The following is a 72089-nucleotide window of genomic DNA, read 5'->3' as shown; positions in this document are numbered from 1 at the left end:
CCAATTAGAGGAGGAAGCACCTAAATCACCAGCACATGATGCGGCCGACCGGCCACCCCGTGGCCGTGACAGAGAGGCCTCTCGGCCCTCCACTCAAGCCGCAGCCCGGTGCCGCTCAAAAACTACCAAGGCATTGGAAAATGCGCCAGACCTGCGAGATATATTGGAGGATAAGGCAAGGCAAACAAGATCGATCTACGGATCACGTGGGCGCCCCACGGCACGAGACGATACTCATCACGCCGGATACAATAAATCCGCCCGGGCCGAACACAGTAGACAAAGCTCGTTTGAGCTGCGTCGTGATGTAGCCCAATACAGAGGCGCCGCACACCCACTGTGCTTCACAGATGAAGTAATGGATCATCAAATCCCCGAGGGTTTCAAGCCCGTGAGCATCGAATCATACGATGGCACAACAGATCATGCGATATGGATCGAGGACTATCTCCTTCATATCCACAAGGCCCGCGGTGATGACCTACATGCCATCAAATACCTCCCACTCAAGCTTAAAGAACTAGCTTGGCATTGGCTCAACAGCTTGCCAACAGAATCAATTGGTTGTTGGGAGGACCTGGAAGCCGCATTCTTCGACAATTTCGAGGGCACTTATGTGCGACCACCAGACGCCGATGACCTTAGCCACATAATTCAGCAGCCAGAGGAATCGGCCAGACAATTCTGGACATGGTTCCTAACCAAGAAAAATCAAATCGTCGACTGTCCGGACGCAGAGGCCCTAGCAGCCTTCAAGCATAACATCCGCGACGAGTGGCTTGCATGGCACCTAGGACAGGAAAAGCCAAAATCTATGGCAGCCCTCACGACACTGATGACCCGCTTTTGCGCGGGAGAAGACAGCTGGCTAGCTCACAGCAATAACATGAACAAGAGCCCTGGTAATTCGGATACCAAGGACAGCGGTGGCAGGTCGCGTGGCAACAATACTGAGGATACGACAGTTAATGCCGGATTCAAAGGCTCTAAACCCGGTCAGTGGAAAAAGCCATTCAAAAGAAACACTCTGGGCCCGTCCAGTTTGGACCGAATACTCGACCGCTCATGCCAGATACATGGCACCCCCGAAAAACCAGCCAATCACACCAACAGGGATTGTTGGGTGTTCAAGCAGGTAGGGAACTTAAATGCCGAAAGCAGAGACAAGGGGCTGCATAGCGATGACGAGGAGGAGCCCCAGCCGCCGAACAACATCGGACAGAAAGGTTTTCCCCCACAAGTGCAGACGGTGAACATGATATACGCAACCCATGTCCCCAAGAGGGAGCGGAAGCGTGTCCTAAGGGACGTATACGCGATGGAGCCAGTCGCCCCAAAGTTCAACCCATAGTCTTCCTGCCCGATCACTTTTGATCGAAGGGACCACCCCACTAGCGTCCGTCATGGCGGATTCACCGCATTGTTTCTAGACCCAATTATTGACGGATTTCACCTCACTAGAGTCCTTATGGACGGCGGCAACAGCCTGAACCTGCTTTATCAGGATACAGTGCGGAAAATGGGCATCGATCCCTCGAGGATTAAACCCACTAGAATGACCTTTTAAGGCGTCATACCAGGTGTAGAAGCCAACTGTACAGGCTCAGTTACATTTGAAGTGGTCTTCGGATCTCCGGATAATTTCCGAAGCGAGGAGTTAATCTTCGACATAGTCCTGTTCCGCAGTGGCTATCACGCACTGCTCGGGCGAACCGCATTTGCAAGTTCAATGCGGTGCCGCACTACGCATACCTCAAGCTCAAGATGCCAGGCCCTCGAGGCGTCATCACGGTCAATGGAAACACCGAACGCTCTCTCCGAACGGAGGAGCATACGGCGGCTATCGCAGCGGAAGTACAAAGCAGCCTCTCAAGGCAATTCTCCAGTCCGGCCATTAAACGTCCGGACACCGTCAAAGCGCACCCGGAGTAACCTACAACAAGACCGCCTGGCACGTTCCGAGCAAGTGTAGCAATGCGTCCCCAACCCCAGCCCTCACGAACATGCAAAACCAGTGTTGCGCGTACATAACTACGCTCTAGAAATACCATGGGCACAGGGGGAGGGGCACCATCACGGCACGCCCGAAACGCGGCTTAAAACCGCACTAGGGGCTGCCGATTTCTTAATTTTCTCTTATTTTCAGGACTCCATTCTTCGGAAGGCTTGTCCGGCAGTAGAATTGCAGCATAAACGATACAACCAGGGAAGTAGAAAGCTACGCCGCACTACAGAACTCTAAGGTGGTCTCTATAATGAGAAGTATACCTGTTTCGCATAACATTCCGCAGCTCGCCTCTGGAAAGGACATATTTGATAGTCCCATCTTTTTCTTATCGCACTATTTGTATCGTTGTGCTTTGATCGCAGCTTTTTTTAAACAATGCATAGCTTCCGTCTATTATTGCATTACCTCTTTTTTACGAATATATGTTCATTAATGACATGTTGCACCCGTACACTTTGGTATGGCCAATACGCCAGGGGCTTAAGTACCCCACAACATGGTGTGAGAAGTCCGAACACTTCCACAAGTGCGGCACCCCGAACTTATAGCATTATATGCATCGGCTCCGAATCATGTCTTGGGTCAAATGTTGGGTTTGCCCGGCTCCTATGTTTTGGTACCTTACGTTCCATTATATCGGCTAAGGTAGCACTAGGAGAACTACTGCGATTGTGCCCTAGTTGAGCTGGGCTAAGCACCTCAGTAGAGAAAGCTAAAACTGACCGTCATGATGAGGCGAGAGCTGGTTGCTGTTCGAGAGATTTTCGAGTCCCTAAAGACTTATGCCGCTTAGAGCGAGGAGTCGGCTTTGTCCGGCCTAGGCGTGGATAGCGCCCCGAACTCGGTCTTCCGAACACTAGGGGCTTCGCCGAAATTTAAAATTATAGAATTCTATGGCTAAGTGAGAGTGTTCAAGCATTATAGTCCAATTGCCTTGTTCGTTGTGTTGAGGGCCTCCCTCAAAGGACCCAAGAATGGGAAAAAGAGCGCTCATGTTTATCCCGAACACCCCAGCACTCGTGCCATGGGGGCAGAAGCCGATGACTCGCCATCTCTCAAATTTGATAAATGGCCGCACAGAAGGTAATATTTTAAATTCAAAAGCATTGCTTAGCGCACATGAACAAGTTTTCAGCGCACAGGACAAAACGAGCGAGTTCAGTGAAAAATTACATTCATGGAACATTCATCCGCCACAAGGCGGGCACCCTTCAGAACGCCCTCATAATACATCTCGGGCTTGCGATGCTCCTTGACCAGCGGTGGCCCGTCCTTCACAAGCTTCTCAGCATCTAGCTTGCCCAAGTGCACCTTCGCACGGGCAAGCGCCCTACGGGCACCCTCGATGCATATGGAGCGCTTGATGACTTCGAGCCTTGGACAGGCCTCCACCAGCCGCCTCACCAGCCCGAAGTAGCTCCTAGGCATGGCCTCTCCAGGCCACAGCCGGACTATGAGGCCCCTCATGGCCTGTTCGGCCACCTTATGGAGCTCGACCAGCTGTTTCAGCTAGTCGCTTAAGGGCACCGCGTGTTCGGCCTCAGCATACTGAGACCAGAACACCTTCTCCGTTGAGCTTCCCTCCTCGGCGCGGTAGAAGGCGGTGGCATCCGACACGCTACGGGGCAAGTCTGCGAATGCTCCTGGAGAGCGCCGGATTCGGGTAAGTGACAAGTAATTCACTTTTACGTGCTTGCTTTGCATAAAGAATGCCTTACCCGCCGCTACCCTTTTTATTGCCTCAATCTCCTAGAGGGACTTCTGGGCTTCGGCCTTGGCAGACTTGGCATCTTCAATGGCCGCCGCGAGCTCGGACTCTCGCGTCTTCAAGTCAAGCTCCAAACTCTCATGTTTTTCATGAGCCTGGAGCTCTTGCCGCACCTCGCCAACCTGCGTCTCATGCTTCTCTAGCTCGGTGCGCTGCGTGGCCGCCCTCTTTTCGGCCTCGGACAACGCTTGCTTAAGGGTCGCCACCTTAGTTGTGGCCCCTACAATAGCCGCATTAATCCTGTAACTTTTCGCAATTGCACCTTTCACATATTTCAATAAGGTATTTCTTACCTTCCTTCTCCTCGAGCTGCTGCTTGGCTAGGCCGAGCTCTTGCTCGGACCGCTCGAGGTTCTGCTTCAGCGCATCCACCTCCGCAGTCAGTGCGGCGGAGGCCAACAGCGAAGCCTGCATACGCATATTGACTTGATTATGTTAGACTCCTGCGATTATTAGATCCTCTATTTGGCTTTTCTTTCCGAACGCCGAATAGAGCATCAGGGGCTACTGTCTATGCTATAATATTTTTACATATTCTTTACTTACCTCAAAGCTCGTCGATGGAGGCGTCGTGAAGCGTCTCCAGCAAATTGTCCGGTGCCTCCGGTTGGACAGAGGTCACAGGCTCGGTAGGCATGCTCCTCTTGGAAGGAGGCTGCCTACCGGAGTCCGGAACCGTTGAAGGTTCCGGCACGGTGTCCGGCTCAAGGCCGGACTTGGATCCCTTGGGGGTTCTATCCCCTTTACGCCTGGAGTCCAAGAGGTTGCCTTGCGGCGCCTCCAGGACCACCTCCTCCTGGCTTGGAACCTGTTGGGACGCCACCTCGGCGCCGTCCGTAGGGTGGGGGGAGGAAGCCGTCGGAAGCGAATTCACATCCGACGAGTCCAGGCAGCCGGTCGACGACTCGTCGAGCCCGGCCTTGGGAGGACTGCACAATCATGTTCGACGTAAAGAAAAGTTGTGCAATGTGGGAATACTATGAATCACTCTGGTATCCGGATACTTACGATTTCTCCAGGGGCTTGGCCCTGTGCGGCCACTCCTCTTCGCCGTCGTCGGTCTTGGTGGAGTAGTCCAGAGGAGGGGTCTTCCCCCTCTTGGACACTTTGGCCTCCCCGGTTGGGGCGACCTTCCTTTTCTTCCCTCCCCCCGCTGGGGGGAGATGTCTCTTCTTCCTCCTCCTCGTCTTCATGGGAGGAGTGCGCCTTGGAGTCATCGGATGGTGAATCCGACACCTCCTGGCGCCGGGCACTCTTTCGAGTCCCCGTGGCCTTCTTCTTGGCCTTCTTCTCCGGCACCACGTAAGGAGCCAGACAGTTGATTTGTCCGGACGCCTCCTGCCAATCCTGTCAAAGGTAAGGGAACTTAGATCCCGCATGGAGTCAAACTATGAAAAACAAATACCCTGTAAAAGGTGAAAACAGCTTACCGCACGAGCGTGACGCTGCGTTCTGAATCCGCGATCCTCGGTAGCGGATGCGGGGGCCTTGGCGCCCTTGAAAAGCAACTTCCAGGCATCTTCGTACATCGTGTCGAAGAGCCTGCTCAGAGTTCGGTGCCGCGCCGGGTCGAACTCCCACAGGTTGAAAGCCCATTGTTGACACGGGAGGATCCGACGGATGAGCATAACATGGACTACGTTGACAAGTTTGAGATTCCTGTCCACCAGAGTTTGGACGCATGTTTGGAGTCCGGTCAGCTCTCCTTTTTTACTCCACGACAGGCCCGTCTCTTTCCAGGAGGCGAGCCGCATAGGGGGTCCAGCTCGGAACTCGGGGGCTGCGACCCATTCAGGGTCGCGCGGCTCGGTGATGTAAAACCACCCCGACTGCCACCCCTTTAGGGACTCCATGAAGGAGCCCTCGAACCATAGGACGTTGGGCATCTTGCCCACCATGGCGCCTCCGCATTCTGCTTGGGTGCCGCGCACCACCTTCGGCTTGACATTGAAAGTCTTGAGCCATAGGCCGCAATGGGGGCGGATGCGGAAGAAAGCCTCGCACACGATGATAAACGCCGAGATGTTGAGGACAAAATTTGGGCCCAGATCGTGGAAATCCAGGCCATAGTAGAACATGAGCCCCCGGAAAAATGGGTGGAGAGGGAAGCCCAGTCCACGGAGGAAATGGGGGAGGAACACCACCCTCTCATGGGGCCTAGGGGTGGGGATGAGCTGCCCCTCTTCGGGAAGCCGGTGCGCAATGTCGTTAGACAAGTATCCAGCCTTCCAGAGTTTTTTGATGTGTCCCTCCGTGACGGAGGAGACCATCCACTTGCCTCCCGCTCCGGACATGGCTGGAGAAGGTTGAGGTGGGGTGTGCGGACATGGGCGCTGGAGCTCGAGTGCACGGAAATGGATAGGCAAAGGAGGAAGAAGGCGTGGATGAAAAGGTGGATCCTTATTCCCTTATATGGGCAGACGCGACTATGCGCCCCCACCAGCCTGGTAAAACTCGCTTATCTCCGAAGCGCCGTAGTCAATGGCACGGTTGGGTTACCCACACCCGTATTGATGAGAATCGCGGAATAAGGGGACATGATCTCTGCTTTAACAAGACGTGCCAAGGAAACCGCCTCGCTAAACGCGCTGAGCTGGGATAGTAAAATGATTCGAATGAAGACTTGGCCATGGTGTGATGTCACGCTACGGAATACGTCAGCAGATTAGATTTGTGTAAATATTATTCTCTCTATGGAAATATGTGGAAACTTATTTTGCAGAGCCAGACACTACCTTTGTGTTCAAAATCTTCTATGAAGTACTTGGAGGACGAACCCGCCTTGCAATGTCGAAGACAATCTGCGCGCCGGACTTGTCGTCATTGAAGCCTGGTTCAGGGGCTACTAAGGGAGTCCTGGATTAGGGGGTGTCCGGATGGCCGGACTATACATTCGGCCGGACTCCTGGAGCATGAAGATACAAGATTGAAGACTTCATCCCATGTCCGGAAGGGACTTTCCTTGGCGTGGAAGGCAAGCTTGGCGATACGGATATGTAGATCTCCTACCGTTGTAACCGACTCTGTGTAACCCTAGCCCTCTCCGGTGTCTATATAAACCGAAGAGTTTTAGTCCGTAGGACGAACAACAATCATACCATAGGCTAGCTTTTAGGGTTTAGCCTCTCTGATCTCGTGGTAGATCTACTCTTGTACTACCCATATCATCAATATTAATCAAGCAGGACGTAGGGTTTTACCTCCATCAAGAGGGCCCGAACCTGGGTAAAACATCGTGTCCCCTACCTCCTGTTACCATCCGACCTAGACGCACAGTTCGGGACACGCTACCAGAGATCCGCTGGTTTTGACACCGACAGCAGGCTTCAAGCCACCACCGCTGCGGTCGACGCCGGCCATGGTCGTGCCACGCGCCGGAGTGGAGCTCCGAATGAGTTCATCGCCGCCAATCACCTCGGCTCCGGCCAGAACAAGCTCGACACCTTTCGCTGCTTCACCCTCCTCGATCCTGCTGCTGCCTGCTTCGCTTGTTTGAGCGGCACCACTGCCCGAGTTCCTCATCGCCGGGAACCGTCTCCTTGACCCTCGGACTGCCCGGATCCAGAACATCCACAGCCGGCCTCCTCTCCAGCGTCGCGCCAAGTCCCATGTCGCCGAAGGCGTTCCCGCCGCCTGTCGCCTGAACCTGTTGATGTCGTTGTTCTGCAGTAACGAGTAGCAGCTCGTTCACCTGCCTCGCCTCGCTTTGATCACGCCTAGGCCAGCGCGCCTCTAGATCAGGCCAAGGCCCAGCTCCTCTTCACCCCAGCCACGCACAGGCCTCAAGGCCCAATGTGAGCAGCCCCATGGCCTTTCCTCTATTGGGCTAGCCAGATTCGACCCATTGATGTTTTTTTCCTGCCTGCTTATTTATCTATTATCCAGAGAAGACATGTTTTGTAGAAAACCCCCTAAGCTCCATGCATTTAATAACTTCTCAACCGTGCATCGGTTTAAAATAATTTATATATGTAAAATGCTTAGAATTTTGTGTAGATTAATAATATGCAGCTTTCATCTATGTTTAAAAATGTTTAAACTGTTGTTTGCATTATTTTTCTCCAATAACATGCTAAAATGATTTATTTCATAACTAAATAATTGTAGCTCCTAATTTAATAAACTTTATATGTAAATGGGGTAGAAAAATGCCTAGTTTAACATGGTGCACTCGTCTTGCATGTTTAACAACTCTAAAATATGGTTTAGGGCAGAACAGTACCAATTCTGAAATATGCATATGCGGATTTACTGGAATTGTTGTTCGTTGTTTCCGGTCTCATTTAAACTTTCCTAGATAGGTAGTTTTTTTGTGCTTAACCTCTTGCCATGGTAATCAACATTTAATATTGTTGGGTACTCAAACGAGATCAAACTAAATAAGTCATGTGGTGTTTTGTCAATATGCAACTCATTGCATATGGAACTCCACTTAATTTGTAGTGTTGTTTGTTGCACTTTGCCATGCCATACTTCATTAAACCGGACATGCATCATATTTGGTTGTGCGTCATGCCATGCTTATGTGATGATTGTTTACTATGTTGTTTGCTTCTTTCCGCTGTTGCTTCTTCGTGTAAGTTCCGATAACGTCGCGTTTGGGAGGATTCGTTCGACTTTGTCCATTTGTCTTCTTCATGGACTCGTTCTTCTTCCTTGCTGGATCTCAGGCAAGATGACCATACCCTCGAAATCACTTATATCTTTGCTTGCTAGTTGATCGCTCTATTGCTATGCCGCGCTACCTACCACTTGCTATATCATGCCTCCCATACTGCCATGTCAAGCCTCTAACCCACCTTTCCTAGCAAACCGTTGTTTGACTATGTTACCACTTCTGCTCAGCCCCTCTTATAGTGTTGCTAGTTGCAGGTGAAGTTGAAGTTTGTTCCATGTTGGAACATGGATATGATGGCATATCACAATATCTCTTGTTTTAATTAATGCACCTATATACTTGGTAAAGGGTGGAAGTCTCGGCCTTATGCCTGGTGTTTTGTTCCACTCTTGTTGCCCTAGTTTCCGTCATACCGGTGTTATGTTCCTTGATTTTGCGTTCCATACGTGGTTGGGTGTTATGGGAACCCCTTGATAGTTTATTTTGAATAAAACTCCTCCAGCAAGGCCCAACCTTGGTTTTACATTTGCCTAACAACATATACCTTTCCCTTGGGAGTAATTAAGCCGAGGTCATCTTATTTTAACCCCCCGGACCAGTGCTTCTCTAAGTATTGGTCCGAACTAGAGCACCGTGCGGGACCATCCCTTGGCAACTTGGGTTATGTTGGTACCAGTACGCTCAGCTTATCCGGTGTTGCCCTGAGAACGAGATATTTGCAGCTCCTATGGGGATGTCGGTGCATCGGGCGGTCTTGCTGGTCTTGTTTTACCATTTTAGAAATGTCTTATAACCGGGATTCCTAGACTGATCGGGTCTTCCCAGGAGAAGGAATATCCTTCGTTGACCGTGAGAGCTTGTGATGGGCTAAGTTGGGACACCCCTGCAGGGTTTGAACTTTCGAAAGCCGTGCCCACGGTTATGGGCAGATGGGAATTTGTTAATATCCGGTTGTAGAGAACTTGAAACTTAACTTAATTAAAATGCATCAACCGCGTGTGTAGCCGTGATGGTCTCTTCTCGGCGGAGTCCAGGAAGTGAACACGATTCTTGTGTTATGTTTGAACGTAAGTAGTTTCAGGATCACTTCTTGATCACCTCTAGTTCATGGCCGTTGCATTGCTTCTCTTCTCGCTCTTATTTGTGTATGTTAGTGATAACCCACAAGTATAGGGGATCGCAACAGCTTTCGAGGGTAGAGTATTCAACCCAAATTTATTGATTAGACACAAGGGGAGCCAAAGAATATTCTCAAGTATTAGCAGCTGAGTTGTCAATTCAACCACACCTGGAAACTTAGTATCTGCAGCAAAGTGTTTAGTAGCAAAGTAATATGATAGTGGTGGTAGCGGCGACAAAAGTAAAGACAGCAAAAGTAATGTTTTTGGTATTTTGTAGTGATTGTAACAGTAGCAGCGGAAAAGTAAATAAGCGAGAACCAGTATATGGAAAACTCATAGGCACCGGATCAGTAATGGATAATTATGCCGGATGCGGTTCATCATGTAACAGTCATAACATAGGGTGACACAGAACTAGCTCCAATTCATCAATGTAATGTAGGCATGTATTTCGTATATAGTCATACATGCTTATGGAAAGGAACTTGCATGACATCTTTTTCCTACCCTCCCGTGGCAGCGGGGTCCTATTGGAAACTTAGGGATATTAAGGCCTCCTTTTAATAGAGAACCGGAACAAAGCATTAGCACATAGTGAATACATGAACTCCTCAAACTACGGTCATCACCGGTAAGTATCCCAATTATTGTCACTTCGGGGTTAACGGATCATAACACATAATAGGTGACTATAGACTTGCAAGATAGGATCAAGAACTCACATATATTCATGGAAACATAATAGGTTCAGATCTGAAATCATGGCACTCGGGCCCTAGTGACAAGCATTAAGCATAGCAAAGTCATAGCAACATCAATCTCGGAACATAATGGATACTAGGGATCAAACCCTAACAAAACTAACTCGATTACATGATAAATCTCATCCAACCCATCACCGTCCAGCAAGCCTACGATGGAATTACTCACGCACGGCGGTGAGCATCATGAAATTGGTGATGGAGGATGGTTGATGATGACGACGGCGACGAATCCCCCTCTCCGGAGCCCCGAACGGACTCCAGATCAGCCCTCCCGAGAGGTTTTAGGGTTTGGCGGCGGCTCCGTATCATAAAACGCGATGATTTCTTCTCTTCTATTTTTTTTCTCTCCGAAAGCGAATATATAGAGTTGGAGTTGGCGTCGGAGGGTTTCCAAGGGGCCCATGAGGTAGGGGGCGCGCCCTAGGGGGGGCTCCCCCCACCCTCATGAGAAGGGTGTGTCCCCCCTGGTCTTCATCTTTGGCGAGGATTTTTTATTGTTTTTTCTAAGACATCCCTTGGAGTTTCAGGTCATTCCGAGAATATTTGTTTTCTGCACATAAAACAAAACCATGGCAATTCTGCTGAAAACAGCGTCATTTCGGGTTAGTTCCATTCAAATCATACAAGTTAGAGTCCAAAATAAGGGCAAAAGTGTTTGGAAAAGTAGATACGACAGAGACGTATCAGTTAGCCACCATATATGCTAGTGCTTGCTGTAGCTCCACTTCACTATACCCTTTCCTACTCATAAGCTTAAATAGTCTTGATCTTGCGGGTGTGAGATTGCTAAGTCCTCGTGACTCACAGATACTTCCAAACAGTTGCAGGTGCCGATGATTCCAGTGCAGGTGACGCAACCCAGCTCAAGTGGGAGCTCGATGAAGATCGTGTTCGTTGTGTTGTGTTGTTTCCTATGGATCAGTAATGGAGCCCAGTTGGGACGATCGGGGATCTAGCATTTGGGGTTGTCTTCTCTTGTTTTGGTTCTGTAGGTGGACCTTGCTTGTATTCTGGATGATGTATGTTTAACTTGTATTTGTCTGAAGTGGTGATTGTAAGCCAACTCTTTATCCCTTTCTTATTCAGTACATGGGATTGTGTGAAGTTTACCCCTCTTGCGAAAAACCTACCATGCGGCTATGCCTCTAAGTCATGCCCAGACACGTGGGAGATATAGACAGATTTGTGGGTGTTACAAGTTGGTATCAGAGCCATCCCCGACTTAGGAGCCCCCTGCATGATCGAATCGCTGACGTTGTTGAGTCTAGAACAAAATGTTTTGAGTCTTAGGATTATATATATCTGAGAGTAGGATTCTTTTTTACACCTCAGTCCCTTCGTCGCTCTGGTGAGGCCTCCTGACGTAGAAGTTTTGACTCTCCTCTCCTCAAATTTCACGAAAAAAATTAGGATCACGCGGGTATCTTGGAATCGTTCCGATGGTTTTGTGACGAGAACATTGTTCTTGGTGCCTCCTGACATTTAGGGGTTGTGGCAGTGTCCCGGGGTGTTGAGCTCCGAGGTGTTGTCGTCACAATTTTATCGTTGCAATTCTGGAATACCTGAGCTCGCCGACATCGAAAATCTCTTTTATGTAGTTGTCGGTGAGATAACCTCGACGCAGTACTAGGGCAGGAGTTCGGGAGTATTGCCATAACTCGTATAACGGATGCTTTTCAAAGGTTGAGGTACATGATTTCCGAAGGTTTCTTGGTTATGTTTTGAAGGATGGATACAGCTGGATGTAGGATTTGTTAGTTTGGGTGAGATATTATGCTTCCCCTGTATTCCCAACACCTCATTGCATAACCAGAAAGTTTCGGGAGTTTATAAGTGGGAATTCAAGTATCACGTAGGATATCTTTCCAACAGACACATGATACGCTATGGGGTCTATCATATGTTTGTTCTAGCTTATTTTGCAAGCCGATACTTTGTTTTGTTTTGGTTTGTGGTATTCGAATTGCTTCAAAGTCAAATGTTGATTCCATACCTTGCCTAAGCGGTGTTCTCATATTTATATGTGGATGCTAATCCTTCGTGATCATCGAGATTGTCATGTCAATTCTTTCCAACTGGCGTGCTTCTCTTCGAGATGATCCCATCATTCTCCCCATCCGTAAAATCAATTATCGGTTCTTCTCAACGGTGTTTATTTCATTCACCCCAAGTTGTCTTTGTTTTTCCGCCCTCCCACCCTTTTTATTCAAGGACTCAGATATCTTAATCAAGTATCCTTTTATTGATGGGAAGCCTCTCCATTCTTTTCTGTCAATGTTCTTATCCGGTGATTCTCAGGAAGATACTAACGGAGCATCAAGTGTATTATTCTACATTCTTTTCTTCTCTGGTGGATTCAAGTCAAGTCTTGTCAATCATATCCTTTTCTCGTTTGAAAAGTTTTCTCATGCCGGTACACCTCTTAATCATTCACCTCTCACTATTCAATTGTTCCGGAGTGCTGAAGACATCTCAGAAGATTCGCGTTTCCATTGCTAATTCGTTCAAGATATCTCGAGGTTGTTATCTCTTTCGAGCCATTTAATTGAACCGGCGTAATCTATCTTTTAAATCGTTTAATGGTGTTTCTTTTGAGTGGGTCCTAACCCACAGGTCTTTTTCCAGGATCTTACCTGACTCTTCTAAATTTTTTTGGAGCTATCCTCAAATTCTTTCAAAGTTTGACGTAAGAATGATTTTTCATCAATCAAATGTCTTTCTCCAAGATCTTTCAAATTCTTTTCATCGTCGGTTCAACCTTTCTAATATTCATCCCAGAGTATCTCAACAATTCATGGTTGTGTTTCTCGTAGTCATTCTCAGATTTTAAAGACCGAAGAGGAGTTCCTCTTAAATTCTTACCCGTTCTTCCATAGATTCATGGTTCTATCTTAATGCCATCCTCTCATAATTGTTTTCGATTGTGAGAATTGTTTTCACCCATCCGGAGCAATTCAGGAGTCTTTTCAGTTTGATTCTATGGAGGCCATCATTTCAAAAGATTTAATTCATTCCAGCTTTCATCTCTCGTTCACCAAATCTTACCGGTGCATCATTCAAATATTCTCTAATCAGCTCGTGATCTCTTCGTTCTCTTGTGTCAAATTCCCTCAAGTATCTTCATTCGTTCTCTAATTCTTACGGTGATTCATCCCTTTACTTCGTTCATTTCCAATTCTTACGGTGGTTTGTTCAAAGATTCTTCTTTCTTCGTTATCATATCAATTCTTTCGTTCTTCCCAATCCTACCGGTGGTTCGTAGAAGACCTACCCAAGTTGGCGCTATATCTACCTTAATCCTTTCAACGAGAATAAGTAGTATGTCAAATCCATTGTGGGTCGTCAATTTAATTGGTGAAGGATTCACATAACGTAATTCTTATTATTGTTTCATCCAAGTGATCTAGTTTCTTCATTCCAGAGTTGTTCGTCATGTCACATTTCTCGGTTCGAGATGCTTCTCATTTTCTTTCCCGGAGTTCCAAGCTCTTTCGATTATATCATTTCAAAGCTAATCATTGCGAGGCTTCAATCTTATTCTTTCCATCCTTCACTTCTTTTCTATCAGTCTTTTATTACCGGAGTTCTTCATGGAGTCTACATGGTGTTTCGTCAAGGATTCTTTTCATTCTTCAATTATTCTTCAAGTTTTCTCTCGGAGTTAAGATCCGCCAAGTTATACTCTCAAATAAACATGGTGCTCAACACATGTCTTCTTTTGAGGAGTTCAAGCACTCTTCATCTCGCATTCCGGAGTGCAATTCTTTCATATATCATCTTTTGAGGTGGTGTTATGTCATTGTCGATAATTTCCCTTCGTGTTACGTGATTCACAGGTTTTCAAGAGTGACATATTTAAATCCATCATTTTCTCTTCCCTCACGTCATCTTTTCAACCAATCAATCTCTTCATTGGAGTTATCTACGGTTATATTTCACCTAAAGCCTTCCCTAAGGATTGTTGCCATCTATGGTGCTCATAAATGACCCAAGTTCTTCATTTATCCTCCCAGTGAAAATAAGTTTCTCGTCTCCTTGTTCATATCAATCCAATCTTTTGTTTTCTGTTAGTGGCAGAATTTCACCTCATAGTTTTGACAAGTTTTCCATAAGCCCACTACAAGCTTACTCGTTTCGTTGTTGGCTTTCCAACAACTCCCTTATGACCTTCTTGGAAGGGTCTTTTCCAAGCTCATTTGTGGCAGAAGTTGTCTTTTTCTTCTGCATTCTTTCATTCCAATGATCGATCCTCTATTCTTTCTCCCGGAGGCTTTGTGATGTTGCTCTTTTCACTCATCATCTTGAATTGTGAGGATCATGTTATTTTCATGCTTAACCTTTTAACCAGAGTGCCGTGTCCTATTTTCAAGTATCTTCTCATCTTGTCAAGATCATGTTCAATTCCTTCCATTTATAGTCGGAGTGTTTTCCAAATTATATCATTCTTATTCCTTCTCTACCTTGTGTTGTTGTGGCTATCATTCCTCTTCTAACCGGAGTCTCATCCAACTGCTTTCATTTTGCCAAGCTGATATTCTTTACCTTCCATGTCCACCCCTTTTCATTCATGTCTTTCAACCCACAAGGTTCCTTGTTCCTCTTTTCAAATGGAGTGCTTTCAACTTTGTTCAACTCCGTTGTATTCTTTCTTTCAAGTTGGTCAACCTCTCAAGGTTCTTTGGTTTCACTTATTTCTCAAAGAAGCAACTTAGTTTTACCCCTTCTCTTCCACTTTCGTTTCTCTTCGGTGCCATCCTGGATCTCGGGTCGAGATCCTCTTGTAGTGGTGGAGTGTTGTAACGCCCCGAGACCGACGCGCCAGGTGTCTTCCAGTTATTCGTTGTTGTTGCCTTGTCATTTGCTTGCGTGTCGCATCTTGCCATGTCATCATGTGCATTGCATCATCATGTTTTGAAAACTTGCATCCGTCCCGGTCTCCCTCGTTCTTTCCGTTGTCCGTTCTGAGCAGATACACACTTGCACGCGCCCGCGGCATCTCCGAAATATTATTTTATAAGTGGCCGGAAAATGTTCTCGGAATGGGATGAAAGTTGGCGTGTAGTCTTATTATAGTGTAGGTAGGCCGCCTGCCAAGTTTCATCGCATTCGGAGTCCGTTTGACGCCTCAATGGATAACTATAGCGGCAATAGTAGCTGGTCTATCGTCGGACGTTTTTGGTCTCCGGAAACCGTGTCGGGCTACATTCCTCCTCTCTCTTCTCAATCCAACCACACACTCGAACTCGTTCGCCTAACCCCTCCTTGCGCGGTGCATTGACCCCTCACGCGCATCCGGCAACTGTCCCGAACCCGACCCGGGCAGTCGTCACCGTTGGTTCTGGATCATCCCCAAACGTCCCTAAAACATCACCATTTTCTTTTTTGGACTCCCTAGCCTATTTTTCTCGACCGCCCAATTTTGATCGGAGGGTCCAAACCTACCCCTTTTTTGTCCCAATAAATAGCCCCCCTCTATCCAAATCAGACCAAGACCTAATTTCTAGGGATCCTCCCCTCACCCCTGCCGCCACTCTCTCCATGGGATACCTCCTGATCCCCTCGTTTTCAGCCAGCCAGCACCGCCACCCACCTTCTCCTCAATTTCAGCACCACCCAACCAAATCACGGCCAATCATCGTCCCCGACCACCTCCCACCTCCCACCTCGAGCTCCTCCAAGATCACCACACCGCCCCTACCAGCACTCCACTCGGTCCACCAACACAGCAGCGCACATCACCCCGCGCCATGGAGCTCCAAGTCCGCCGGCTCGCCTCCGTTTTGATCCGGCAGGGAACGGGACCTCGGCGACCTCTCGTGACCGGATCCAGCGCCTCCACTATCGCCAGCGACCGCGCCACCCGGACCCCGCGCTCTGGCCTGCTGTGTCGAGCCTCTCCTCTGCCAGCACCCACCAGCACCTCCCAGCACGGCCCCGCGCCTGTGCTCCCGCAGCCCCCCTCGTCCAGGAGCTCCATGAGGAGAGGAGCAACAGCGCTCGAGCGCTCCTCCTCGTGACCTGCCACCTCGGCGAACCACACCGCCGGCGACCACCTTCAGCAGGGCCCTCTCTGCCACGCCCCTACTCCTTCCTCCTTTCATCCTCTTCTCTAGCCCCTCAAACTTCCTCTGTTCGGCTGACAGGACCACGCCATGGATGCAGGCCTCAAGCCACCACCGCTGCCTCTGACGCCGGCCATGGTCGTGCCACGCGCTAGAGTGGAGCTCCGAAGGAGTTCATCGCCGACAATCGCCTCGGCTCCGACCAGAACAAGCTCGACATCTTCCGCTGCTTCGCCCCCTCGATCCCGCTGCTACCTGCTTCTCTTGTTTGAGTGGCACCACCGCTGGAGTTCCTCGTCACCGGGAACCGTCTCCCCGACCGTCGGACTGCCCGGATCCACAGCGTCCACAGCCGGCCTCTCCTCTCCAGCATCGCGCCAAGTCCCACGTCGCCGGAGGCGTTCCCGCCGCCTGTCGCCTGAACCTGTTGCTATCGTTGTTCTGTAGTAACGACCAGCAGCTCCTCGCTTTGATCACGCCTGGGCCAGCGCGCCTTTAGATCAGGCCAAGGCCCAGCTCCTCTTCGCCCCAGCCACGCACAGGCCTCAAGGCCCAATGTGAGCAGCCCCCTGGCCTTTCCTCTGTTGGGCTAGCCGGATTCGGCCTGTTGATTTTTTTTCCTGCCTGCTTATTTATCTATTATCCAGAGAAGACTTGTTTTGCAGAAAACCCCCTAAGCTCCATGCATTTAATAACTTCTCAACCGTCGATCGGTTTAAAATAATTTATATATGTAAAATGCTTAGAATATTGTGTAGCTTAATAATATGTAACTTTCATCTATGTTTAAAAATTTTTAAACTGTTGTTTGCATTATTTTGCTCCAATAACATGCTAAAATGATTTATTTCATAACTAAATAACCATAGCTCCAAATTTAATAAACTTTATCTGTAAATGGGGTAGAAAAATTCCTAGTTTAACATGGTGCACTCGTCTTGCATGTTTAACAACTCTAAAATACGGTTTAGGGCAGAACAGTCCCAATTTTGAAATATGCATATGGGGATTTACTGGAATTGTTGTTCGTTCTTTCCGGCCTCATTTAAACTTGCCTAGATAGGTAGTTTTGTTGTGCTTAACCTCTTGCCATGTTAATCAACATTTAATATTGTTGGGTACTCAAATGAGATCGAACAATATAAGTCATGTGGTGTTTCATCAATATGCAACTCGTTGCATATGGAGCTACACTTAATTTGTAGTGTTGTTTGTTGCACTTTGCCAAGCCATACTTCATTAAACCGGACATGCATCATACTTGGTTGTGCATCATTCCATGCTTATGTGATGGTTGTTTACTATGTTGTTTGCTTCTTTCCGGTGTTGCTTCTTTGGGTTAGTTCTGATAACGTCGCGTTTGTGAGGATTCGTTCAACTTCGTCCGTTTGTCTTCTTCATGGACTCGTTCTTCTTCCTTGCGGGATCTCATGCAAGATGACCATACCCTCGAAATCACTTCTATCTTTGCTTGCTAGTTGATCGCTCTATTGCTATGCCGCGCTACCTACCATTTGCTATATCATGCCTCCCATATTGCTATGTCAAGCCTCTAACCCACCTTTCCTAGAAAACCGTTGTTTGGCTATGTTACTGCTTTTTCTCAGCCCCTCTTATAGCGTTGCTAGTTGCATCTGAAGTTGAAGTTTGTTCCATGTTGGAACATGGCTATTTTGGGATATCACAATATCTCTTATTTTAATTAATGCACCTATATACTTGGTAAAGGGTGGAACGCTCGGCCTTATGCCTGGTGGTTTTTTCCACTCTTGCCGCCCTAGTTTCCATCATACCGGTGTTATGTTCCTTGATTTTGCGTTACTTACGCGGTTGGGTGTTATGGGAACCCCTTGACGGTTCGCTTTGAACAAAACTCCTCCAGCAAGGCCCAACCTTGGTTTTACATTTGCCTAATAACCTATACCTTTCCCTTGGGAGTAATTAACCTGTGGGTCATCTTATTTTAACCCCACCCCCTTGGTCCAGTGCTTCTCTAAGTGTTGGTCCAAACTAGAGCACCGTGCGGGACCGTCCCTTGGCAACATGGGTTATGTTGGTACCTGTATGCTTAGCTTATCCGGTGTTGCCCTGAGAACGAGATATGTGTAGCTCCTATCGGGATTTCGGCGCATCGGGCGGTCTTGCTGGTCTTGTTTTACCATTGTTGAAATGTCTTGTAACCGGGATTCTGAGACTGGTCGGGTCTTCCCAGGAGAAGGAATATCCTTCGTTGACCATGAGAGCTTGTGATGGGCTAAGTTGGGACATCCCTGCAGGGTTTGAACTTTCAAAAGCCGTGCCCGCGGTTATGGGCAGATGGGAATTTGTTAATATCCGGTTGTAGAGAAATTGAAACTTAACTTAATTAAAATGCATCAACCGCGTGTGTAGTCGTGATGGTCTCTTCTCACGGAGTCCGGGAAGTGAACATGGTTCTTGTGTTATGTTTGAACGTAAGTAATTTCAGGATCACTTCTTGATCACTTCTAGTTCACGACCGTTGCATTGCTTCTCTTCTCGCTCTTATTTGCGTATGTTAGCCACCATATATGCTAGTGATTGCTGCAGCTCCACTTCACTACCCTTTCCTACCCATAAGCTTAAATAGTCTTGATCTCGCGAGTGTGAGATTGCTGAGTCCTCGTGACTCACCTATACTTCGAAACAGTTAAAGGTGCCGATGATTCCAGTGCATGTGACGCAACCCAGCTCAAGTGGGAGCTCGATGAAGATCTTGTTCGTTGTGTTGTTTCGTTTCCTGTTGATCAGTAGTGGATCCCAGTTGGGACAATCGGGGATCTAGCATTTGGGGTTGTCTTCTCTTATTTTGGTTCCGTAGTCAGACCTTGATTGTATTCTGTATGATGTATGTTTTACTTGTATTTGTGTGAAGTGGTGATTGTAAGCCAAATCTTTATCCCTTTCTTATTAAGTACATGAGATTGTGTGAAGATTACCCCTCTTGCGACAAACCTACCATGCGGCTATGCCTCTAAGTTATGCCCCGTAACGTGGGAGATATAGACGCATTATGGGTGTTACAGAGCACCAATCACAGCACATGGCCGGTGCTTCTGTGCATATATAACCTAGATCCTTAGTTGTGTATGAAGAAAAAATACATTATGATGTCAATGATTATCCAAGGCCCAAAGCAACCTAGAGATGACATCGACATTTACTTTCAGCTATTGGTAGAAGAACTGCTGACAGTGTGGATAGATGCGCCTGCTGTAAAATGTTATGATGCTTACAGAAAGGAGATTTTCGATCTACATGCTATGCTAGTGCACACCATTCAAGATATGCCGGCATTAGGCAACTATGATAGCCTGGCTTATTAGGGATGATAGACTACTCATATCAATAAGGAATTCCTTCTTTTCCGGGAGCCCATTCGGACAGAACTCCAAAGTTAAGCATGCTCAGCTTGGAGTAGTAATAGGATGGGTGACCTACTAGGAAGTTGCTCCCGGGGTGCGCACGAGTGAGGACAAAGTGCGCAGGAAAGACTAGTATTGATCTGTGGGGCCAGTCTAGATCCCGCTAGGAGTAACGACCACCCGCGGGTGTGTCCGGGGCGTTACAGATTCCTATCAGAGCCGACCCTCGCGGTTACACGGATGTTTGCGGACAGGTGCGCGGTCATGTTGTTCATGACGTTTGTGACCCGTCGTGGCACACGGCATGGTACATGTACCGGACTGGATGCACAGACGTATGTGCCAAGAGGGAACGTTCCTGTGGCCCGACGAGGACGTCGGTTCCTCTGAGTGGGGGTGTATGTGATAGCGTGGCTTATTAGGGATGATAGACTACTCATATCAATAAGGAATTCCTTCTTTTTCGGGTCCCATTCGGATAGAACTCCAAAGTTAAGCGTGCTCAGTTTGGAGTAGTGTCAGGATGGGTGCCCGACCGAGAAGTTGCTCCCGGGTGCGCACGAGTGAGGACAAAGTGCGCAGAAAAGAATAGTATTGATCTGTGGGGCCAGTCTAGATCCCGCCAGGAGTAACAACCACCGGCGGGTGTGTCCGGGGCATTACAGCAACACATCGGGACAGAAAGTGTGTCACATGCATGGATAGGATAGCTAGCAGAAGACTTCCTAACTCGCACAAAACAGTGTACACTACTAGGAAAAGGCCCACTAATGGCGCACTAGTTTTGCCTACTAATGGCGCATTACCAGTGCGTCATTAGTAGCACGCCACTAGTATATCTTACTAATGGCGCACCACAGGTGCACCATTAGTATCTGGTATACTAATGGCGCACCAACTAGTGCGCCATTAGTATGTAACATCATGTGCCATTAGTGTGCCTCCCGGGGCCATACGTAAGCATGGCTTTGTCATACTAATGGCGCATTCTCTGTTGACGCGCCATTAGTATCCTTTGGCATACTAATGGCGCACCTGGTGGTGATGCGCCATTAGTATGAATATTTGGGCTTTTTTTTTCCTTTTCTGATTTTTGCGCAGGTTACAAAATATATTATTAGACAGCATATAAAATATATTATTAGACAGAATATAGACAGCAGCACACATTAACAACAGATTCATCGAATACAATAGAAGATTAGTCTCTGAATACAATTCATCATATTAGTCTCCTAATTCAAAAGACCAAACAAAGATAAAACACTACAAGTCTCAAGACCGCGAGTATCGAGTTTGTCGGAAGTAATACTAATCCTAACAAGTCCTACTAATCATCATCATACAACTTCTACTCGTTATTCATAACAAGTCATACGATCATCATCTTGATAGTCTTCGAACCAACCCTACTTAATTGTTCTTAGCACATGATCATCAGTATTAGGCAGGACCTAAATATCCTATTTAAGCTAAAATAGCATAAAACAATATAGACCCTGACTCCAATATGGAGAATGGAGAACATCCTGTCTCCAATTCTTGCGCTTCGCTTCCTTTTGCTTCCAAGAAGCTCCTTACGACTGTCCATACATTTTTTCCATCCTTTGATTTTCATGTCTCCACTTCTTTTAGAAATCTCGTATGGACAGTTGAGATTTGTAGGATGACCTGGTTGTATGTTCAAAACATTAACACTACCTTTCAGATACATCATATGAGGCACACAATTCTCTGGGATTATCTGTTGAAAAACATAGTAATTACTTCATAGTTAGCAATGATGTACTAGTTTTAGAAGTATGCAAAAGATGCACGGATGTCGTAATAGTAAAAATCTTACCAGGGTATCTCCATGGTAGTTACCGTAGTTGAACACATGCACTAGTGGCACGTATTTACCATAATGTTGAGGAGTTTGATTGTAGATATTGTAATTCTCAATGTCAGTACAAAATCCGACCAAATGATTTTTCTCCTTGTAAGTTGTTAATTCGGAGCCATCGGTGTAGTGGGTTTTGTGTACCATCTCCCGCACATTCTTTGAAAAATAAAAATAAGCTGTCAATGGAAATAAGCTGTCAACTATTTTGAAATAAACAATATAAATTAGCTAATAACTATGTTTGAGAAACTCACATAGCGGTAGAACTGGAGGCGTATCAACAAGGACCCAAATGTCCATATTGTCTTGGTTGATGTCAGGATTACCAAGATCCATGGTGATAAGCATACCCTCATCAAAACCATACATCTTGCAAAATGCTTCCCAATTTTTGCAACCAAAATGGGTTACGCTCTCAGAATTATATAGATTTACTTCAAAGTCCACATCGTGATGAGTTCTTAGGTGAATTTTCTTTGTTTCAGAAATTTCATGGTCTTCAAAATCCATCCTCTCCAAGACATAGCGTCTTGCATGGCATGGGATAAGCTATACTCGAATTGTAAAAGATGAAAATTACACGTTGAAATAGTTGAAGTCATGCTTAATTATGAAAATAACACTTGTCATCGTTGTGTACCGTTTCAACTTCGAAGGTCTCCTCGAGCTTAATGCTGAAGCGCCGATCATCGTCCAGGTGAGGCATGTCACACAGACCTCGATTGTCGTGGCACCAGTCGCACTCCACCGGGAGACTTTCGCCGTCCGATGATGATGACGACATATCCTAGGACAACTCCCAGAATTGCTTGCCGCCCGAACCACCGGCCTCATTGTTGTGGGCCATGTTTCGCTCTAAATAGGAAAAAAGTTTGGTCAAAAAGTTGGTTATTGTCAAGGAACAATATCATGGTCTCATCATTTATGGTTTGTCGACACCGAGGCACCCTAAAAGCCTAAGCTTTCATCATTTAGGGTTTGTCGACGCCGAGGCACCCTAAAAGCCTAAGCGTACATCATTTAGGTTCTCATCGACACCGAGGCATCCGGGGAAGCAAGTTAAGTTTTCATCATTTAGGGTTTATCGATGCCGAGGCACCCTAGGTTGGACCTAATCACTTGGCACTAATCACTTGGCTCTATTGCCACCTATGGTTTAATACAGCAAGAATAAAGGGGCAGTTGATCCAACTTAATTAAGTACTAAGATACCTTGGCCCATGCATTAGTAGCAAGTACCTCATATGTCCGATTTTTAGTAAAGTCATGCTAAAATTCACGGAAAATTTCAGCATGACCTTTTCTGAAAATAGGACATATGGAGTACCCGAATTTGCCGGAACGGAAGTTAATCGACATTCCGGCAAACTCAAGGGCCTCTCGGGGTACCTGCAAAATCATCACGACACGAAGGGCCTCAAGCAGCAGCGGCGTCTCCCAGGACCCCATTTTTTAGCTAAATTTCTTTGAGCAACAATCAGAGCAGAAAATTCAGCATATTTCTATACAACAACACTGTAAAGATGAAGAACAGTTCTACAGCAGCCCATTTATATACAATAGCATCTTTGGTCATACCAATTTCTGAAACAATTCAAATCTGAACTGTATCTTTGGTCATACAAATCTCTGAAACTATACAAATCTGAAATATATATTTGGTCATACAAATTTATTGAACTAATCAAATCTGAACTGTATCTTTGGTCATACAAATCTCTGAAAATTTTCTAAATCTGTGGTCATACAAATTTATGGAACTAATCAAATTATGATAGCTGGACACATAAATTATGATAGATTGTGATAGCTTGGGGAATAGATTATGATAGATTGTGATGCATGGACTTGTTCTACTCCAGGTTTTCAATTTACAAACACATACAAGCATAAGCAGTGCTAGAGATGATATTTGCTAGATATAATTTCGGCAATGAGATTTAAATAGAGTTGTGGTGATGTAACCTTGGTGAATATACACGAAATAAGGTTTACTGGTGCTACCCAATGCTAGTAATCAAGCAGTAACATAAAATGCTAGTAACTTCACTGGGAGTAAGTTCCTCTCGCGCGCGCGCGCAGCAACCCAGAAAAACACAAGACAAGCAGTAGAATCTCTGCTCTACCGGGAGGCAACGAAGTGGCCAAGGTCACAGGGGGCCATACCTGAGCGGTAGCCCTAGGCTAGAGCGAGGGGGCGGAGCGCTACTGCTGCTGATGTTGCTCGGGGACGGCGAGGTCGGAGTGGGCGGCGCGGGAAGGCGGCGGGAGGCGGGGGAGGGGGTTCCGCTGATCCGGCCGGAGGGGCGAGAGGTGGGAGGAGATGAGGCGGCGGCGCGGTCGGGTGGGTGCGTGGGGCACTCCTCCCTGGTCCGGACTGGCCACGCTGCTCGGGGACGGCGAAGGAGGCGAGGGGGGCGGCGAGGGGGACGGCGAACACGGCCGGGGGGCAGCGGGTGAGATCGATGAGGCAGGGGAGAGATTAGAGAGATTGGGGATTTAGTGTGGGGGAAGCTTTCTAATGGCGCACCACCCCCTCGTGCGCCATAAGTACGACTATTCTAATGGCGCACCGAGGGGTGGTGCGCCATTAGAATTTAGTGGGGGGGGGGAAGCTTTCTAATGGCGCACCACCCCCTCGTGCGCCATAAGTACGACTATTCTAATGGCGCACCACCCCTCGGTGCGCCATTAGAATTTTGTTTTAATCATAACAGTAATATTTTTTTATAAAAATAGTAATAATTTTTTTAAAAATATGTTCAAATTTGTTACTTGAAAATATCATCGGCGGCGGCGGTGGAGCGGGGGAGGGTGCGGGGGGGCGAGTGCTCGTCGGCGGCGAGGGAGGGTTGCGGTGGGTCGTCAGCGGCGGTGGAGCTAGCGGGGGAGGGTGCGGGTGGGATCGAGATGGAGGGGGATCGAGATCGAGATGGAGGGGGAATCGACATCGAGATGGAGGGGGATTGAGATCAAGTGTCCTCATGAATTCAAAAAGTGCCCATGAAATTTAAAAATATTCATGATATCAAAAAGTGCCCATGAAATACAATCGAGAAATGAAGACTACGATTTAAATATAATCGATCTTAGCTAGCTATCTGTTCACAATCTTCTTGCCCTTCTTTTTCGCAAATGGAGTTCTTCTGTGGAACGGACGTCCTTTAGGTAGGGTGGTCCTTCTTCTTGTGGTGTGTGCTTCTACTTCATCGTCGTCGTCATGTTCGATCTTTGGGTCGCCGTACTTGTCGAAGTCTTGCTCATTGGCTATTCCATCCATTCCGATGATCTTCCTTTTGCCTCTCCTCACAACAACACGACTGGGCTTTGACGGGTCGGTAATGAAGAAGCATTGGTCCACTTGGGAAGCCAGTACCCATGGCTAATTTTTCGCGGTGACGTTTGCGCCCGCGGTCTTGGATTTGGCTTCGGGTATAACCATGGTGGTGAAATACCGGTCTTCTTTTAGGACGCTCTTGGCCCATCTGACACGGAACATCGGGACCTTCTCTCCAGCGTAGCTCAGCTCCCAGATCTCCTTGATCCTTCCGTAGTATCTGTCCTTGTCGTTACCGGTGTAGGATTCCATCGTTACCCCGGAGTTCTGATAACCATCGCTCTTCATGTCCTTGTCCTCAGTGTAGAATGTGTAGCAGTTGATATCGTACACCTCATAGGTCATGAGGTTGTGCTCGGCGCCCTGTGACAAGGCGAATATGAGTTGTTCTTCCGCGGAAGAATCTTCATGTAAAGGGTACGACAGAAGCTTCTGCTTGAACCAACGCGTGAAACATGAGTTGTGCTCTTTGAGTATATCTCCATCCGTCCTCTGTTGGCCTTGGTCATTGTACGTCTTGTGTTCTACCACCCAAGGATCGACCACGTCTATGTGTTGTAGCGCGACTAGGTTTTCTCTTTCAAAGTCGGCGAGTCGACCCTCGAAGTCGACATGCATTTCGCGGCGACCCTCACGGTGACCCCATCCAGCGAGCCTGCCGAGGTGCCTGTTGACGGGTAGACCAACGGGGTTCTCGATGCCTAGATAATTCGTGCAGTAGGAGATGCACTCTTTGGTCAGAAAGCCCCTGGCTATACTTCCCTCTGGACGTGACATGTTGCGAATGTATCCTTTGATGACACCATTCATCCTTTCGAACGGCATCATGCTGTGCAGGAACATCGGCCCGAGTTGGATGATATCCTCCACGATATGGACCAGCAGATGCACCATAACGTCGAAGAATGCGGGCGGGAAGTACATCTCAATCTCGCATAGTATCACCACGATCTCTTCCTGTAGCCTTCTGAGTTGCCTCACACCAATCGACTTCTGAGAGATGACGTCGAAAAAGTTGCATAGGCCAAATAGCATTTCACGGACGTGTGCGTCCATGATCCCACGGATTGCAACTGGAAGTATCTGCGTCATCAGGACGTGATAGTCGTGAGACTTCATCCCGCTGAACTTCTGCTTCGTGGGTCTAGGTACCTGCTTATCTTCCCCGCGTAATCGTAAGGAAGTTTTACTCCTAGGAGGCAGGTGAAAAACTGCTCGATCTCCTCCTGACTTAGAGTGAAGCACGCGGGAGGGTAGTCATTTCCGGTCTTCTTGGCCTTTTTGCCTTTGTGACGACTTTCTGTGTCCTGCTTCGCCTCATCATCGTCATCATCATCATCATCATCATCATCATTAGCGTGAAACTCCTGCCTGATGCCCATTGATTTCAAGTCTGCCCTTGCTTTCGGCCCATCTTTGGTCCTCTCTGGCATGTTGAGCAGGGTACCAAGCAGACTCTCGCACACGTTCTTCATGATATGCATGACATCAAGGCTGTGAGGCACACGGTGGATCTTCCAGTACGGCAAGTCCCAGAAAACATACCTCGTTTTCCATACCTTTAGCAGCGGCTCTGGCGCCTTTCGCTTCTTTCCCGGCTCTGGCGCCTTTTGCTTCTTTCCCGACAGTGGGCAGTCTTTCCAATTTTTCAACAGCTCGTCTATTTCCTCGCCGCTCCTCGTACACGGGCGTTTTTGGGGTTCGGTTTCACCATCGAACAGATCCTTGCGTTTCCTCCACGGGTCATCGTCGCGAAGCCACCTTCGATGTCCCATGAACACGGTTTTCGAAGACCCGGGATCTCTATCTAGCTGGCGATACGTTGTGTCATCCATGCACCTTACGCATCCAGAAAATCCGTGGACTACCTGCCCCGCGAGATATCCGTAACCGAGATAGTCATGCACCGTCGTGAGCAGTGCGGCTCTCATAGGGAAATATTCTTTCTCTACGGCGTCCCACGTATTGGCTGGCATTTTCCACAGCGTGTCTAGCTCCTCCTTCAGCAGCCCCAGATATAGATTGATGTCGTTCCCTGGTTGTTTCGGCCCTTCAATTAGCATACTCATGTGAATGTACTTCCTCTTCATGCACAACCAGGGAGGAAGGTTGTACATGCACACAAACACAGGCCAGGTACTATGTGTGCTTCTCTGGCTGCCAAACGGATTGACTCCATCGGTGCTCATGCCCAGCACGATGTTCCTTGGATCCTTCCCAAATTCTGGGTATTCGAAGTTCAACGCTTGCCACTGGCTCGCATCCTTAGGGTGACTCAGCATCTTGTCTTTTTTATTTATCTCCGGATCATTTCCGTCATTTTCCCGCTTCTTCTCCTCCCTATCCGCGTGCCAATGCAGGAGCTTTGCTACCTTAGGGTCCGCGAAATACTGCTGCAGACGAGGAGTGATCGGAAAGTACCACACCGATTTTCGAGGAGCTTTCTTCCTCTTCTTGTATCGAGTGACGCCGCACACCGGACATATGGTAGACTCCGCGTGCTCGTCCCGATAAATAATACAATTGTTCATGCACACATGGTATTTCACATGCGGTAAATCCAGAGGACACACGATTTTCTTCGCCTCCTCGAAACTGGTCGGGCACTTGTTCCCCTTGGGAAGACGTTCGTGCCAGAATGACATGTTCTCGTCGAAGCATGCGTCGGTCATTTTGTATTTTACCTTCATCTCCTGAGCCATGAGCGTTACTTTCAGGCGGGTATCCCCGGGCCTGCATCCTTCATACAATGGAGTAACCGCGTCTATCTCCAGTTGATCCAGCTTGGCTTTCTCTCGGGCGGCAGCTCTTGCGTTATCCGTCTGCTTGAGAAGCAGCTCTTGAATATGAGGGTCCTGCACCCAACCTCCATCATCGTCTGCTCCGGCATCTTCATCTTCATGATCATGCCCTTCGTCTTGATCTTCCTCATCATCATGTACGACATCTTCTACATGATGACTGTGTACAGCATCACCGTCGTGATCATGTCCTGGAGATTCTTTTCGTCTTCTCGCCCGCCCTCGCCGTGGTGGTACTTGTCTTGTTGCCCTTCCTCATTTCTTGCCTGGCCCCGGCCATGGACGACTTCATAGTCATCTTCATCACCTTGCCACCAATAGCCATCCATGAAACCACGCAAGAGCAGGTGGTCCCGCACCTGCCCGGAATCCGGGTCCGCAATAAGGCTCTTCAGCTTGCATCTTCGACACGGACATCTTATCTCCGTGTCGTTCTTTTGAAGCATCTCGGCCTTCGTGGAGCTCAAAAACCTATTCACGATGCCTTCAGTCATCGTGCGGACCATGGTCGCCTGCGGGGTAGAGCAAAATGATATTTTAGAACCAAGAAAAAATTTGGCATGACCTTCCATAAAAATAGGACCAAAAAGAATGCATAGTGCCAAAATTCTCGCCGAAACGGAAATGAATCAAAACATTCCGGCAAAATATTGGCAACTATCGCATTTCAAATACCGGTACCTTCAAACACAAACATATATGCAACACCACAAACACATGCAACACCACAAACATACATAGATCTAGCTAGTCCACAAAAAGTGCATGTGCACGTTGTTGGAGCGAGCTAGGGAGAAAAAAAGTAGATCTACATCATGAAGATAGCTTTCCCCTTACTTACCTATCAAAAAAAGGTAATTTCACCACTTAATTTTGATGAATCTATGGTGGAAATGAGGTGAGAAGGAGGTGGCAGCCGAAAGCTTGGAGAAGGAGGTGGAGGGAATGAAGTGGGGAAAGTGAGTGGGTAGGTGTGGGGTTGTCCAAAATATCTTGTTGGGGTCCCAGGTTACTAATGGCGCACCACAAGGAAATGCGCCATTAGTAACCCTGGTTACTAATGGCGCACCTGCAGGTGGTGCGCCATTAGAAGTTTTGCAAAAAGGTAAAAAAAATATAAATATATATACTAATGGCGCACCGTGTAATAGTGTGCCATTACTAGTTTAAACTAGTAATGGCGCACTGTGAAACGGTGCGCCATTAGTAGTTTTGCAAAAAAAAAGAATAAGAAAAAAATTACAGTAACGGCGCACTCTCTGCCTGGTGCGCCATTACTAGTTAGAACTAGTAATGGCGCATTGTCGACCTGATGCTCCATTAGTATGTCTGGAAAAATGGAAAAAAAATTAATACTAGTGGCGCACCCTGTTTCTGGTGCGCCATTAGTGTCTTCCACACTAATGGCACATCACCAACAGGTGCGCCATTAGTATATAGTAGTGGCGCACTACTTCCCTGGTGCGCCATTAGTATCAATCCTATCTATAGCCCTTTTCCTAGGAGTGGTATTTGCGTCATCGTACGTTCTTGTGGAAAAATCACCCATACCGAAATAGGAAAGCTGAATTTGATGGTACGGTAGAGGCAGGTGCGGGGCCAACACCCTATGATGGGGAGGTGGTCCACAACATGGCTAAAATTTTAATGTTGGGCTTGGCGAGAACCACCCTTTGACGGTGAAACAAACACCCAAGGGTCAAGTGTTTAAGAAGAAATATGTGTTCTAGAAATTACCTTACTTGGATATTCTATGTGTACGTCACTGCATCGATGTGATGCACGTAGACAAGAACGTATGCGAAAGCATCCTTGGTACTATGCTCAAGATTAAAGGTAAAAATAAAGGATGGTGGCGGTTCATGGCTCGATATGCTTGCTGATCAATCAAAACGCAAGAGTGAAGCGGAAGATGATGAAAAATTCATCAAAGCTCGCGAGAGTTACAATTTTAGTACGAAAGAAGCAATACAGTTCTTCACCTATTTTTTGTCAGTTAAGACACCCTCTTCCTACTGCGCAAACATCAGAAGTCTCGTGGATGTGAGCTCAGGTAAAATGAAGTTGGGACACATGAAGTCACATGATTGCCACGTAATGTTGACACAAATCCTCCTGGTGGCCATCAGGAATCTGATGGACAAAGATATAAGAAACACACTCATTGACCTCTGTGATTTCCTCAACAAACTTGGCAGAAAGTTGTAAATCCTGAAGAGTTGGATCATATGCAAGATGATATTGCAAGAATATTGTACAACCTAGAGATGTTTTTCCCACAACCATTCTTTGATGTCATGGTCCATCTCACTATGCACCTTGTCGACGAGATAAAGTATTGTGGTCATGTGTTCGTTCGAAACATGTATCCCTTCGAGCGGTTCATGGGAATACTGTAGCGCTTTTGTCGGAACTGAAACCATCCAGAGGCAAGCATCCTACAAGGTTATACCGCGGAGGAGGTGGTTGAGATTTGCACCGAATACATGAAACAAAGACGTATAGGTTTGCCCCTCGCCACAAGGGAAGGCTAAAAGGTAAGCCGGTCCTTGCTGGCACGCAAATGGTTGCACCCGGAGAATTGGCCGAGAAAGCCCATTTGATGGTACGGCTTAACAGCCTAGTTATCATCGCTTATGCCGAAGAACACTTGGTGGAGATACACCAAAGCTTCTTACCAATGGTGCCTTCATCAGATGTGGACATGAAGGAGCACAGTAAGAACTACGTCGAATGGCTGCAGAATCGTTTGGCACAAGGATCCATCAATGACATTGCTACGTGGTTGGCACAAAAGCCATCACCTACGGTGTTAACGTACCAAGCATATGACATAAATGGATACATGTTCTACACTTAGGAACGTGATCAGAAGACGTCATATCAGAACAGCTCTGTTCGAATAGAATGCATGACTGTAAATGAAGCTGATAAAAGGGTATAATATGGAACCATCAAAGAGATTTGGGAGATAGGCTATGTGAAAGTTAAGGTGGCATTATCCAGGTGCGCATGGATCCCTCTTTGTCAGGTAAGGATTGATGAGTACAGGAAGACCTGTGTTAACAGGACAACGATGGCATATCACGCGGACCCATTCATTCTTGCCAGCGATGCTACCCAGATTTTCTTTGTGGAAGACCCCTTGCAAAAGAACGGCCATTTAGCAATGCATGGGAAGAGAAGGGTACTGGGTGTCGACGATGTTTCCGATGAGGATGAGTACAATGAATTTGATGAGTTGCCAGCCAAGGGATCACGCATCTGTGTAACAGAGCAGCGTAAAATCGTCAAAAACACCAAGTTCATTCGGGGTCAACTTAATGATCCCAGTTCCCCATGTACATGGGAATTAAGCCACAAGACTAATCTTTATGCCTACCCTGCAACTTAATTCGTTCAATTTAGAACTGTCGTGTGTACTGAATTTGTGAGTTATGCCTAGTTTTCTGTTAATGTAAGAACCGTCAATATGTTGACCTTGATATGTTGTCGGCTCAGGCAATGAATATGAACTGTTATTATTATTATTATTATTATCATTATCATTATTATTATTATATCATAGAGGTAGCACACACAATTGATCTCACTACAGTATGTGTGAACAAAAATATGCAATCTGGTTTGCAAATAGCACACGGTTCGTTGATGAAAGTCGTGTGCCGACCAAACCCCGCCACCCCGCCCACGATCTAAGTTGTGCTTTCTGATTGGCCAGAACCCAAACCCCACGGATCATACGTGTCAGGACCCCGATTCCAAGTCACACCGATCTAGCCGGTAACACCTCATATCACTTTGTGGCCTCACGCACGGTATTCCCACGGGTGTCGCCTTACCATGGCCCGGGGCCATTTGCGCCTTTTGGCTCACGTATATGATAGTGTCCCTAGCATCCATATGACAGATAACCCGGGCCGACATGGCTAGTCGTTAACCCAAAGCGGCACTAACCTATGGGGACAGGCATACATGAATCACATCGAGCATGTCGGTCAGCAGCATGTGAATCCGGGCTGTAGCACTGGGCTAACAGGACTCCGGGAACCCGGGCTGTAGCAGGCTACGCAGGACTCCGGATGTCACCGCGTGACATTTTCCCGAAGGGACAGACACAGGAACAAAGTGAAACACATGCCGGCCAGTCAAGTGTCCTGAGCAATAGTGTTGGGCTAGTAGGACTCCGGTGAACCGGGCTGTAGCGGACTACTATGGCTCATGGAAGCACTAGACTACATTTCCCCATAAGAGAGGCTGCCAAGGATAAACAACTAGATTGTCGGATCCCACACATACCAAGCATTTCAATCATACACACAATATGCTCGATATGTGTAAATACAACATGGCATCACAACATAACTCTACAACTCAAGTATTTATGCATTAGGCTCCGAGGAGCGAGATATTACAAACATGGGTCTCATGACCCAACAATCATAGCATACAGTGCAAAGCACATGCGGAAGCTTAACATGTCTGAGTACAGACATCTACAAATGAAAAAGGCTAAGAAGCCTGACTATCTACCAAATCCTACCGAGGGCACAAGATCGTAGCTGAGGGTATCAAGCTAAACGTCGAAGTCCACATGGAACTACTAGCGAGACTGACGTCTCTCTGCAAAACATAAAATAGGCAAACGTGAGTACAAATGTACCCAACAAGACTTACATCAGAACTATCTACATATGCATCGGTATCAATAAGGGGGTGGTGGAGTTTAACTTCAGCAAGCCAGCTTTGACTCAGTGGCTAACCTGAACTACGACTGCAAGCAATTCTTTTGAGGTGGCGCACACGAGTCCACATATTCACCATCCAATACACCACTATGGATCCGCTCCCGTCTCCCTACGATAAGGCCATCCATAGCACTCACACTTATCTTCCGATTTGTAGAGTATCCACTTTCACTTGTCTATGAACTATGCAAGGGGTCCAAGTTTCCATATCCGAGGAATCCGGCTATTCGAATAGATAATGATAACCCTGCAGGGGTGTAATTCTTCACACACGCTCCCACCACTTACCGTCGTTTACATGACATGTACTCGGCAACCTTCAAGCGGAAGACCAACGAGGGTGTCGGCCATGCCCTACCTAAACACTTAAGTCTCTAGTCCAGGTTTATCCCCTATTCAGGTTCCATCCGCAGGGAGTCCGGCCAAGGTTTCCACATACGGTCCCAAACGATGTGAACAGGGTTCCCGAGACACCAAATGGGCGCCCGGTACACCGTGCCACGGTGTATCTACCGCATCATAGCCCACCCTAGGGTCAGCGCTACGCACGGCCGCCAACACATAACCTACAAACACCAGAAACTAGATGCAACTCTTGGATAGAGTACTAGGGTGATTAAGAAGCCGAGAGGGTCAATTAAGGATCCCAATGAGTGGTAGTAGTTGTTCATGGATCACAGACACAGAACTCAGTTCCTGAGGACGGCTGCAATGAGACAACCCACCATGTACTCCTACATGGCCTCTCACCGCTACCTTTACCAAATCATGTTCACACCCTTAGCTCACACACAGTAGGACATGTTCATCACTGTTCCAATTCATCCCCGATGAATCAGACCTGACTCAACTCTAAGAAGTAGCCGGCATGACAAATAAGCATGAATGAGTAGGCACACCAGGGCTCAAACAACTCCTACTCATACTAGTGGGTTTCATCTATTTACTGTGGCAATGACAGGTCATGCAGAGGAAATGGGGTTCAACTACCGCAACATGTAACAGTTGAATCGTTGTTGTCCTAATGCAGTAAAAGAGAGTAGGAGCGAGAGAGTGGGATTGTATCAGGATGAACAAGGGGTTTTTGCTTGCCTAGCACTTCTGAAGATAATATAGTTCTTCATCGGTGTCATCGATCACGTCGTCGAAAACATCGTCGTCTGAGAGGGGACGGTTACCGGCAAACAGGGAAGGACACAATCAATGCAATGCAACAATATGATGCATGAATGTGACATGGCAATATGCTGTTGATTGGCCTAATGCAACTAGCAACAAGTTAAATGGAGTTGGTTTGAACACTAGGTTCAAATTGAAACTCCATATGTGCTTTATTAAATGCCATTTATTTGTTTTGTCCAAAACAGAGGACAAGCATTGTTCAAACATGCATGAAAATGGTACAGATGGATTCCTTGAATTTTTCTAATATTTTTTCATATATAATTTATCTTATTTGGAGTTACGATTTAATTTCTATGATTTTTAGAAGTTTTGGGCATTTTCTGAATTTTATAAATCATTTCTGATTTATTTTAATTCCAGAAAACAAATACCGCGTCAGCATTGAGTAAGCATGACGTCAGTAAGTCAACTGCGGCTGACCGGGGTCAAACCTGAGTTGTGGGTCCCACATTCCATGTCACTGTGTTGATTAGGTTTAGATTTAAACTAATCCAAAACATAACAGGGGCTGGCCCCACCTGTCATGGACCCAGGGGGTCATTAGGTTAGTGCCTAATGGCGTTTTCGCCGGAGTTAGGCCGCCGGCCATGGACAGACGTGGTGGAGATGCTCGGGAATCGCCCACAGGGCTCGGTTTGAGGTGTGCTTGGGCTCGTTGGAGAGCCCTTGCTGGCGCGCGTCGAACGGTGGTGGTGGCCGGGCCTGTGGTTGCCAGAACCGACGACGGCGAGCTCGTGAGCGGCGGCCGGAGCTCGGGTGCGGTCTGGTTCGGCGCTGCTGCTCACAAACGAGCGAGCTGAGGCACTGGGGGTGCTCTACGGGTCGCGGCAAGCACAACGGGTGAACGCCCGTGACCAAATGGTCACCGGGGCTTCGCCGGCGATGAGCCTGTGCAGCGGTGGCTGCTATTAGCAAGGGGGCGGCGGCTACGGCAATCAAACGGAGGCGGAGTTAGGGGGAAATGACTAGGGCTCACAGCTGTTGCAACGGGGGCCTCAGCGAGCTCGGGGAGGGGCTGGTGATGTCGGAAGGTCGCCAGCGTTCTCGGGGCAGAGGTGGCGAAGATGGCGATGCAGAGGGTGATGCAGGTCTTCCCGACCCGCGCGGCTCAGCAAGGAGGAGTAGGGCGACGGGGCGGTTCTTCTAGACACGGCGGAGAGGCGGGGCAGTGGCTCTGGCCACGGCGAACGGCGTCGGTGGCGGTGGGCATGCTCGTCCAAGGGGGGGAAAGCAGAGGAGCGAGGAGGAGGGAGGCCCAGAGAGCGAGCGAGAAGGGAGAGGGGGGGTCGGGGAGGTGGCGTGGCACTCGTGGAGGCGTCCAGGCCCTCGGTGGCAAGCAGGAGCTGGCGAGGTGCGTGCCAGCGAGCCGCGGCCATGCTCTCCTGTCCTCCTGGCGGGAGGTAGCAGGTGACTGGCAGGGGCCAGTGGGCTGGGCCTGCCTGCTGGGTTGCTGCTACAGGTAGGTGGCCCAGGTTAACCTCTATTCTTTTCCTATTTTTATTTCTCTTTTCTATTTTCTGTAATTGTGTTTGGCTTTATTAAAAATACTTAGGCACACTCAAAAATCACCAAACTGCTCATGGCTAGTGTTTGGAATATATCCAACATGGAACATTTCAGTTAAGGATTATTTGCACATTTTAAATATTTTATAGTATTTAAGTGCCCAAATTCAAATAGAATAAGATTTAATTCAAAAATCCAGAATGGCCTAGAAATATGTGCATGACTTTTGGCAGAGGTTTTCACCTTTAACAAAAATCATGAACATTTCTAAAGGGCAATTGGGATCATTGAAAATATATTTTTTATTGAACCTAGTTGAATTCATTTGGTGCTAGGGTTTCAACAATCCCCATTTCAAGTTTCATGAAATTTAAACATGATTCATGGATGCAAAGCCACTAGTTACAAGCAAACTCTAGGGCTGTGACAACTCACCCCCGCTAAACAAGAATCTCGTCCCAAGATTCAAGACGTGAGGTAAGAAGACAGAGGGAGCACAAGCTAACATGGTCTTCATGATCCAGGTTGCACTTCATAGGAATGTTGACACGATCACCATCTTGGTCTCGATGTCTTGCTCTGAGAACTCCATCCAACACGATAATAGAAAGAAAAGAAACTCTCGAAGAATCGATCTTCTCAAAGACCAAGCAACCGACGATCAACTCTCAGAATGAGACATAACGACATCTGTCGAGATGAGACACAATACACACATCAAGAATGATGGAAATGAACATATGACAATGTTTAAATAAGTAGCGGAATTCCCACACCTAGGAGGGTGGTGAACGGTGTCAACGTAGCGAGGAGTTGGGTTGCCATGATACCACGACGAGACACCTTAAAGAAGGTGACTCGCAAAGATATTCCCTTAAGTGGCAAAAAGAATTACTTTTGATCCATAGATCATTGAAACTCTTCATTCCAGCTTAAGGCAATTTACAACTGATCGTTTGAAATAGCTCGAGGAAATGGCATACTCGGACTAGGATGGATGATGTGGACTACCTTGTTGAAGACAACGCAAGGGATGATTTTGCTTGCACGTGCTCTCAGGAACTTGAGCATTTCCATATTCATCAAGGTTCTACCAACATCCATGTCGAGGATCCTGGCAACACATCTTACTACCTTGACAAATAGTGATGGACAATGCAGATGCATAGAAAGACACCCCTTTCTCATATTTCACCTTAGCGAGGCCAAGGGAACGAAATCTGGATGATCGACCGAGAGACATTTAGCACCCCGCTTCTAATGTTCTCCTTGATGTGCTAGCGCAACCCATTTGTAGATATGGTTTGATAACTAGAACATCAAGTAAAAGGTCAGACTTCGGAAGCTTAAGAATCCATAAGGAATAACTACGGAGGCAGATCCTGCGAGATCCTTATGGGGAGGTGACCAACTTCTTCAACCAAGATATTACAATAATAGACCTTCCGGCTAGGTGGGTTGGCCAGAACATCAACCTTGTCGGGACCTACATCATAGATCCTGGAAAAGTCCCAACCATCATACATGCCTGAGATTCAGATCTGGTTGGTAACAGAATATTTCAGACAACCTATCTGGAAAAGAAAGTTTGTAACACAAATCGACGAGATGACGTTGCGAGATTCTCGGGAAATGAACTACGATGGCAAGCTCCAAAACATGTGCTGGTTCTGCTACACACATGTGAATGCATTGTCCAAGACAAGCATGACCACGTAGAAGTCTTACAAGAAAACACTACCGAGTTCTGGTTGGGGACCATCAACGAGGGTATCGAAGTCCTTGCATAAGGCATCCTCTTAAGAAGGAACTTCTTCTCCTTGAACAAGTCAATCAGTGGCTTGGTGTGCTAGGAACACATATGGAGTGGAGGTAATTAATCTACCAAACCATAGAATACTTCGCACGAATGCATGACTTACTTGGGATGATTCCAAAGGAAACAAAACAAACTTTCTCGGATTCACAGTGGCAACTTTCACTGTCGGTGTACAAAAAGAGGGGTACACTTTTTGTACCCCTATAACTGTGCACGGGCAGTCTGAGCCACGGGCACCACCACACTGAGCAAGGCAAGGGAGGTGAGCCAAGGTGAGGCCGAAGCTGAGGAGAAGCAGAACGACGCCAAGACCAAGACCACAAAGAGCAAAGGGGACGAAACGGATCCCCCCGGAAAGATCCTAGCCGGGAGGCGGTTTTAGCAAACCCGGCAAGACCCTTGCGGTGGCAGCTCGCCCCACACCTACGGAGTGAGTCACCCTTGAGTCCACTGCCCCCATGGGGCAAGGATTCGGGAGACATCCCCATGGTGGCTTGCAGATCTTTGTGAAGACATTCAAGATCAGATACACCCTTTAGAAGATGATGATCCCTGGCGGGATCCCAGCCAAGGAGGACCACAAGGCCCCCGGCAAGAGCCTTAACGTGGATGACAGCAGGCGCCACGGCAAGACCCTTGCCGGGGCCCCGGCAAGGCCCTTGCCAAGAACACCCGTAGGGCCACCATCAGGCCCATGCCAGTCAAACCTCCACTGCCGTTCACATGTAGCTGCCGACCCAACCAGCTGGGCAGGCACCTGCGTGGCGGCATGCAGATCTTCGTGGAGACCCACCACTGCGCCACCTCAGCTGCCTGCCTGCCTACATGGCACCGCTGGCCAGGGCGCGTGTCGACACGAGAGGGAGCAGCGACGAACGAGACATGGCTCCCCCCGTCCCCAATAAAGCAAGGACACCTGGGCAAGACGCATTAAATGCGCCATGTCATGTAATGCGGGGGATAACCTCACATCACTGTTCCCTTTCCACCTCTTGTGTGCCACTGTGGCGACCCCTTTCCTATAACAGGAGGCCCAAGGCGACCAGGAGGAGGATTCGGCTTTTTGGAGCTCCTCACGCCCCATAGCTAGCTGAAGAACACAGATATACAATCCACCAAAGCAGGAGTAGGGTTTTACGCATCCCCGTGGCCCGAACCTGGATAAACGAACCGTGTGCTATTTATTTGATCCGCTCTTCTCACGACCCCGCGCCCCGCAACCGTAGTAGGGATTCTTGTGATCCCATAGGTGTCGTTCCCACCAACATCTTTGGCGTGCCAGGTAGGGGCGCAGTTGTGAGAATCGGCTCTAGCAATCAGCTCAGCACTCCTTCGCCTTCGTGGCTCTTGGAGAAGGACGGAGGCCAGAAGATCAGCGCTCGAGTGACTACAAACAGAAGCTAAGTTGCACTGAACCCTTATTTGTGCTACCCTTCTTATTTGAGGTTATTCCCCCGGAGATATTTGCTTTGTATGAGAAACCTGCACGCCAGGGGGCTCTACCATGATCGGCACTGCCCTTGCCCTGTTTCGAGTCCGCTCAACAGCTCAAGCGGCTGCGTCGAGAATGGCAGAGTAGCCTTCCACGATCAGCAACGCCGCCGATTCTGCTTCGAGTCATGCTCGACAGTTTGAGCGGCCGCGTTCAGAATGGAAAGGTGGCTTGTCCGGCAGCACCTGTACTCGGCTGGCCATGGGGATCCGTCCCCAAAATGCCGCTAGGGGCTTCCGCGCCGGCAAGCCTTCTCGATCGGCGTAGGGCGCGCATACAAAGAGGAATTGAACGGGGAAATAACATGCATGAAAATTAAGAGTACTTCAAAGTTATATTACATCACATCATAGCTGCGGTTCTAACTAAAGATAAAATTTGTCTTGGTCGGGAACCCACAGCGGCGAAGAAGACCGGGATGCCTAATCCCGGTGCTGGCCTTCCACCCTCTTGATCTCGTCGATGCAGTCGGTGATGGGCTTGATGCGCTCCTTGAGCACCGTGGGGTCAGCACCATCCGGCAGGCTCTTCATCGCGGCCGCGAAGTCAAGATCGGGATTCCCGTACGCCATCTTGGTGAGGACCTTGGTCACGACCCTCCGGCAAAGTCGCCAGGCCTCCTCGGCCAGCGTGGCCGTCCTGTTGGAGTGGAGATAAGCCAGGGCTCCGAGGACGCCCTCGAAGAACAGGGACAACTTGGTGTTGACAGTCCTGCTGCGCTCAGGGGCGTACCTCACGTTTGACATCCCCATGGTGGCCAACTACGAGGTGACCCTGCCGGCGACCTCCTCCAGACGGCTCATCCATCTGTTCTCGCCCGCCACATAATCCTGGTGGGAGGCGGCCTCGTTCGCCCGCAGCTGCTTCTCCTCCTCCAGGCTCCTGGTCAAGGTCTCCTCCCGAGGCCTGCTCTCCGACAGCATCTTCTCGAGATCCCCCACCTTCAGCTTGAGGTCTCTAATGGAGTTCTGCGCTTCGGAGAGCTCCCCAGCCCTGCTGATGACCGCTCCTTGCGCCTCCACCAAGGCGCTGTTGAGTGTGCTCTTCTCGTTGGACAGCTTGAGGGCCTGCTCCTTCAGCTCGTCCTGCGCCAGCTCTAACTCCCTTACATTGCCGGCATGAGCCAGAGCCTGGCCATCGAGTGCCTCCTTGTGCCTCTGCTCCAGCTCGCGAGTCCGCCGCGCGGCAAGGGCCTCGAGCTCCTCATCTTTCCACGGAGCGCTGTGGCAAGCTTCGCCTCACGCGCGGTGAGGTCCTCTTCCTGGGAATCCAAGGTGGCTTGATGCTGGTTCCGGGCGGCCTCGGCCACGGCAGCCAAGTTCACCGCCTTTTCCTGGGCCTTCTTGATGTCGGCCATCTTCATGGTGAGCTCCACATCGCGCTCGGCCAATTTCTCCTGAAAGGCCCTCTGCTCCTCGCGAGCCCGGTGGAACCAGGTCTGCGTCTCGGCAACGTGCGCCTTGAAGTCCACCTCCGCGTTGTCCACCGTTGCCATCCTGGACTTGAACTTGTCTAGGCGAGCACGGTAGCGCACTTGGAGCTTCCAGAAATTGGCCCCCATGGCACAGAGAAGCTGCTCTTCTGGACAACCATCGCCACCAACGCCCAGATCATCCACCACCTCGAGCCCGGTGGCGGCAAGCACCTCGCCGTCGAAAACTTCCCCTTCGGCGGGCGCCCGGCTTGACGCCCCTGGGAGGTGGACGAAGAGATCGTCGCCCACCTTCAGATATCTGCCGGGGCCCGAGGTTGAGGAGGAGGGAGGATGGACACCCACCACCTCTTCCTCGGCGGAGGCCTTGCCAGCCTCACCGGCAGGTCCGCTACTGGTGCCCTCGGCAGAAGCCTCGCCGGTCGCCTTGGCGGCCCCCGCCGCGGTGTCCTCGGCAGCATCCTTGGCGGCCTCCTCAGCAATGTTCCCAGCAATGGTATCCACGTCCTCCATACCTGTTGAAGGAGGGCCTGGGCAGCACTAGGAGCAATGAAGCCAAAAAAAGAGTAAGGGAAAACCAGAGACGAAGGACAGGCGACTCACCAGTGCCAGGCTGTGAAGCAGAAGTCCCCTCCCCGCCAGCATTTGGCGCCGCGGCAGAGCCACCAGTGCCCAAGTTCCCCTCTTCCTCCATGGGTGTGGGCTCCGTGCCTGATGCCCTTGCGGGGACGCCCCCCGCGGGGGCATAGTCGATGGGGGTGGTGTGTTAGGAGTAGCCCTCTGTGGCTCCTCCTGCTGCTGCTCCCCTCCTGCAAACCCGACAAGGTCAGCATCATAGCATCGAGCAACTACCACATGTCGAGTAAGAAGAGGGTGACGAACTTACGTTGGGGGATGCACCGGGGGCTGCTGTCTGGGCTGCTCAGCACCACCAGTGGTGTCTTTGAAGCCCCAGCCGGGGACTGGCTGCTCGCCGAAGTCCTCGCCCTCTTCACCCTCTGGGCCAACGTCTCTGTCTCCCTACGGAAGCAAAAATGGATCAAGACAAGCGACTCAATTCGAGGAAATGGAAATGACAGTAAGGAACGGAGAACTTACTCGTCATCCGTCTCCTCTTCTTCCACCAGTTTCCTTTTCCTCTCCGGGCTGAGAGGCCCGAGATCAAAAGGGAGCTCCACATCATTATCCGAGTCGACGCCTGCCGGAGGAGGCGAAGGAGGCGGCGGGGTTTGTGCATGCCCGGATAAGGAAGGGGCTGTTGTCTTCTTCTTCTCAGCGGCCTTCATCAGCCTCTTGGCTGTCGTGGCCCTCGTGTGGCGCCCAGACCCCTCCAGGGTCAATTGAGGCCGCGCAGCCCTGCCGGGCCGGACCGGCTCACTGGAGCCAGCCCGCCGCGGGACTCGCCCTCTTCCCCTGGTTGGCGTCGAGCCCGCCGCCACGTCCTCCTCCTCCCCCGACGACTCGTCGGCCGCATCCTCGACAAGCGGAGCTCCAGTGTCGGCGCTGCTGACCTCCCCGGAGGCCGCTGCCCATCGGGTGAGCTCCTCTTCCTCCGCCGCCGTTGCGCCCTTGTCCTCCACGCCCCCGGCGCTGTCGGCCTCCATGGAAAGTTGTGCCTCCCTCACCCTAGTGGTGATGTAGTCCAGCTCTGCCTGGGTGGTGTCCATGATAAGCCACCGCTCGGCGTCGGCATTGACGTACACCTCAATCAGGGTGTCGAAGAATTGCTGCACATCCTCGTCCTTCGGCTCCTCCCAGCTCGGGACAGGGCCGTGCGCATTACAGTCTGGCATCATGGCGATGATCTCGGACCGACGCGAATTGTTGCACAACGGGACCACCCCCGCTAGCAGCTTGAAAAATGGCCCCTTGAGGGCTTTGCCAACCTTTGTGGCAGCCCTCGCAGCCTTGCCGGTCCGCTCGACCTCGCCATCGCGACACACATCAAGCTGGAAAAGCCGCTGGCAGAAGTGGGCATGTGCCAGCACTGTGAAGTTGTGATCGAGGCCAGGGCGGAGTCGCATAATGTCAGCCGGGTTCATAAAGAGCCAAGCTGGCCTCCCCTTGCTGTGCAACGGGGTGATCTGGCGGCGAATGAGTCCGGCCTGGGTGAGCCGGAGAATCCTGGTGGTGGCGACGGTGAGCCTCCCATCGGCGGCGTCGACATTGCTCCAATCGCTGCCGCAGACCGGCGGCACTCGGCGGACATTACAGAATTCCGACGGGTTTTCATCTTCAATCCAGCACCACCGGCCACGCGATTCCTCCCACCTCTCCTTCACGGCACCGTCCGGGTACGCCCCATTGGATCTTGGGATCCAGGTGACGCAACCGGAGACGGCTCCTCCCGGCTAGATTGGAGGGAAGAAGTAATGGCGGAAGAGCGCCGCGTTGGGCTGCACCCCGGCAAAGCCTTCACAAAGATGCGTGAAGAAAGCCATGCACGCCACCGCATTCGGAGTAAAATCCAAGAGGCGAAAGCCGAAGGTGCGCATAACGTCGCAGAAGAAATCGGAGAAAGGAGGGCATAACCCATAAGAAAAGTAATCAACAAAGAAGGGGTACCGATTGGAGGCAGGATCAGCGCAAGCAGCAGGAATGATGCGCGTTGCCGTGTGTCCCGAATCCTCTCCCCCTGTATTCACTCCCCATAGGGGCTTGAAGGAGGCCCGGAGCTCTTGAACATCAACCGTCGAGGGGAAGAAGAAGGCGGACTTCGTCTGGTCCCCCGACAGCGCACTCTCCGGTGGCTCCACTGTCCCGGCACCCTTAGCCACCCCCTTGCCCTTGGCAAATTTGGGAGCCATGGCGACCAAGAAGTTCAGAGGGCTGAGTAAGGGGGATGGCAAAGCAGGGGCGGCGGGCGACAGCGAAAGCTTAGGAAAGAAGGAAGAGAGGGAACGGTGGCTCTAAGATTGGAAAAGGCACAAGGGAAGAGGAGAAAGTGAGCAACGAGCCCACGATTATTCCTTCTTATTGGGGAAAAACGCGGGTCGCCTCCTTTCATATTAACTGTGATGTGACGCATGCCCGCGAGAAGCAACCCCACGCATGCCGCCCACGTCACACACGCCTCCCCACGCCGTGCCACGCGCAGGAAGCATGGGAAGCGCAGCGCGTGAAGAGACTTACCGCGGTAAAAACCGCCCCGCCTGCCCGGGCACTGTTTTTGGGCCTAGCCCAACGACGCGATTGCGCTTACGTGTGGCCCAGGCCCGGGGGCTCCTATCAGTGTACAAAAAGAGGGGTACACTTTTTGTACCCCTATAACTTTGCACGGGCAGTCTGAGCCACGGGCACCACCACACTGAGCAAGGCAAGGGAGGTGAGCCAAGGTAAGGCCGAAGCTCAGGAGAAGCAGAAAGACGCCAAGACCAACACCACAAAGAGCAAAGGGGACGAAACAGATCCCCCTCGGGCAAGATCCTTGCCAGGAGGCGGTTTTAGCAAACCCGACAAGACCCTTGCCGTGGCAGCTCGCCCCACACCTACGGAGTGAGTCACCCTTGAGTCCACTGCCCCCATGGGGCAAGGATTCGGGAGACATCCCCGTGGTGGCTTGCAGATCTTTGTGAAGACATTCAAGATCAGATACACCCTTTAGAAGATGATGATCCCTGGCGGGATCCCAGCCAAGGAGGACCACAAGGCCCCCGGCAAGAGGCTTGCTGGGGATGACAGCAGGCGCCACGGCAAGACCCTTGCCGGGGCCCCGGCAAGGCCCTTGCCAAGAACACCCATAGGGCCACCATCAAGCCCACGCCAGTCAAACCTCCACCGCCGTTCACATGCAGCTGCCGACCCAACCAGCTGGGCAGGCACCTGCGTGGCGGCATGCAGATCTTGGTGGAGACCCACCACTGCGCCACCTCAGCTGCCTGCCTGCCTACATGGCACCGCAGGTGCCGCTGGCCAGGGCGCATGTCAACGCGAGAGGGAGCGGCGACGAACGAGACAGGGCGCTCCCCCGTACCCAATAAAGCAAGGACAGCTGGGCAAGACGCATTAAATGCGCCTAGTCATGTAATGCGGGGGATAACCTCACATCACTGTTCCCTTTCCACCTCCTGTGTGCCACTGTGGCGACCCCTTTCCTATAAAAGGAGGCCCGAGGCGACCAGGAGGAGGATTCGGCTTTTTGGAGCTCCTCACGCCCCATAGCTAGCTCAAGAACACAGATATACAATCCACCAAAGCAGGAGTAGGGTTTTACGCATCCCCGCGGCCCGAACCTGGATAAATGAACTGTGTGCTATCTGTTTGATCCGCTCTTCTCATGACCCCGCGCCCCGCAACCATAGTAGGGATTCTTGTGATCCCATAGGTGTCGTTCCCACCGACATTCACCAAATGCACGTGAATCAGAGGTAGTCACTTCTCTCATCCAAACATATGCTTCATGAACGAAACACAAAGAAATGCTTACACAAGTTTCCAACACTAAGTTGATGTTCAACATAAGTCATGGGGGGAGACAAAATGCTGCTAATGGGCTCAACAGCAACTCATCTGAATTTCTATATCACTGGACTTCCACCATCATGTGAACACGGTGATAGCATTGGTCAGACCAAAGGATGTAATGGTGTATGCTCGAGGGATCAACCACGAGCAAGACAACATTACGAACATCATTGGTTCTGATTTGACTTGGGATAGCCCATGCTCGAGTCAAAGTTTTGACAAGGCAATAGATCCAACAACTGATCACGAGGACCAATTGGTGAAGATATCATGTTTCTTCAGTACACACACAAACACAAAGTATCCCTTTAGAAAGAACCAAATTCGGCAAAGCCTTTTATCTTCCAACTCTCCAAGTTGTTGTTTAGCTTAACCAACTAGCTCAAGGGTATCCAACACAGATTCTTGGAGAAGGGGTGGTTTACCAGAAACCAACTTGATCACGAACTCAACATAGCAGTTAGGTGACAACCTGGTAACACTTCCGAGAAGATATCCGGAAAATCACGAACCACCGATATGTTACTAAGCTCGAGAACAATCTTGCTTTTCAAGGCAAGACGACATAATCAGAAGAGTAAGGGATTCAAATCTAACTCAAAGTTCGAAGAGTGCACCAGAAATAAGGACAAGATAGCACGATCAATCCTAGAATAGTGATTCGATAACCAACACACTAAGAATGATATTAATGTCTATTAACTACCAAGCAACACAGTTGCTAGGAGTATTGATTTCACGCATCACAATTCACCGGTCGGCATTCTGGTTACAACAACACGGGACCGAGGAATGAATAAATATTGCGAGAAGTATCACTGTGTTAAGAATTCATAAGAGGTGGTGCAATTCTCATGACATTCTTGACATAAAGATGGTAACACTCCAAGGTAGAACAGAGCAAAAGCTGGATTGGCATTTGATCTGCGGAATACAACTGCTTTGACCCAATCCTAGAAATGGATGAGGTACTGGAGCTTGTTTCTCCTAGTCATTCTGGAATAGAATGGCTTGACGGACCACAAGAATGATAGACACCGATGAACGAATGCATGCATACTCTTGACTATCAATTGATAGACAAAGGTCAGAGGACGACTAAAAAGGGACAACTCAAAGGAACATATGTTTTTCTGAGTTGTGGATGCATGGATTAGTATGTTGAAAAAATTCAACATGTTTCTTCCGGATAACTCATGCAGAGAGGTAGGATTGGCAGAGTCACAATTATGAATGGAGAACTCCTCAAGAGTACTTTGATTGTGATCCTTTGGTTCAACGAACTTCTGCCATAAGTAGTTCATGATATTTGGAAGAAGGAAATGCCACGGACCTCGAGGACTGTCGCAAGGTTTCTAATATCCTAAAGGAACGAGCAACACTATCTACACAAATTAATAAGAGTGAATCTTGGTTCAAGAACCCAGGAAAGAATACCTACTAACTAATAACATCACGAGATGCTTTCGAGAATGGTGGCCAGAATCATCACACCGGGAACACAAAACATGGCTGGATTACTAGGTGACTCCCTAAAACACCTAGGGTCATAATAATAGCTCCAACATATATGTCGAGGTAATAGAGTACATCAACAGACCGGTAGTGTGATTAATCTGGCCCAAATGGACATCAGGAACAGGAGGAAGGGGTTTGCAAATGCATCAGACTACTTAGAAACCTGGGATGACTCGGACAGCATAACGGCTGTAATTGCTCAAAAGATTTGAGACAACCTACAAAAATGGTGGCATAGCCACTCAACAACACAATATCAAGGTTCCAAGATCAACTGTCAACACACGGAAGTAGTAGGAATGGAACTGAGGCTTGAAACTATCAATTCTATAAGTCTATGGATTAGTAACACATCATCCTGATAGATAGATGAGAAGGCCTAGTTCTTAATCCCCGTAGAAAAGAAGAGGTTGACTCAGATCAGAAGGGCATAGGGTAAAGGAGTAAAAAGAGCCTTACGTTTCCTTCAACAATCAATTCCCTTACATAACTAAAGCATTTCTAGACTCGACTTCGACCAGTTTGGCTTGGTAATCCTACAGGCAGTCAGGCTCTGATACCAAAGCTGTCAGGACCCCGATTCCAAGTCACATCGATCTAGCTGGTAACACCTCATATCACTTTGTGGCCTCACGCATGGTATTCCCACGGGTGTCGTCTTACCATGGCCCGGGACCGTTTGCACCTTTTGGCTCACCTATATGATAGTGTCGCTAGCATCCATATGACAGAGAACCCGGGCCGACATGGCTAGTCGTTAACCCAAAGCGGCACTAACCTATGGGGACAGGCATACATGAATCACATCAAGCATGTCGGTCAGCGGCGTGTGAATCCGGGCTGTAGTACTGCGCTAAGAGGACTATGGGAACCCGGGCTGTAGCAGGCTAGGAAGGACTCCGGATGTCACCACGTGACATTTCCCCGAAGGGACAGACACAGGAACGAAGTGAAACACATGCCGGCCAGTCAAGTGTCCTGAGCAATAGTGCTGGGCTAGCAGGACTCTGGTGAACCGGGCTTTAGCGAACTACTATGGCTCATGGAAGCACTAGACTACATTTCCCCATAAGAGAGGCTGCCAAGGATAAACAACTAGATTGTCGGATCCCACACATACCAAGCATTTCAATCATACACACAATATGCTCGATATGTGTAAATACAACATGGCATCACAACATAACTCTACAACTCAAGTATTTATTCATTAGGCTCTGAGGAGCGAGATATTACAAACATGGGTCTCATGACCCAACAATCATAGCATACAATGCAAAGCACATGCGTAAGCTTAACATGTCTGAGTACAGACATCTACAAATGAAAAAGGCTAAGAAGCCTGGCTATCTAACAGATCCTACCGACGGCACAAGATCGTAGCTGAGGTATCAAGCTAAACGTCGAAGTCCACACGAAACTACTACCGAGACGGACGTCTCTCTGCAAAACATAAAATAGGCAAACATGAGTACAAATGTACCCAGCAAGACTTACATCAGAACTATCTACATATGCATCGGTATCAATAAGGGGGAGGTGGAGTTTAACTGCAGCAAGCCAGCTTTGACTCAGTGGCTAACCTGAACTACGACTGCAAGCAACTCTTTTGAGGTGGCGCACACGAGTCCACATATTCACCATCCAATACACCACTATGGATCTGCTCCCGTCTCCCTACGAGAAGGCCATCCATAGCACTCACACTTATCTTGCGAGTTTTAGACTATCCACTTTCACTTGTCTATGAACTATGCAAGGGGTCCAAGTTTCCATATCCGAGGAATCCAGCTATTCGAATAGATAATGATAACCCTGCAGGGGTGTAATTCTTCACACACGCTCCCACCACTTACCGTCGTTTACACGACATGTACTCGGCAACCTTCAAGCGGAAGACCAACGAGGGTGTCGGCCACGGCCTACCTAAACACTTAAGTCTCTAGTCCAGGTTTGTCGCCTATTCAGGTTCCATCCGAAGGGAGTCCGGCCGAGGTTTCCACATACGGCCCCGAACGATGTGAACAGGGTTCCCGAGACACCAAACGGGCGCCCGATACATCGTGCCACGGTGTATCTACGACATCATAGCCCACCCCTAGGGTCAGCACTACGCACGGCCGCCAACACATAACCTATAAACACCAGAAACTAGTTGCAACTCCTGGACAGAGTACTAGGGTGATTAAGAAGCCGAGAGGGTCAATTAAGGATCCCAATGAGTGGTAGTAGCTGTTCATGGATCACAGACACAGAACTCAGTTCCTGAGGACGGCTGCAATGAGACAACCCACCATGTACTCCTACATGGCCTCTCACCGCTACCTTTACCAAATCGTGTTCACACCCTTAGCTCACACACAGTAGGACATGTTCATCACTGTTCCAATTCATCCCCGATGAATCAGACCTGACTCAACTCTAAGCAGTAGCAGGCATGACAAATAAGCATGAATGAGTAAGCACACCAGGGCTCAAACAACTCCTACTCATACTAGTGGGTTTCATCTATTTACTGCGGCAATGACAGGTAATGCAGAGGAAAGGGGTTCAACTACCGCAACATGTAACAGTTGAATCGTTGTTGTCCTAATGCAGTAAAAGAGAGCAGGAGCGAGAGAGTGGGATTGTATCGGGATGAACAAGGGGGTTTTGCTTGCCTGTCACTTCTGAAGATAATATAGTTCTTCATCGGTGTCATCGATCACGTCGTCGGAAACATCATCGTCTGAGAGGGGCAGTTACCGGCAAACAGGGAAGGACACAATCAATGCAATGCAACAATATGATGCATGAATGTGACATGGCAATGTGCTGTTGATTGGCCTAATGCAACTAGCAACAAGTTAAATGGAGTTGGTTTGAACACTAGGTTCAAATTCAAACTCCATATGTGCTTTATTAAATGCCATTTATTTGTTTTGTCCAAAACAGAGGACAAACATTGTTCAACCATGCATGAAAATGGTACAGATGGATTCCTTGAATTTTTCTCATAATTTTTCATATATGATTTATCTTATTCGGAGTTACGGTTTAATTTCTATGATTTTTAGAAGTTTTGGGCATTTTCTGAATTTTATAAATCATTTGTGATTTATTTTAATTCCAGAAAACAAATACTGCGTCGCATTGAGTAAGCATGATATCAGCAAGTCAACTGCGGCTGACCGAGGTCAAACCTGAGTTGTGGGTCCCACATTCCATGTCACTGTGCTGATTAGGTTTAGATTTAAACTAATCCAAAACTTAACAGGGGCTGGCCCCAGGGGTTAGTGCCTAATGGCGTTTTCGCCGGAGTTAGGCTGCCGGCCATGGACAGACGCGGCGGAGATGCTTGGGAATCGCCCAGAGGGCTCGGTTCGAGGTGTGCTTGGGCTCGTTGGAGAGCCCTTACTGGCGCGCGTCGAACGGTGGTGGTGGCCGGGCCTGTGGTTGCCGGAACCGACGACGGCGAGCTCGTGAGTGCCGGCCGGAGCTCGGGTGCGGTCTGGTTCGGCACTGCAGCTCACAAACGAGCGAGCTGAGGTGCTGGGGGTGCTGTACGGGTCGCAGCAAGCACAACGGGTGCACGCCCGTGACCAAATGGTCACCGGGGCTTCGCCGGCGATGAGCCCGTGCGGCAGTGGCTGCTATTAGCAAGGGGGCGGCAGCTACGTCAATCAAACGGAGGTGGAGTTAGGGGGAAATGACTGGGGGCTTACAGCGGTTGCAACGGGGGCCTCGGTGAGCTCGGGGAGGGGCTGTTGACGTCGGAAGGTCACTGGCGATCTCGGGGCAGACGCGGCGAAGATGGCGGTGCCGAGGGTGAATGTAGGTCTTCCCGACCCGTGCGGCTCGGCGAGGAGGAGTAGGGCGACGGGGCGCTTCTTCTAGACACGGCGAAGAGGTGGGGCAGTGGCTCTGGCCGCGGCAAACGGCGTCGGTGGCGGTGGGCATGCTCGGCCATGGGGGGGAAAGTAGAGGAGCGAGGGGGGGCGGGAGGTCCAGAGAGCGAGGGAGAAGTGAGAGGGGGGTCGGGGAGGTGGCGTGGCACTCGTGGAGGCGTCCAGGCCCTCGGCGGCAAGCAGGAGCTGGCGAGGCGCGTGCCAGCGCGCCGCGGCCACGCTCTCCTGTCCTCCTGGCGGGAGGTAGCAGGTGACTGGCAGGGGCCAGTGGGCTAGGCCTGCCTGCTGGGTTGCTGCTGCAGGTAGGTGGCCCAGTTTAGCCTCTGTTCTTTTCCTATTTTTAATTTCTCTTTTCTATTTTCTGTAATTGTGTTTGGCTTTATTAAAAATACTTAGGCACACTCAAAAATCACCAAACTGCTCATGGCTAGTGTTTGGAATATATCCAACATGGAACATTTCAGTTTAGGATTATTTGGACATTTTAAATATTTTATAGTATTTAAGTGCCCAAATTCAAATACAATAAGATTTAATTCAAAAATCCAGAATGGCCTAGAAATATGTGCATGACTTTTGGCAGAGGTTTTCACCTTTAACAAAAATCATGAACTTTTCTAAAGGGCAATTGGGATCATTGAAAATATATTTTTATTGAGCCTAGTTGAATTCATTTGGTGCTAGGGTTTCAACAATCCCCGTTTCAAGTTTCATGAAATTTAAACAGGATGCATGGATGCAAAGCCACTAGTTACAAGCAAGCTCTAGGGCTGTGACAATACGTCTGCACCGTTGGATGCTCCCAGACCGAACGGCGATCCTCATTCCTTCCGACAGCACATGCAGTTCTGGTTGTAATTTTATTTTTACGCACAAAATGCACGTTAATCTCAAAAAATGTCTTAAATATAGCTAATGATACCTGAAATGTGCCAGAAAATCAAACATGTGGTATAATGGTGATTGTGTACCATGGAAATTTTTATGAGTCCAAACGATGAAGTCACCGGCCACAGGAGTTTCAATTGACACGTCTCCTTTTGAAAAACCATGATCCTTCATGTGAGATGCTCCGGTTTGGAAGGAGTGATCATCAAAACTTGTGCCAGACTTTACCAATTTTTTCCACGGGGTCGTGAGAGCACGCCACGGGCACACATCGATTTTGATGATGTCCGAACTCCATCTGAATTTCCTGTAATTAAAATACCAACTAGGCCTACGGCAGTGGCCGCACCTCGCGGCGGAAATGTTTGAAACTTCTCCCTGCTTCTCGAACAAACGCATGCAAACTCACAAAGCGACGCACAAATGATCTGTACACCTTATTTGCTAGGTTTATAGTAAGGGGGTACCATAGCTAGTATCATGCATGCCAACTAGGCAATTTTGATGAGGTATCACAGAATTAATTAAATGAAGAAAGAGAGGGTTAAGTATCATATCATGAAACTGTGTCATAATCAATGCTATGCTACTATGTGTCATGCATGACAATATAAATAAAGTACTACATATGATACTAGCTACTCTATGATACTATGCATTAGAGCAAGTACACAATAGAGTGACATAAGACTAGCCACAATGGGTAGTAACATAGAATGTTACTAGCTAGTCTATGTTACTACCTCTATAGTGGGGAGTAACATATGTGTAGTAACATGCAACACTTCATTTATTAGGCTATAGAATCATCTTGCCTTGAGACGTGTGATGTTACTCATACTATTAGTAACTAGCTATGTTACCACTTTCCTCTCTTTCTTCATTTATTGCTTGCCACATCATCTATTTTATCTAGATATGTGTGATGTTACTACCTATGTTACTCCCACTATGGGTAGTATAAGCAGGCTATAAGGAATAGAATAATATATATGTGCTTGTTAGTTGGAGGAAAGAGAAGAGAAGCGGGCTCTTGGTTAGTAAAGCCAGCTGCAACACGAGACCCAAGACACTTTGTGGGGATGTAAGGTGGGCCAACTATTGATAAACTAGTACGTATTTAGAACTTATTATTGTACATGCCCGCTAAGAGGCTGGCTGTATATGACATGGCAACTTCTTATATCCGACCCTTGGCTGTATTATTAACCATGCTGTTAGTGAGGTAGCTAGTATATCATACACGACTAGCTAGTATGAGACTGCCACAGTGGGAGTAATACTTTAGCAGTAACATCGACTCCAACTCAACAAACTTGCTTATGTGGCAATAAGTTAATGAGGAGAGAGAGATAGTTTGAGTAACTTAGCTAGTTAATGTAACATAATAAATGAAGCTTTGCAAGACACTAGACTTATGTTACTACCCACTATGAAGGTAGTAACATAGTCTAGGGATATTTGTATGTTACTAGTGTATGTTACTCTCCATTGTGGCTAGTCTCATACTCCCTCCTTTCGGTTTAGGCTGGTTGTAATGGTAGTATCATAAGAGGTATCATGCATGCCAACTAGACTTTCTGGATGATGTGGCACACAATTAAATGAGGAAAGAGAGGATGTGGTATCATATCATGATACCATGTCATATTAAATGTTGTACTACTACTTTGTGTGATGCATGACAACTAACAAGGCAACCTAAGATACTAACTTATGATACTATGCATTATAGAAGTAGCTAGTATCATACACTATCATATGCATGATACTAGTATACTATGATACTCCCCATTACAACCAGCCTTATAGGGCTCAATTCAAAAATCTCACCAACCAAGGTAGATGGTGAGTGGTGGAATAATCTTTGTAGTTTGCAAAAACACCCAATTAATGCTTTTGTTTTCCTCAAAAATTATGTTTTCTGTCGGAGTAAATAGCCACGGGTAGCCTAGCCGGCTTCCCCCAGCACTTCTGAAAAAGTTGCGAGCCTGCCTGGCTCACAAGAATCCAAGACATGGGGCCGCCTTCCCCTAGCCGGCTACGGTCAAGGCCGGCTTTCGGAAGGCGGTCCAACTTTGGCCCTCACGAGAGGGCCGACTCCAAGAAGCCGGCTATGAGAAGGCCGACTCCTTCGAGCCGGCTCCCCGTAAAGCAGGCAAGACCGTACCCGCAAAGTTTGCGCCCACCTAATGGCGGTGCGACGGGGCGTGGCTACAGGAGAGCCTGCCACCCCCGAATCCCGGGGCACGCCTGGCACAATGCGCCGTACGAGGTAGGCATGACCCGTCCGGCACAGCACTGTTGCCATGTTGACCCTGGCGTCACCCACGACGGGCCGCCAGCGTGGCCCACAGGCGGTGGGCCCCTTAAAGTAGAGAGACGGCCGAAGGCGGCCACGCTTCCAACCAGCCGGCCCAAGACGGAGCCGGCTCCCCGCAGCCGGCCTGCCTTCTCCCTCGAAGAGGACGCCCCATTAAGGAGACAAGACGCGGTAAGGCTACAGCGATCGCCCGGCAGGCGGCGGTACTGTAGCCACGCTTACCACGATGAAGCTCACGTCAGCAAGATGAAGCCACAGTGACCAAGGAGTTGGCAGCCGGCGGGACCCACCAGTCGGCGGGCCCCAGCAGCCGGCACAGAAGCCGGCGGGTGCAGTCGCAGACGGCTGGGCCCCGCGCCCAGCCGGATTACCATTGTACCCTCGGGGGGTAGGCTTATATAAACCCCCCGGGGCACCCATGCAAAGGGTTCGACCCCCTGCTAGCTCTAGACACCGTACAAGGAGAGGAAGCAGGCTAGCCGTGCCCTTTCTTCCTCCTCCCCCCCAAAACAGCTCCAGTAGCATTGTGTAGCTACTTGACTCATCGAGTGAACATGTGGAGACCCCGCAGAGCAGCAGTAGGGGTGTTATCTCCTTGGAGAGCCCCGAAGCTGGGTAAGATCCGTCGGCGCGCATGTCCTCGCATTATCCCGCTTCCAGGCACCGGTGATGTCTTACTGGTTCCCACAAAGATAAGCCACCCGTTGGCATATGTCGCACCCACCACCCGACATTTGGCGCCCACCGTGGGGCGAGGCGCACCGTCGTCCGGAGACCTGTTCTGGACGGGAACCTTCTTCCTCCCCAGCGAGCGTAGCCAGCCTGGCACGCCCGATGGCGCCTGCCACGACGCGCTGCAAGGCGTCACCAGCATCTGCGCGGCGAGCGGCCTAGCTCACTTCCCCGACGAGACCTTCATCCCCGACGAGCCCGCCCCCGATGCGGGCACTGACCGCTTCGCCAACCTTCTCGGCCAGCTCCATGTCTCCAGCGAGCCCGCTGCGGACCTGGAGTCAGTTGGTTCCACCGACCCGATGCCTGTCGACTACGACACGGCTTCCTATGACGCCTTCCCCACCAACGTCACGGTCTACAACGACCCGCTTCCTCGAGCCGACGGCCACGATGCTGTCGCTGCCGAAATGATGGTTGTCGGCCACGACGGCCCGGCCAACGAGAGCGCCTGGGACGCCTCGCGCGCGGCGGCCCACGACCTGTCCGCTCCTCTCCCGGCCGACGCCGACGACGAAGCCCTGGAAGCACGCCGCCTTGCCCTCCTCGCAGAGGGCCGGAGGCTGGCCTCCGTAAGACGCCTCACTGAGGCCTACCGGCGCGAGGCTGACCGAGCCGCCTTCGGCACGCCGGCCCCGGGCGGGCCAAGCCGGGCCGGCCTTGTCAAGCAACACGGCGCCATCATCGCCGACACACTGGGAGTCGACCGCCCGGTCTATGCCACTCCGCTCGAGAACTTGCGTGCCGCCCAGGCGGCCGTAGACGAGCTGGACGGCCTGGAGGCCGAAGACCTTCCCCACATGACCCGGCGCATCCAGCAATTGATTGACGCCGCCGCGCAGCGGCACGAAGCCGACGCTCGCGCGGAAAGCCTTCCCCCGCGCCGAGAGCACGGCGCGACGTCCCGGACGCCGACTACGAGCAATACCCGCGCGCGACGCGAGAAGGAACCGGCTACCAGCCGTAGCCGGACCCGGATCTCCATTGAGCGGGACGCGGACGGTCATCCCCGAGCCATGGAGTGGCGGGGCGACCCGCCTCCGCCTCCGCCCCGTGGAGAGAGATATCCCGCTTCACCGCCAGTGGCGCAGCCGACTCTCAGCGGCCGGCTGGGCCGCCGCGAAGGAATCGTCGAGAACGACGCCCGTCATCGGCTCGACCGCCTGGCGCGATCCCTGGCGTTGAAGGAAGAAGACGATGTCGGCCCTCCTTGCTTCGGCCCCTGCATCCGCGACGAACCCTTTCCCAAAGGGTTCTCGCTCCCAAGAGACAATCCCAAATACAACGGCTCCGTGAAGCCGGAAGATTGGCTGATCGACTACTCCATCGCAGTTAGCATCGCCAATGGCAATCGGCACGTCGCCGTGAAGTACGTGCCCCTCATGCTGCAGGGCACGGCGCGCACCTGGCTCAACAGCCTCAAGCCGCGTAGCATCAACAGCTGGCTGGACTTCACAAAAGCCTTCATCCGCAACTTCACCAGCACCTACAAGCGGGCTCCCAAGCCCAGACAGCTTTTCTTGTGCGTGCAAGGCCCCGCCGAGTCCACTCGCGATTACCTCACACGTTGGGCAGAGCTCCGCAACTCCTGTGAAGGAGTGCACGAGGTACAAGCCATAGAGTACTTCACAGCCGGATGCCGAGAAGGCACCCTCCTCAAGCACAAGCTCCTCTGCGACGAGCCGGCTACTCTCGACGAGCTTCTGGACATAGCGGACGAGTACGCTACCGCCGACTCCTCAATGAAGACCGAGCTTCGGGTAGACGCGTCCGGGAAGGTGCTCAACCCGGCGCCCAAGACGCCGGCTGGAGAACCCGGCCGACACCCCAACTCGAACGACAACAAGCGCAAGGGCCCCGCGCCACCCCCTGCTAGCCGGCAGGTGGCCACAGTCGAAGATGCGCCGCCTGAAGAACGACCGGCGCCCAAGAAGCCCAAGGGCGGCAGGCCGGCTTGGCAGCCCGCCTTCTCCTACGAGCAAACCCTCGACGCCCCTTGGAAGTTTCACAGCGGCGCAAAGCCGTCCAACCACACGACCCGGAAGTGCAACTGGCTCACCCGAATCTCTAAGGGCGAGGGGCTCTTGCCACCTCTGCCTGCCGGCCCGTCGCCTCCGCCTCCGCCGCCTCCGGCCGCTCGGCCCGCAGTCGGAGCCGTGCATGACGAGTTCCCTGATGAGCAAGCAACCTACATCGTCTTCACCAGCCAGCCCGAAGACCGGCGCAGCAAACGCCGAGAGCACCAGGAAGTCAGCGCGGTTGCTGCCAACCCCGCTGGACACATGCATTGGTCAGAAAAGCCCATCAGCTGGAGCCGGGCCGACCACCCAGAGGTGATGCCGTCTCCCGGCTCGTATGCTTTGGTCCTGGAAGCTACCCTTGCAACGGACAGATGCGCCGCCCGCTTCTCTCGTGTGTTGATAGACGGCGGGAGCAGCATCAACATCTTGTATCGTGACACCCTGGAGAAGTTGAACGTCAAGACAAAACAGCTCACGCCCACACGGACAGTGTTCCACGGCATCGTACCCGGCCTGTCCTGCACCCCCATTGGCAAAATCAAGATTGATGTACTTTTTGGGGACAAGGAGCATTTCCGCCGGGAAGCAATCTGGTTTGAAGTGGTGGACTTGGAGAGCCCTTACCATGCATTGCTGGGCCGACCTGCCTTGGCCAAATTCATGGCGGTTCCCCACTATGCCTACCTCAAGATGAAGATACCAAGCACCAAAGGCGTCATCACCGTAGCCGGTGACTACAAGAAGTCCTCCGAGTGCGCGGCGGCCAGCAGCCGGCTGGCCGAGTCCCTTGTGATCGCTGAAGAGAAGAAGATGCTGGACCGAGTCGTGGCCATAGCCGGCAAGCAGTCGGCCGTGTCCCCCGACCCCAAGGAGCATGATGCTCAAGGATCTTTCCAGCCGGCCAAGGAGACGAAGAAAATACCCCTTGACCCGAAGCATCCAGAGAGGTTTGCCGTCATCGGGGCAAACCTGAACAGCAAATAGGAAGGCGAGCTCGCCGATTTCCTCCGTGAGAATCGGGACATCTTTGCGTGGTCCCCCAAGGACATGCCGGGTGTTCCGAGGAAATTCGCCGAGCACAAACTACATGTTCGAGAAGACGCAAAACCAGTCAGACAACCCCTTCGCCGGCTGTCGGAGGAGAAACGTAGGATTGTAGGGGAGGAGATAGCCCGGCTCTTGGCGGCCGGCTTTATCATGGAAGTTTTCTTTCCAGAGTGGCTCGCCAACCCGGTCCTTGTGCTGAAGAAGAATAACAAGTGGCGCATGTGTATAGACTACACAAGTCTTAACAAGGCCTGCCCCAAAGATCCTTTTGCCCTGCCAAGGATAGACCAAGTGATAGACTCCACAGCCGGATGAGAGCTGTTGAGTTTTTTGGATGCTTACTCCGGATATCACCAGATAAAGCTAGACCCGGATGACCGCCTGAAGACCGCCTTCATCACGCCGTTCGGAGCCTTCTGCTACCTGACTATGACATTCGGCTTGAGAAATGCCGGTGCCACCTTTCAGCGTTGCATGTAGAAGTGCCTCCTCAAGCAACTCGGCGGGAATGCCCACATTTACGTGGACGACATCGTAGTGAAGACGGAGAAGCGGGGCACCTTGCTGGAAGACCTCAAGGAAACATTCGAGAACCTGCGCCGGTTCCAAATCAAGCTCAACCCCGAGAAATGCGTGTTCGGGGTGCCAGCCGGCCAGCTTCTAGGCTTCCTGGTCTCCGAACGCGGCATCGAATGAAACCCGGCGAAGATCAAGGCCATCGAGAGAATGGCGGTCCCTACCAAGCTTCAAGACATTCAGAAGTTCACCGGGTGCTTGGCCTCCTTGAACCGCTTCATGAGCCGGCTCGGAGAGAAGGCCCTCCCCCTCTACCGCCTCATGAAGAAGAGCACTCACTTCGAGTGGAACGACCAGGCCGACCAAGCTTTCCACGAGTTAAAGAAGATGCTGGCCACGCCGCCTGTCCTCGCGGCGCCTACCGAGAAAGAGCCCATGCTCCTTTACATCGCTGCAACTAGCCGGGTGGTCAGCACCGTCATCGTAGTCCAGCGCCCGGAAGAAGGCCGAGCCCAGCCGGTCCAGAGGCCGGTGTATTATTTGAGCGAGGTGCTTTCCGCCTCAAAGCAGAACTACCCGCACTACCAAAAGATGTGTTACGGCGTGTACTTCACCGCCAAGAAGCTGAAGCCCTACTTTCAAGAGCATCCCGTCACGGTCGTATGCACTGCCCCGCTAGCCGAGATCATAGGCAGCCGGGATGCATCCGGCCGGGTCGAAAAATGGGCAATCGAGATGGTCCCCTACACGATCTTCTACCAGCCCCGCACCGCCATCAAGTCCCAAGCACTGGCCGACTTCCTCGTCGACTGGGCCGAGACCCAGTACCTGCCACCGGCTCCCGACTCCACCCATTGGCGCATGCACTTCGACGGGTCCAAGATGCGCACCGGCTTGGGAGCCGGCATCGTCCTTACCTCTCCCAAAGGCGACAAGCTCAGATACACGCTCCAAATCCACTTTGCCGCCTCTAACAATGTGGCTGAGTACGAGGCGCTCATACATGGGCTCCGGCTTGCCAAAGAACTTGGCATTCGCCGGATCCTATGTTATGGCGACTCGGACCTGGTAGTCCAGCAGTCATCCGGCGACTGGGACGCCAAGGACGCGAATATGGCGTGCTACCGTTTCCTGGTCCAACAACTCAGCGGATACTTTGAAGGATGCGAGTTCCTCCACGTACCACGAGCCGACAACGACTCAGCCGATGCCCTGGCTCGAATAGGCTCCACTCGGCAGGCAATTCCAACCGGCGTCGCTCTACAACGCCTCCTCAAGCCGTCCATCAAGCAGTCTCCGGAATCCGATTCCATCTTCGTGCCGCCTGCCCCCGATGCGGCCAGGTCCGGCTCGAGGAATCAAGTAGCCAACCCCAAAACCCCCGAAGCCGGCTCGGGGACTTCGGCAGCCGGCTCGGGGACTGCGGTAGCCGGCTCGGGGACTGCGGTAGCCGGCTCGGGGACTGCGGTAGCCGGCCCGGGGACTGCACCAGCACTACAGCCGGCGGCTGACTCCAGCACCTCACCGCCCAGCCCGCCCACCCTGGTGGCAGTAGCCACTTTGGCAGTAGAAGAAGTCGCGGCTCCGTCATGGGCTCAGTCCATTCTCAACTTCCTAGTAAACCAAGACCTGCCGGCTGACCAAACAGAAGCAAGACAAGTCCAGCGCCGAGCCGGAGCATACACAATCGTCAACAGAGAACTACTCAAGCGCAGCGTCACCGGAGTCCTCCAGCGATGCGTCGAGCAAGAGAAGGGCATCGCAATCCTCGCAGACATTCACCAAGGAGAGTGCGGCCACCATGCGGCCTCAAGATCACTTGTCGCCAAATCCTTCCGCCATGGTTTCTTCTGGCCGACTGCTTTGGACGACGCCAAAGAATTAGTCAAGCATTGCAAGGGATGCCAGCTCTTCAGCTCCAAGCAACACATGCCGGCTTCGGCACTCAAGACCATTCCCCTCACTCGGCCCTTTGCCGTTTGGGGCCTGGACATGGTAGGCCCATTCAAGACGGCGCGCAGCGGCATGACGCATTTGCTCGTCGCCGTGGACAAATTCACCAAGTGGGTTGAGGCGAAGCCGATCAAGAAGCTAAATGGGCCGACTGCCTTGACATTCATCGCGGACATAACAACTCGGTACGGCGTGCCGCACAGCATCATCACCGACAATGGCACGAATTTCGCCAAAGGAGCCTTGGCACGTTTCTGCGCAGCCCAAGGTATCCGGCTGGACTTAGCGTCCGTCGCCCACCCGCAGTCAAACGGCCAGGTCGAGCGAGCCAACGGCCTCATCCTCTCCGGCATCAAGCCCCGACTGGTTGTACCTCTGGAGCGCTCAGCCGGCTGTTGGCTCGATGAGCTGCCGGCTGTCCTCTGGAGTCTGCGCACTACACCAAACAAGTCAACCGGCTTCACCCCTTTCTTCCTTGTGTATGGTGCCGAGGCGGTCATCCCAGCTGACATCGAGTTCGACTCGCCTCGAGTAACCATGTACACGGAAGCGGAGGCCAAGGAAGCACGAGAAGACGGCGTCGACCTGCTGGAAGAAAGCCGGCTGTTAGCCCTCAGCCGGTCTGCAATTTACCAGCAGGGTTTGCGCCGCTACCACAGCCGGAAGGTCAGGCCAAGATCTTTCCAGGAGGGCGACCTTGTGCTCCGGCTGATTCAGCGAACAGCCGGCCAGCACAAGCTATCAGCCCCTTGGGAAGGCCCTTTCGTCATCAGCAGAGCTCTAGGCAATGACTCCTACTACCTGATCAACGCACAGAAGCCGAAGGCACGCAAGAGAGACGACTCCGGCAAGGAGTCGGAACGGCCATGGAACGCCAACCTCCTTCGAAGATTTTACAGTTGAAAGGCAGTATGTATCACGCTAACTTTTGTATTAAGTACAAGACAATAGGCTCCCCGAGGAGGACTCAGGGACTGCCATCCCTTATGTATGAATGAAAATATCATGCTTGTCGTATCATTTACTTATTCCGTCCGGCACCGAGTCCGACTAGTCGGCTCGGGGACTGGCCGACTGAAGTTATATTAGAAGTCCTACTCGCAGTCAGACAAGTAGTGTGCCGGCTCTCAAGCCTTCCCTTGCCAAAAGTCGCAGTCCGAAGAACCGGCTGTCTGGCTGGCAAGGGTTAAAGGTAGGAACGACTGCCCACACGAAAAACGGCTAGGGATTAACGGACTAATATAACAAAGCCGGTTCTTCCCACACCGCCGACCGGCTACCAGAGTAGCCGGCTGGCCGGTTTCCATTCACTTTACTTTAAAATCCAAGAAAGCTCAAGTACTTGCCTCCCCAAAGAGGGGAGGCGGCAAAGGAAAAAGCCTAAGGATAAACAAGCACACGCGGATGGAAACCAAACATGCACATGATAATATTTACACAAAAAGACCTCCTAGGGGCCAGCATTCAACATAGTTTGGATACACCCCCAGTGGGTGGAACTGCGAAACTTAACAAAGATTGTTCAAAGACAACAAAGCAGGAAAGATAAAGACGGCAGGTCAAGCTGGCGGAGCGGCCGACTGGTTGGCGGAGACGGTCGCGCCGGCTGAAGGAGCGGCCGGCTGATGAACTTCGGCTTGGTTGCCGCCTCCCGCAGAGGGCGCGCTTCCACGCGCCTCGTTGCTGGAGGCACGGTCGGCCTGAGGTCGGCTGGTTGTTCCACCAGCCGGCTCGATGTCTCCGCCGTCGTCGTCTTTGTCCTCTTCGCCCTCGTCGCTGGAGGCTATCTCCTCCGCCGAGTCCTCGCCCACCGCCGGGTTCAGCCCGAACCACTCCTCCGGCTGCGCGACACCGTCGTCATTGATTTCGGGTGCGAAAACGCTGATGTCGGTGCACTCGGCGATCGTTGAAGCCTGCTGGGAGATAGCCGGCCTCACTGCCTCCAGCTCCGCATCGGCCTCCATCCGCCAAGTGCGCAGCTGGTCCAGGCTCAGCCCTGGGTACCAAGCCCGGACGAATTCCAACGCCCGCCCGGCTCCGAGGCGGGCCGCTGACGCTTTCCAACCTTCGAAGCGACCAACTGCGACTTCCAGCCTGTCGGCGGTTCGGCTCGGGGTGCGGGGGATCGTCTCGCCAGGCCAGAGGGCGGCCAGCACCTGCGCCCCGGCACGTTGGAGCCGGCGAAGTATCCGGTGAGCCGGCTGTAACCGTGCCTGGACGGCCAGGAGTTGCTCCTCAAGGGTCCGGTTTGCGTCCGGCGCAATGTCGGCCCCCGCCTGACGGCGCGCTTCGCGATGGGCTTTAATGCTTTGGGCAGCGAAGCCGGAGTAGCCCGGGAAGTAATTTGTAAGAAACAACAAGCAAGAGCTCAGGATAAGTCAAAAAAACCCAAGCGGCAAGTGGCAGGAGAGGGCCGAGGAAGGCAGCTTACCGTCGATCAAGTCTTCAATCCGGCCAAAGCCTTCGTCCAGGCCTTGCCGGGTCTCAGACCAGGTCGCCGCCGCCATCTCATACTCCGCCAGCAAGGCGGCCTCGCTCTCCTTCGCCGCCTGAAGGGCCGCTTTGAGGCTTTCCTCTTGATCGGCCACCTTCTTGGCCAGGCGATCCCGTTCCTGGGCCAAGGCAGTGCACTCGGCCTCTTTGGCGTGAAGGGCGGCCTTCGCTTCGCCAAGCTCCTTCCTCAAGTCGGTGTTGGCCCCTGAAGATAAAGAAAGAAGAAAGATCAATAAGGGAAGAGTCGTCGAGAAAGATTCGACCCGACTGCACAGCAGTCGGCCCGAATCTTGGGGACTACACCCAGTGGGTGCGCTGACGCGCCCCCACAGGAGATAAACAAAACCAAGTACTTACTTCGGCTGTCGGCCAAGTCGTTGGTCCCCCGGCCCAACTCTCGAGCCTGGGAGTCGAAGGCAGCGTTACGAAGGTTGTGGTATTCCTGAAAGTTTAGAAAGAAAGAGAAGTAAGATAGCCGTCGAGAAAGATCCGACCCGACTGCGCAGCAGTCGGCCCGAATCTCGAGGACTACACCCAGTGGGTGCGCTGACGCGCCCCCACGGAAGAAATCAAGAAAGCAAAGCGGCCAAGAGCGAAGGACTCACCCGGACAGTGGTTCGCGTTGACAAGAACTCTTGGTTGAGCTGTTGCAGCAGGGCGGCTTGAGCTCGTAGCCGGCTCCGGACCCCTTGAGCCGCCGCATCCAGCTCGCCGGTCCCTCCGCTGGAAGTCCACTCGGACACGGCGGTGCTGGCCGCCTCCAGATCTCCAGCCGGCTGGCCTGCGCCCGCGGCTCGGCGCACCTCCGGCGGAGCGGCGCTTCCTCCAGCACGCCGGCCCGGCACCAGCTGCACCGCCCTGCCCTCCGGCTCACCTCCGGCCGGCTCTTCTGGCGCCGCTGATGATTGACCGCCTTGGCCCGCTCCGGTCGGCGCCACAGGCAGCGCTCTCTCGGCCAAGACCACGGGATCCTCCTCCCTCTCCAACAGCGGCGGGTCTTGGATGATCTCCTCCGCCAAGGGCAACGGGGTATCGGGGGCCACGGCCCGGAGAGGCACGGCGAGCAGCGGAGGCTGGCTGCGCGAGCTTTCTGCCTCCGTCTCCCGGGTGACTGCCTCCTTCTGGGCCTTGGCCACCGTTTCGGCCTGCCCCTTCGCCGCCTGGGCGGCTGCCCTCTCCGCTGCCTCGCGCTCCTCCCGCGCTTCATGGGCGTTCCGCTCTATGGCCTCCCTAAGATCGGCTCGGGGGTCCACGCGGCAGGTGCTCGAAGACCCTCCAGCCGGCCCCACGACGGAGTCGCCCGGGCCCCACTCCAGAGAAAGCGGCACCCTGTCCAGCAAGCGAAGAAAGTTAAGAAGACATTTGAAGGAAAGAGAACAACGACGAGACTGCGGCGAAGCAATTAAAAACTTACGCCGAGACCGCCTGGGGCTGTTTCACAGCCTTGCGGAAGTGGGCCGCCTTCGCGGCCGCCTCTTCCCGCTTTGTCGCCGTGGCGGAAGGTTTGGACTTCTTCGGCCGACTGCCGAAGAGGCCTAAAGCGGCCCGACGCTTCTGCGCGCCACCGGTAGCCGACGCGACGGACGAGCCCGCGCCTTGTTGGTCCGGCGCCGGCTGGTGACGCGGAGCAACTTCGGCTTCAAAGTCGTCCGGCCAGTCCTCGAAGCTCGCGGTGAGCCTTGAGCCTCCAGGCTCGGCAATGTCCCCCACGACGGCGTCTTCCATGGCAGCCGCCCCCAAGTCCGGGTCGTCAACATCATCCACCGCGCGGTCGGGGGCGTACTGGCGTTCGATCCCTGCCGCCCCGGCCGGCGGCGCAACAAGAGGGTTCTGCACAGAGAACCGGCTAGTCAGAAGCCGGCCGTCATGAAGCCGGCTGACGACAAAAAAGAAGATAAAGAGAGAAACTTACCACGGGTGGAGGATTGGCGCGAGAATACGGCGCCTTGCCATATTGCCAGTCCCCGCCGAGCTTGCAGTTGGCAATATAGTTGACCATGAGCGCCACTTCCGCGTGAGGCATCTCCCATGTGCTCAGCCGGCTTGGGTCGAAGCGGCCGCTCATCTGACACATCATATGGGGCCGGCTCTGGAGAGGAAGGATCCGGCGCTACACGAAGGCGGCCACCAAGTCGGCCCCGCGCAAGCCTTCCGACTGAATCAGCACCCGAAGCCGGGAGATGGCGGCGTTCCCGGCCGGAGACAACGACCGGGATCAGAAGCTCCACGAGGGCTGCCTCCCAGCCGGCGGGCCGGCTACGTAAGCCGCCAAGTTGATGTAGTCTTCTTGCTCGGCGACGTTCTTCACATAAAAATAAGATCTCTGCCAGACCTTTACCGTCTGGATCAGGGGGATGGGCGGGAACGGATTGTTCTCGCTCGCCCTCCTCATGGCGATGAAGGCTCCGCAGGGGGCAGGTACGCCGGCGACGACCGTGCCGAGCTTGCTCTGGAAGAATTCTCCCCAGAGCTCTAGTGTGGGAAGCAGCCCCAAGAAGCCTTCGCAGAGGGAGACGAAGGCCGACAGCAGCATCACCGCGTTGGGCGTGAGGTGATGCGGCTGGAGGTTGTAGAATTCGAGGAAGGAACGCAGGAACCCGCTCGCCGGGAGGCCGAAGCCGCGCAGGCAGTGCGAGCGGAAGACGACCCGCTCGCCCTCCTCTGGCGCCGGCGAGATCTCCCTCTCGGGCGCCAAGAGGACCTGTACGCGGTCGGCGCCGGGCAGGCGCCGGGTCTGGCGAAGGAACTCCACGTGATCTTCATGGACGTTGAAGCCGTCCCAGGAGCTTGACAATGCCATGGGAGCGAGGTGGCGTGGAGACGCGACGGCGCTGAGACAGGAAGCTGCGGCGGCAGCGAGAGGAAGAAGACGAGAGGTAGGAGGGACGGAGTGGGAGGGAGCGCGCGAGCCTCTGTCGCTCCCCCTCCTCCCCCTACTTATAGGCTCACGTGGCGGAGCCGAGGAGGCGTGGCGTGGGGAAGCATGGGGGTCGATCGTGCCCACTTCCCACGCCCCGCGATTATCGACCCTTAATGGCGAGGCGAAACTGCCTTGAGAAGGCGAGCGGCCCTGTGGGCCACGGGAGATCCGCGCCCGGACCGAGGCCCGCGAGTGGCGGGCCCGGGCCTGCGGCGGCGTCCCATCGCGCGCGTGCGCTCGCAGGATCCTGCCGCCACGTGGCCGCGAGAGGACCCGTGGTCAGCATGCAGGTCCCCTCTCCTCCCGCCTGCGCGGGGTTATCTGAAGTCGGCATACGCCCGCGAGGCCGGCTCCTCAGGATAGGAAGCTGACCAAGCTTCTCGTCCCCACTTCTCACCACGGAGCTCGATCAGCTTCGGGGACTACTGTCGGAGTAAATAGCCACGGGTAGCCTAGCCGGCTTCCCCCGGCACTTCTGAAAAAGTTGCGAGCCTGCCTGGCTCACAAGAATCCAAGACATGGGGCCGCCTTCCCCTAGCCGGCTACGGTCAAGGCCGGCTTTCGGAAGGCGGTCTGACTCTGGCCCTCACGAGAGGGCCGACTCCAAGAAGCCGGCTGTGAGAAGGCCGACTCCTTCGAGCCGGCTCCCCGTAAAGAAGGCAAGACCGTACCTGCAAAGTTTGCGCCCACCTAATGGCGGTGCGACGGGGCGTGGCTACAGGAGAGCCTGCCACCCCCGAATCCCGGGGCACGCCTGGCACAGTGCGCCGTACGAGGTAGGCATGACCCGTCCGGCACAGCACTGTTGCCATGTTGACCCTGGCGTCACCCACGACGGGCCGCCAGCATGGCCCACAGGCGGTGGGCCCCTTAAAGTAGAGAGACGGTCGAAGGCGGCCACGCTTCCAACCAGCCGGCTCCCCGCAGCCGGCCTGCCTTCTCCCTCGAAGAGGATGCCCCATTAAGGAGACAAGACGCGGTAAGGCTACAGCGATCGCCCGGCAGGCGGCGGTACTGTATCCATGCTTACCACGATGAAGCTCACATCAGCAAGATGAAGCCACAGTGACCAAGGAGTTGGCAGCCGGCGGGACCCACCAGTCGGCGGGCCCCAGCAGCCGGCGCAGAAGCCGGCGGGCGCAGTCGCAGACGGCTGGGCCTCGCGCCCAGCCGGATTACCATTGTACCCTCGGGGGGTAGGCTTATATAAACCCCCCGGGGCACCCATGCAAAGGGTTCGACCCCCTGCTAGCTCTAGACATCGTACAAGGAGAGGAAGCAGGCTAGCCGTGCCCTTTCTTCCTCCTCCCCCCAAAACAGCTCCAGGAGCGTTGTGTAGCTACTTGACTCATCGAGTGAGCATGCGGAGACCCCGCAGAGCAGCAGTAGGGGTGTTATCTCCTTGGAGAGCCCCGAAGCTGGGTAAGATCCGCCGGCGCGCATGTCCTCGCATTATCCCGCTTCCAGGCACCGGCGATGTCTTACTGGTTCCCACAAAGATAAGCCACCCGTTGGCATATGTCGCACCCACCACCCGACATTTTCCAATGTACTAATTGCAATACATGCATGCATAAAGTACATGCATTGGTCAACTTTTGCTTAATACTTGCATGAAATGATTTAATGCACCTTGGAATCTGGACATGTGATGGGGAACAACCAAATTGAGCCTTATAAAATGGAAACACTACAATTTTGAGATAAGCCTATAAACCGGAAAGGAGGGAGTATATATGCATGATAGTAGTGCATGATCGGCAATACCTCTGTAATGTGCGCATTCATAGTATCATAAGTTAGTATCTTAGGTTGCCTTATTAATTGCCATGCATGACACAAAGTAGTAAAACATTTAATATGATACGGTATCATGATATGATACCACACCCTCTCTTTCCTCATTTAACTTTATGCCACATCATCCAAAAAGTCTAGTTGGCATGCAACATACCGCTTGATACTCCCATATTACGACCAGCCCTATTAGGGTGGCCATAGTGGGGGTTTCATAGCCGGTATCATGCACTCGGGAATAGAAAATATGATGACGTGGCAAAAAAGCAGTAACATAGGTAGATACCGTAACATATATATATATATATAATAAATGCTATACTACTTTGTGTCATGCATGCGCATAAATACGGTCATCTATGATACATACTACTCTATGATACTATATATGCACTATGAAGGTATGTGCGTAGTATCATACAGTAGTATCATATGCATGATACTATATATAGTATATGATACTCCCCATTATACAAGGCTGGCCATAGTGGTGGTATCATAGCCGACGATGTCATGTACTCGGAAATAGCAAGTATGCTGATGTGGCAAACAATTAAATAAATATAAAGAGGGTTAGAGTAACATATAGGTAGATATTGTATCATGTTAAATGCGATGCTAATTTTTGTCATGCATGGCAATAAATATGATCTATATACATCTGGCAAGTCTAGAAGGATGGCTCTCCACCCACCCAACCACCCCTCCCACCTCCGGCCTAGGTTTTCTGGCGATCTCCTCTTCTAGCCAGTGAATTTTGCTTCTGAGCCACCCATCTTCTCCGGCGGCATCTGATCTACACGTCCATACCCATTTCATATGGGTACTTCTGGTGGATCGACGTTGGATCTGGATTTCTCGGTGGGCGCCATCTTTGTGGACAAGGTTTTCAAGCATCTGTCGAGATCATTGAAACTTACCACGGGTGGAGGATTGGCGCGAGAATACGGCGCCTTGCCATATTGCCAGTCCCCGCCGAGCTTGCAGTTGGCAATATAGTTGACCATGAGCGCCACTTCCGCGTGAGGCATCTCCCATGTGCTCAGCCGGCTTGGGTCGAAGCGGCCGCTCATCTGACACATCATATGGGGCCGGCTCTGGAGAGGAAGGATCCGGCGCTACACGAAGGCGGCCACCAAGTCGGCCCCGCGCAAGCCTTCCGACTGAATCAGCACCCGAAGCCGGGAGATGGCGGCGTTCCCGGCCGGAGACAACGACCGGGATCGGAAGCTCCACGAGGGCTGCCTCCCAGCCGGCGGGCCGGCTACGTAAGCCGGCAAGTTGATGTAGTCTTCTTGCTCGGCGACGTTCTTCACATAAAAATAAGATCTCTGCCAGACCTTTACCATCTGGATCAGGGGGATGGGCGGGAATGGATTGTTCTCGCTCGCCCTCCTCATGGCGATGAAGGCTCCGCAGGGGGCAGGTACGCCAGCGACGACCGTGCCGAGCTTGCTCTGGAAGAATTCTCCCCAGAGCTCTAGTGTGGGAAGCAGCCCCAAGAAGCCTTCGCAGAGGGAGACGAAGGCCGACAGCAGCATCACCGCGTTGGGCGTGAGGTGATGCGGCTGGAGGTTGTAGAATTCGAGGAAGGAACGCAGGAACCCGCTCGCCGGGAGGCCGAAGCCGCGCAGGCAGTGCGAGCGGAAGACGACCCGCTCGCCCTCCTCTGGCGCCGGCGAGATCTCCCTCTCGGGCGCCAAGAGGACCTGTACGCGGTCGGCGCCGGGCAGGCGCCGGGTCTGGCGAAGGAACTCTACGTGATCTTCATGGACGTTGGAGCCGTCCTAGGAGCTTGACAATGCCATGGGAGCGAGGTGGCGTGGAGACGCGACGGCGCTGAGACAGGAAGCTGCGGCGGCAGCGAGAGGAAGAAGACGAGAGGTAGGAGGGACGGAGTGGGAGGGAGCGCGCGAGCCTCTGTCGCTCCCCCTCCTCCCCCTACTTATAGGCTCACGTGGCGGAGCCGAGGAGGCGTGGCGTGGGGAAGCATGGGGGTCGATCGTGCCCACTTCCCATGCCCCGCGATTATCGACCCTTAATGGCGAGGCGAAACTGCCTTGAGAAGGTGAGCGGCCCTGTGGGCCACGGGAGATCCGCGCCCGGACCGAGGTCCGCGAGTGGCGGGCCCGGGCCTGCGGCGGCGTCCCATCGCGCACGTGCGCTCGCAGGATCCTGCCGCCACGTGGCCGCGAGAGGACCCGTGGTCAGCATGCAGGTCCCCTCTCCTCCCGCCTGCGCGGGGTTATCTGAAGTCGGCATACGCCCACGAGGCCGGCTCCTCAGGATAGGAAGCTGACCAAGCTTCTCGTCCCCACTGCTCACCACGGAGCTCGATCAGCTTCGGGGACTACTGTCGGAGTAAATAGCCACGGGTAGCCTAGCCGGCTTCCCCCGGCACTTCTGAAAAAGTTGCGAGCCTGCCTGGCTCACAAGAATCCAAGACATGGGGCCGCCTTCCCCTAGCCGGCTACGGTCAAGGCCGGCTTTCGGAAGGCGGTCCAACTCTGGCCCTCACGAGAGGGCCGACTCCAAGAAGCCGGCTGTGAGAAGGCCGACTCCTTCGAGCCGGCTCCCCGTAAAGCAGGCAAGACCGTACCTGCAAAGTTTGCGCCCACCTAATGGCGGTGCGACGGGGCGTGGCTACAGGAGAGCCTGCCACCCCCGAATCCCGGGGCACGCCTGGCACAGTGCGCCGTACGAGGTAGGCATGACCCGTCCGGCACAGCACTGTTGCCATGTTGACCCTGGCGTCACCCACAACGGGCCGCCAGCATGGCCCACAGGCGGTGGGCCCCTTAAAGTAGAGAGACGGTCGAAGGCGGCCACGCTTCCAACCAGTCGGCTCCCCGCAGCCGGCCTGCCTTCTCCCTCGAAGAGGATGCCCCATTAAGGAGACAAGACGCGGTAAGGCTACAGCGATCGCCCGGCAGGCGGCGGTACTGTAGCCATGCTTACCACGATGAAGCTCACGTCAGCAAGATGAAGCCACAGTGACCAAGGAGTTGGCAGCCGGCGGGACCCACCAGTCGGCGGGCCCCAGCAGCCGGCGCAGAAGCCGGCGGGCGCAGTCGCAGACGGCTGGGCCCCGCGCCCAGCCGGATTACCATTGTACCCTCGGGGGGTAGGCTTATATAAACCCCCCGGGGCACCCATGCAAAGGGTTCGACCCCCTGCTAGCTCTAGACATCGTACAAGGAGAGGAAGCAGGCTAGCCGTGCCCTTTCTTCCTCCTCCCCCCCAAAACAGCTCCAGGAGCGTTGTGTAGCTACTTGACTCATCGAGTGAGCATGCGGAGACCCCGCAGAGCAGCAGTAGGGGTGTTATCTCCTTGGAGAGCCCCGAAGCTGGGTAAGATCCGCCGGCGCGCATGTCCTCGCATTATCCCGCTTCCAGGCACCGGCGATGTCTTACTGGTTCCCACAAAGATAAGCCACCCGTTGGCATATGTCGCACCCACCACCCGACATTTTCCAATGTACTAATTGCAATACATGCATGCATAAAGTACATGCATTGGTCAACTTTTGCTTAATACTTGCATGAAATGATTTAATGCACCTTGGAATCTGGACATGTGATGGGGAACAACCAAATTGAGCCTTATAAAATGGAAACACTACAATTTTGAGATAAGCCTATAAACCGGAAAGGAGGGAGTATATATGCATGATACTAGTACATGATCGGCAATACCTCTGTAATGTGCGCATTCATAGTATCATAAGTTAGTATCTTAGGTTGCCTTATTAATTGCCATGCATGACACAAAGTAGTAAAACATTTAATATGATACGGTATCATGATATGATACCACACCCTCTCTTTCCTCATTTAACTTTATGCCACATCATCCAAAAAGTCTAGTTGGCATGCAACATACCGCTTGATACTCCCATATTACGACCAGCCCTATTAGGGTGGCCATAGTGGGGGTTTCATAGCCGGTATCATGCACTCGGGAATAGAAAATATGATGACGTGGCAAAAAAGCAGTAACATAGGTAGATACCGTAACATATATATATATAATAAATGCTATACTACTTTGTGTCATGCATGCGCATAAATACGGTCATCTATGATACATACTACTCTATGATACTATATATGCACTATGAAGGTATGTGCGTAGTATCATACAGTAGTATCATATGCATGATACTATATATAGTATATGATACTCCCCACTATACAAGGCTGGCCATAGTGGTGGTATCATAGCCGACGATGTCATGTACTCGGAAATAGCAAGTATGCTGATGTGGCAAACAATTAAATAAATATAAAGAGGGTTAGAGTAACATATAGGTAGATATTGTATCATGTTAAATGCGATGCTAATTTTTGTCATGCATGGCAATAAATATGATCTATATACATCTGGCAAGTCTAGAAGGATGGCTCTCCACCCACCCAACCACCCCTCCCACCTCCGGCCTAGGTTTTCTGGCGATCTCCTCTTCTAGCCAGTGAATTTTGCTTCTGATCCACCCATCTTCTCCGGCGGCATCTGATCTACACGTCCATACCCTTTTCATATGGGTACTTCTGGTGGATCGACGTTGGATCTGGATTTCTCGGTGGGCGCCATCTTTGTGGACAAGGTTTTCAAGCATTGTGGGAGATCTATTCATTCCACGGATGGCACGGGCCATTTCATTATGGTCGTGTCTTTCAGCAGACATATATTCCATCTTAATGATGATTCTGTGGTGGCTGCTTTGGAATCAGTGATTGGGGGTTCGGCAATTGAATTTTTGGTACAACTCATCTGAGACAAGGTATTCTCCTTTTTTGTCTCATGCAAGCAAGTTGGCCTATGCATTCTCCAGTTGCGATCGTTTGCGTGTCCACAATTCAAATGCTATTTTCATCTTTGGGGGAATGGTGTCCCTAATTGGACTTGTGAGTTTAAGATCTGGAAAAAGGAGTGTGACGCTGAGTAGATTCTTGTGAGTCCCTCTAAGAAGCGTGCCACTTTGGGGTTGCTAGCTATGCATAAACCTCCGGCTAAATCTTCTTTAAGATCGCGTTCGTCAATTAGGAAGAATATTTATTTTGCCACGTTCCAGCAATATCTTGCTTGCAAGGGTTATAGGTACCTTGCCTCACAGTCTGAGCTGGACGTGCTCTCTGAGGCCGGCTACGTCGTGAACCCCCAAGAGAAAGTGATCTTGCCCCCACCGCCGGTGACCAACCTCCAATGGACGGTGGCGACGCCGTCCATCTCTTTCGGGACGATCAACGTCCCTGCCAAGAACACCGCCGTCATATCCGGATCTGCACCCGAAAACCTAATTCAAAATGAGCATCTTCCACAAGACACAATAATACGTGATCTGGTTGCGTCGGATTCAGCCCAACATGGCTGCATGGCCCAGCATGGTTTGATAGCCAACAATGGATCTACTGCTCGGGGCGGGGGCTGTCACGGCCCAATCTATTACAGCCCAGCCATCTCAGGATATTTCAGATTTTTCTGTTGCCATAGTTGGAATACCTACTCAGGATGTTATAGATGACCAACCACCGGTTTTTTCAGATAATGCTGCTGAATTTAATGATCTCATTGATGATATGGTTTTCAAGGTTTGGAAA

The sequence above is a fragment of the Triticum urartu genome, chromosome 1A (genome assembly GCF_056163025.1).
Source record: "Triticum urartu cultivar PI428250 chromosome 1A, HENAU_Tu73, whole genome shotgun sequence".
In the NCBI taxonomy this organism is placed as follows: domain Eukaryota; kingdom Viridiplantae; phylum Streptophyta; class Magnoliopsida; order Poales; family Poaceae; genus Triticum; species Triticum urartu.
This window is presented reverse-complemented; position numbering follows the sequence as displayed.